The 72,089-nt window shown below is 37.3% G+C and overlaps 2 protein-coding genes across 4 annotated transcripts; one reads left to right on the top strand and one right to left on the bottom strand.

The window, feature by feature from the left end:
- The first annotated feature begins 4,576 nt into the window (after positions 1-4,576).
- Positions 4,577-9,592, top strand: LOC122024835 (patatin-like protein 6). 2 transcript variants are annotated; one of them, XM_042583565.1, is made up of 3 exons: positions 4,577-6,181; positions 6,821-7,124; positions 9,496-9,592. In XM_042583565.1, exons 1-2 carry the CDS (start codon positions 5,021-5,023, stop codon positions 7,088-7,090), a joined length of 1,431 nt encoding a protein of 476 aa, XP_042439499.1. In that variant the 5' UTR covers positions 4,577-5,020; the 3' UTR covers positions 7,091-7,124; positions 9,496-9,592. The 2 variants fall into 2 exon arrangements, with proteins under 2 accessions (XP_042439499.1, XP_042439491.1); XM_042583557.1 differs by lacking the exon at positions 9,496-9,592 and having other exon boundaries at positions 6,821-7,423.
- A 16,649-nt stretch (positions 9,593-26,241) lies between these two features.
- LOC122024820 (phosphoglycerate mutase-like protein 1) lies at positions 26,242-53,958 on the bottom strand. Of its 2 annotated transcripts, XM_042583538.1 has the most exons (11): positions 53,768-53,958; positions 50,174-50,227; positions 48,901-48,959; positions 48,465-48,572; positions 47,377-47,456; positions 44,588-44,750; positions 43,877-43,951; positions 43,683-43,771; positions 42,820-42,939; positions 26,756-26,800; positions 26,242-26,690 (listed from the first exon to the last, which is right to left on the bottom strand). In XM_042583538.1, the coding sequence occupies exons 1-11, from the start codon at positions 53,946-53,948 to the stop codon at positions 26,576-26,578; spliced, it is 1,089 nt and encodes a 362-aa protein (XP_042439472.1). In that variant the 5' UTR covers positions 53,949-53,958; the 3' UTR covers positions 26,242-26,575. The 2 variants fall into 2 exon arrangements, with proteins under 2 accessions (XP_042439472.1, XP_042439479.1); XM_042583545.1 differs by lacking the exon at positions 50,174-50,227.
- Positions 53,959-72,089: the final 18,131 nt, after the last annotated feature.

Genomic DNA, 72,089 nt, shown 5'->3' with positions numbered 1-72,089 from the left:
CAATGTTTGGTTAGTTGCATACTTTCTATCGGAATAAATCAATATTTCCTTTTTTACCCTTAAAGGAAAATAAGAGAAAAAAATTAGATGTGAGAGAAAGATGAATGTGAGAGAAAAATATGATGAGAGAGAAAGTGTGATGAGAAAGAATGAAGAGAGAGAAAGTGTGATGAGAGAAAAATGAGAAAGAGGGTGTGATAGAAGAGAGCATGATGAGAGAAGATGAGAGATAAAATATGATGTGAGAGAAATTATGATGGGAGAGGATGAAAAGATAGAAAATGTAATGAGAAAAAATGAGGGGAGAGAGAGTGTGTGATGAGAGAGATTGAGGAGAGAGAAAGTATAATGAGAGAGAAAGTGTGATGAGAAAAAAAGAGAACAGTGAGTGTGATGGGAGAGATTGAGAAGAGAGAAAGTATGATGAGAGAGAAAGTATGATGAAAGAGAAAGTGTGTTGAGGAAAAAAAAAGGAGGAAGTGTGACAAGAGAGATTGAGGAGAGAGAAAGTGTGATGAGAGCGAAAGTGTGATGAGAAAAAAAAAAGAGAAAAGAGAGTGTGATGGGAGAGATTGAGGAGAGAGAAAGTATGATGAGAGAGAAAGTATGATGAAAAAAAAGAAGGAAGAGAGTGTGATGGAAGAGATTTAGGAGAGAGAAAGTATGATGAGAGAGAAAGTGTAATGAGAAAAAAGAGGAAAGAGAGTGTGATAAGAGAGAGAAAGTGTGTGATAAAATGATGAGAGAGAAAATATGACGATAGAGAACAAGGAGAGAGAAGTGATATGAAGAATAAATAAATAAATAAATTTTGATATTTGATATTAAGGGAGAAAATTTTAGTTTTAGGTCAAGGGTATTTTTGGAATAAGAGAATATTTTGATTGATGAAAATAGGATAATGACTCATTGAAGGGGAGATACATGGGAATGAGTTATTACCCAATTTCAAGGATTCATTCCCTTATTTGTATTCCTATTCCTATAATCCAAACATTAACAATGACAATCAATGATTCTCATTCTCATTCCCCACTCCTATTCCCCTAAACCAAACGCCTCCTAAATGGGAGGTCGGATTCTCTAGACTATAAAATATGAGTTAGAAGATAGATCATTTCATTCATAGGTAAAATTTTATGGACCCCATCTATTATATAGGTAGAGTTTATGGGATTCCACCTATTAACCCCTCCGGGTGTAAGAGTGGACCAAGGGTTACGGTAGAGGACCTCGGCTGGTTGGTGGCTCATCAATTAGAGATTTTTTGAAAATAATGGTGGATCATCAATTTCCAAAATTGTATATTATAAGTGTTTCACTTGTAATATATTTGTCTCAAGGCCGTGTTTATATTACATTGGGCCATGGACAATGACATGGTAGGGCATCCGAGGAGTGTTGGAAGATGCCTATTGCATATGGCGCAATGACTTCAACTGATCTCAAATTGAGATTTGATTAGTTCTTGAATCACGGAGTTAAGTTACCGGACGTTGGTTACTCTCCTTTCTTCTTCTTCATTTGTTACCCTAGTTACCTATTCTAACCAATCGGGAATAACCCTACATAACACTAATCACCGACCTCCGACCTTAGGAGAGGAGAAAGTGGTGTTGAACTCGAAAACAATTATTATATTATCAAGTCTGGTCATCCTTAAATACTCCTTTGAGGAAGCTTTAATAGAATTAGACCTTGGAGGGCATACAAGTGTTTCACTTTTTTGGTGTATATACCTAATTGGTGTTAATATGTTGAATCTTCTCTTTTCGTATATAGGTGTTATTGGCTTCATGGGGTGTGCATTGTCTTTAATAAGAAGATGGGGGTGTATACCTAAGATCTCGAGAAGGATGAGAAACATGGTCCTCGATTCATCGGTCGAGGTGTCAACGATGCATCATATGCTCCACGCTCTATGCTCTTGGACTAGATGGATCTACATATGGTAGTGGTCCTTATGATTGTCAAATGACCTAAGACATTAAATTTCTTTACTAGAGGACACCAACCCAATGCAATTTCCCTCGTACTCTCTAATTACAACTCACGCATCTTCAAATCTTCAACATCATTGATGCATGCTCCCCCTTAGTCAATCTTATTAGATCTTTGATCTCTCAAATACACCAAGCTTTCTAAGCTTATTTACCATAAGCTAATTTGTCAATTTAGCTTGCACTTGCTATTTGTAAATTTTGGGTTAGGTATACTAGCACAATCTTTTTTTTTTAAATAGCACTTTGAGGATGTGGACTCTTTTTTTTTTTTTTTTTTTTTTTTTTTTTTTTTTTTTTTTGCCACTTTAAACTTGACAACAACACCACTTTTAGTTTATAATTTAAATTAAAAAATTATCGCAAAACTATTAGTTTTTATTATGTACAATATATATAACTATTATTTTTGTCAAACCTTAATAAGAAAAGGATATTTTAATATGAATTTTAAAATCTAGAGGATAAAATGATACTTTCAAGAAAGTACTAACGATATTTTAAAAGAGTAAATAAAATAAGTTATTTATATTAAATGTAAAAATATTTTTTATTAAAAAAAATGCACTCATTTAAAATCTAATTGGGATTCTTTTAATATTCAAATTAGATAAGCAAGTTGATTTCATACATAGATTTATAAAATTGAGTTAGGATTGAATTAATAAAAATAATTATCCTATCATTTGATGGTTAATTTATAAGGAATTATCTTTTTATGTGATGACTAATTTTGATTTATGATGATATGTATTGCATTATCTAAGTTAATAGTTTAAGCTATAATTTTGATCTTTAGTAGAGAAATTAGTTGAAAAAATCAGGTTGATAAGGTTTTCATCGAGTTTTATTAAGTTATATCGGTTTAATACGACCTAACTCCTTGTACGTCAATCGAAATAAGTAATAGATCTTGTAAAAGTATGAGCATCCCCGATGAAGACAAATGGCAAACTGTCTAGGAGCATTGAATTTGGTTGCGCGAGAAATTGATTGTAATAGATTAGATTTGGATAAGTTGATCATGCTTAAGTCAAAACAATCGACAGTGAAAGTTTATCGCCTCGTGTTTAGCTAACAATTTTTCAAATGTGGTTTCCCAAGTTTCCCCAAAAATAAAATCAGTAAATTTTATTGGTCATAATCGATCAACTAAAAAATTTTATCTTTCAATTATAATGTACGCATGTACATATATATAATTAATATATAAATATGATATTATTAAAATAGTAATTTTTGTTGGCCAGATTAGAATCTGGCCAGCTAGAAATCTGTATCTCCCAATTATAATACATGCATGTGCATGTATATAATTAATATACACATCTGATATTACTAAAATGTCCCTGTATATGCATGCATGTATGTATTCTAGCTGGTCAGATTCTGGTCATTTAGCACTATCCTTATTAAAATCAGTAAATCTTGTTGACCAGAATCTGGTCAGCTAGAAATCTGTATCCCCCAATTATAATACATGTATGTACATGCATTTAATTAATATACACATATGATATTACTAAAATGTCCCTGTATATGTATGTATGTATGCATTTTAGTTTATCATATTCTGGTCATTTAGTATTATCTTATTAAAATGCCCTTGTATATGTATGTATGTATATTTGATCATTTAACATTATCCAAATGAAAAATGACTTAAAAAGGATGTCAAAATGGTACACCAACTCTTCATTATTAGATGCAAGTTATAATCGAAACGTCACAAAAAGGACCAAACAACTTAATCAGTGTACATCAACTTGTACTTTATTCCTCAAAGAGGGACACAAATAATTCAATAAAAATGTTAATTAAAAATTAAAAGGAAAAAAAACAATTAAGAGGTGGTGAGCAACAAACTTCATATATTAATTATAAAAAATAATTGATATATAATTGAAGTAAGTTATTTATTTTATATAATGATAAAAAAACTAAAGTAATATTATTTTTATATTAATTTTTGTGAAATGAAATATGAAAATATTATATATTATATTTTAATATTTTGATTCAAATTGATTTTTTTTAAAAAAATAACTAAACTAAATCAAATAAAAAATTAAATTAAATTCGGTTGAATTTTTCAGGATGAATAAAATAATAAACAGGATGTGACAACTAGATAAATACTTATAAAAGACTAATAGTTACCTAATATATTTGATCGACCGTCATATTTAAGCACTGGCAGTCAGTCAAATACTAAAAAAATAGATAACTAAATACTTTTAATAAAAACTATTTAATGTTGTGATAATGAAGTCCAATTAATTAAAATAAATTAATACAGATAAAAATAATAAAAAAATAGAGGCCTAGTTTGGTAAATTCGAAAAGATACAGCGCGTCTTTAATAAATTGTTAAAATCCCAACGGCGTCCCTCGTGTTGTCGTTCTTCTTTATTTTATTTTATTATTATTTTTTTCACCAACTTGTGAAAAAAAAAACAATGTGTTTATTGTAGAATTCAATTGTATATCGTCTCTTTCTACATTAATAAGCCGTCGGGATGAAGTAGATTCAATGCAATGCGTGCTTGAATCCAAAGAGGCAATTGCTAATCAATGGCTGGTGTGGAGAGAGAGAGAAGAGAGAAGAGAGAGCGCATTAAAGGCGTCTCATCAGTTACTGAAGCATACATGCTCCGAAACCACCTGCGCCCTCTCCTCTTTCCGTCTCTCTTATTTTTTTATTGCTCCTCGGTTAAAGCAGCAGCGACAAACAACGAAATAGTCCTGCGACCATCTCCTCACGCACAGTGAGTGGAGACAGAGAAGGAAGAGAGTCCTCCAAGTAAAGCGAAGCAAGGTAAGGGGAGGGAAGGTGTCGATGGAGAAAGCAGGTGATTTGCCCTCTCTTATTTAGCATACGAAGAGGCGTAGGAGTCTTATTTAGTCGTCGCAGGGATTCCCCAGCCATCCTCGACCATCTCCTGTTTTGGCTTCCTACTATATTTGCTTCTTTATATAGACGAGTGTGCATAAAGAAGAAGGGGAAGGGGGAAGAAGGGATGGCGGCGGCGGAGGAGTTGAAGGTGGGGACGAGGGAAGGCGAGGAGGAGGAGGAGGAGGGGCAGAAGGGGGTGGACGCAGACAAGCTTAGCTATGAGATTTTTTCTATTCTTGAGAGCAAATTCCTCTTTGGATATGATGACCACAAGCTCTGGCTGCCAAAGGTGCCACCTTTGCCAGGCTACTACGCCGGCGACCAGGCGACGCAGGATGTCAGGAGCCAGAGGGGCAAGGTCTGCTTGCTCTGCATCGACGGCGGCAGCGGCGGATTGAGGGGAATCTTCCCTGGAAAAGCCCTCGCCTACCTAGAGCAGACCCTCAGGTCCAAGTCCGGCGACCCCGATGCGAGAATCTCTGATTACTTTGACGTCGCTGCAGGAACCGGCGTCGGGGGCGTCTTTGCCGCCATGCTCTTCGCTACCCGCGACGGCGTCCGTCCGCTCTTTTCCGGTGACGACACTTGGCGTTTCCTCGCCGACCATGGAGATCGGCTTTTGGGGAAGGCGCCGCCCTCGACCCCGTCTTCTTCATCGTCCTCCTCTGGTTTCCTCTGCGGCGTCTTCCGCGGCGGCGGGTGCGGTGGAGGGATGTCGTCACCGACGATTGCCATGGAGAGGGTAATGAAGGAGGCGTTTGGGGAGAAATTGACTCTCCGCGACACGATAAAGCCAGTGTTGATCCCGTGCTACGACCTGCAGACCTCGGCGCCTCTCGTCTTCTCGCGCGCCGACGCGTTGGAGAGCCAGAGCTTCGACTTCCGGCTTTGGGAGGTCTGCCGAGCTACGTGGGCTGTGCCGGGCAACTTCGAGCCGGCGGAGATGCGGTCAGTGGATTGCACCACCGCATGCATAGGCGTTGACGGCGGCCTAGCGATGAGCAACCCGGCTGCCGCGGCCATCACCCACGTTCTCCACAACAAGCAGGAGTTCCCCTTCGTCCGCGGTGTCGAGGATCTCCTTGTCCTCTCACTGGGCTGCGGCGCCGGTGGACCCTCCTCCACAATCCCCGAAGAGGAGCAGCGCAAGGCACGGCGGTGGAGCGGCAAGGAGTGGGCGCGTCCTGTGGCTCGTATTGCCGCCGACGGCGCTGCCGACCTCGTAGACCAAGCGGTGGCGATGGCTTTCGGCCAGTGCCGGAACTCCAACTACGTGCGTGTTCAGGTACATGTCTCAGTCAGATCCTTCATTGCCGGGGACGTGCTGGGTGGAGGACCACCCAGCGGTGCGTTGGTACGTCGCTCAGGTGGTGCGACAAGTTGCCATGGCTTTGCCCTGTTTCTTTCCTGAGTTAGGACAAAATGTGATCTTTTTTGTGGGAGGAACATAGATTCTGTCTCCCTCTGTCCTTGTGTTTTATTTTTCCTTCGGCAGAGAAGGCAATGATCAACTGTCGCTTGTGGTGGTGGTGGTGGTGGTGGTGGTGGTGGTGGAGGAGGAGGAGGAGGAGTAGAAGTTTATGCGTTGGGCAGAGAGCCTCTTGATTCGCCATTTCTGTGGTATCACATTGCAAGAGGGCAAGAGCTTGGCCTGCATCGGCTGGCTGTCAATGGCCTTTCCCCTGCTCAAACAGTGGTCTTGGGTCCCCTGTCTCTGGCATCTGCTTTAGGCTTTCACTATTCCCCTTCTCAGTTCACTGTTCACTTGTCGGTCTACTGCCCCAACACTGACCTGTTCTTCCTCGTTTATGGTCATCAATCACTAAAGGATTGTTGCAATGTTCTTTCTATTAAGATTCAATATTTTTCCGGTTGTTTTGAGGTAATTCGCCATTAATGAGTTGCGATATGGTTTCAACCGCAGGCAAATCCTTCGACGATGGGGAAATGCCGAGTGGATGTGGATTCTGAACCAACCCCTGCAAATTTGAAGCTCCTGCTGGGCGCTGCCGAAGAAATGCTGAAGCAGAAGAACGTGGAGTCGCTGCTATTCAGCGGGCGGAGGATTGGCGATCAAACCAACATGGAGAAGCTGGATTGGCTTGCGGGGGAGCTTGTGCTGGAGCACCAGCGGCGGAGCTCGAGGATCGCCCCCACAGTTGCCTTCAAGCAAGCTCCTCACAATTCCACCTAGAACTGCCATGCGCGCGCGCGCCAAGAATAAAAAAGTAATCATCGTTCTTCTCCCTCTTGTTTGCTGGATCTTGCTGCTTTTTTTCATAGCGGATTAGCATCGAACTCCTTAGGATTTGAAGAGAGTCAAGGAATTGAGGAATGGTCCATGACTATGTTTGCAAGTGATTTGTTTCTGATTGGTCTCTGTTGATAGTTAGTCATTTCAGGAGCATTCCATCTCCTTGGGAATGTTCATCACCAACAACTTTTGTTTTAATAGTCAAGATTGTAATATATATGCAAAAGGCTTGTTGTATGATATTTATCTGAAGAAAATTGAATTCTCTTGCAACACGTTGCTTTATCTTCCATATTCATCTCTTTAATTCTCTTGCAATACTTTGCTTCATCTTCCATATTCATGGGGCTTTGCTGCCCATTTCTTCTTGGTTAAGAGCCAATTGATTGATTCAGCACGAGATTATTAATGGAATATTCTTGAGGATATAAATAATATAATTGGTCTCTTTATTAATAGTTAGGGTTTTGAACCTGGTAGTGTTATAGAAGAATAAATAAATAAAGTTGTGCTAGAAAGTATGAAAAATTTTAAAGAATATAAATGACTCCTTTCCTAACAAGTCATGGCAAAAGGGGTTAACAATGAATTTTATAGGAAAGGCTACTCTTGAGTTGGAGAGTAGATCTTTTGGACTGCTTTTTGCAGTTCAAGGGATGGTTCCTTCACATGCATTGGTGGGGATGAATGATCCCATCTATTTTATGAGTGGGAGCCATTTATTCCACCAATGCATGTGGAGGGACCATTCCCTGGGCCACAAAAAGTGGCCCAGATAATCCAGTCCCCTTGAGTTGGGTCTTTATATCAAAAAGTTTATGGTCATTTCAATATTTAATTAGCAAATGTTTAAAGAAGTTTGATACGAAGACAAGAGGACGGATCCTCTGATCCGCAATTTACGGATCAGAGGATGGTCCACTTTTTTAGACCTTTGATTTGGATGGACCAAATCAAGGGTCCTCATGCAAGGGACCATCTCCTGATCCATAATTTGCGGACCAAGGATCCCTACTGCGAAGACGAGACTTGATTTAGACATCGTTAAGCACAGGAGCCTTCTTAATCTAAGAACCTTTAAAAACAACCATTAAGAACCTTTAAAAACCATTGGTTGTTGGAGCCTGGAGGGGCACCATAAAGGTATTTACTCAAACAATTGGGCAAAAATCAAAACGGCGTCCCTTAAAATACCCTTTTCATCAAAAGGACACCTTTTATTACAAAAAACATCAAAACACCACCCCATTATTGAGCAATTTTGATTAAATTGATAAAGCACATTTAGTAATTTTGATCAAGTTGGAGGAATTTACCTCTATGAAAAATAGGATTAGGTGCTTTTTTTTTTTTTTTGAAGGAATACCTTTTTGACTGAAACGATAATATGAGACACTCTTTTGATTTTCGCCCAAAACAATTCTCATGCTTTGCAAAAAGTCAGTATAAATTACTCTGTGGCTTCTTTTTGCAGTCTTTTTCAGCTTGCAACTCTTCTGTTTTATGAGCATGTCCTCTTAGCTCACATTGAAATCTTGTCTATACTGTTCAGTAAAAGAAAGACAAAGAAAGCATTTCACATGAGAACCATTCACAAATGATGCACGCATTGTTTTGTTATCTGCAGCTAAAGTCTAATTAATATCCAAAGATGCCAAGGAGGTCCCTTTTGCTCAAGCAAAATAGCAGATTCTCTTTCTTACCTAAAGTCCAGTCGTATGATTGCCTCCAAATCACTCTTTTTGACTTCCAAATCCCTTAGCAATATCTGCACTAAATTCTTCCTTGTCATCCACACCAGCAAAGGAAAATTTTAGCATGTGCAAAGTTTCAGCATGACCTTGTTCACTCAAAAAATAGACCACTTTGTTGAAGTTGTAGATGCGTAGCAAAGCCTGTAAGGTCTTTGTTTTGCTTGTCGACATTCAACTTTGTATCCATTTATGAGTGAAAATTTCATTGGTGGAAGCTGTAAGAGACAACTCAACATGCTTTACAAAGCACTCATGCTGATTAGTAATGTTTACCATCCTTTTCTGAAAGAAACCTATTTATTAGGCCCCAAATGGCTGAGGCATCATGTAGTGGGAATTTATTTCCATGTGCTTTACAATTTGGTCCCAATAAATTTATATCCCAAGTCAGTGTCATTGATCTCACTTGTCTTGCTATTTTTTTATAGCTTTATGCAGAGTGGTGTTTGAGTGTTCCTTTCTACTTTTCAGTGTTGTTTTTGCAAGTTCCTTTCAGTGTTGTAGCTTGTAACTTGTCGAGCTTCTGAGAACCAGTTAAATTGAGTGCTAACTGACAACTTAATTGATAAGGTATATGTTATTAATTCTCAGGATGCAAAGAGATGGATCATGACGGGCAAACCTTGATTATTAGCGACAATGAAAGATGAGATGAGGAGTCATTAACTTGAGCTGGAGAAGGCCTGTCGAAAAAAGACAGAGAGACATTGTTTACATGACAAATGAGCACCAACTCTTTTGCCTAACTCCTACCTTTTCTTTCAACTTTTGCCTAATTAGCATAGTTCATCTGTTTTGGTTTTCTCCTTTTCTTCAAACTCGTGAGGAAATCTTTGCCGAGGACGTGGAAAGACACATCGGCATTCATTTTCAGGCTAAAAGACCTGCTTAAGGGAATGAATTTCCCCAGAGGACAAGTTTGGTCTCTTTGCATTATATGAGAGTTTTTTTTTTCCCTGAAAAGGAAAAGGAAAAGGAAAAGGAAAAGGTGGTGTGCTCCACAAATCAGTGTTCCGGCTCGAATGTGAAAAACCACAAACTGGAGATTTGACTGATCGAAACACTGCTTCGAATATGTTTGACCTTTACGAGTCATATGCTGAGTGTTTGAACTTGAAGACTGTGGATGGAGGTTGGAAGGAGTGTTGTTGCCTTAGTGAAGGACAGTCACTTTGGTACTGCCATGGGACAGTCACTTTGGTACACGAGAATGAGAAAAAGAAAGAGTCTAAGATCAGTAGCTGTTTGAAACAGTGATGCATCAATGATAGATGTCTGAACATACTCTTGCCTGACAAAAAGAGTATTTCCAAGATTTTGATTAGTCAAGTAGCTTATACTTAGAGAAGCATTAGTCCAACTTGCAACCATAACTCAATCGACAATATCATCCAGCGGCTTACTAGTGGGAGAGAAGCCCGAAGTCGAACGAGAACTTTTGCCCTACTCAGACATTTCCAAAGCAACCCATCAATCTGTTTCCCCAACTCCTTGGCTTGTTTTTAGGCTGAGCAAAAGGATCAAACAACTTGGAAGATCACACTTCCACCACTCTTCCATCCAAAGAATGAATCATCAACACCACTGTGCCTCTGGTTCTTGTTCTGAATTGTCATCGCATATTGGGCATCGATCGATCTGGTATCTTAAAACCTTTGCACAAGTAATCCGCGAGCACTGAAACAAGGCCACAAACAAACTTTTATTAAGCCATCAAAGTTGAATAGATGCTGGTTTTAGAACCTTTTAAAGCTGATAAATAGAGTAAAAGCAAACTGATCAAAGACAGCAGTTCTGGCCTTTCATGCTAAAGCTTTTGAAATCAAAACCATACATTTCCAATTTAAACATGCAATCTAAACTAATATGATAATATTGTCAAATTATCATTGCTAGTGCGTGATTAGCAATGACAAACAGTCAAAACCCAGCTTTTCTTAAAGATAAACTAACATATCTTCACCAGACAGTTTAAATTAGCAAATAAGAAATATTAGTTTAAGCCAGATGATTATCAATCGATATAGTTAAGTTAGTTGTGGCAAGCTTCTTGATTGTCATAAATGAAAATCATGAACAAAGATGCTTAAGGAGTAAATTAACAGAACATGCCACAGGAAATCTGAATATAAAACATTATGGTAATGATAACCGACAATGCCCCTAAATGATGACAACTTACAAAGGAAACAATATAATTTAATGTACATTATTCATCGCAGTTAGTAGTAGGGTTTAGCCTCCGGGCTATGATATAATAGTAGGGTATCTAAGTTATCACTCAGGCACTTGCAATTCAATCTCTATCTATGATGAATTTATATAAATTTTTTCTCTAAATAGGACGCGTAACTAAAGAACACTATGAGCATTTCCTGATTTATTTTGATGGCCAATGAGAAAATTCTGTATGGCCGAGCCGATCACCCTAGGACTAATTGGATTTATCAAATTTTTTTAATAGTGGGGGTTAAACTAATCAAAAGAAGATCGAAAGACTTCACTAAAAATAGAATACAAGTTTTAAGTACAGTTGTTTCCAATCTAACAGGCTGATTAGTATATCTTGAGTGACGTTTTTTGAACAATTGTGTGCTAGTCTTCCTCGTAATCTTGCTTAAAAATTGAAAAAGTTGCAAAGAATAAAGTGTTCTTTCAGATGAAACTTGATTTGAATTGTTGAATTTAAAATGGACGAATCAAATTTACCAAAGTGAAAGGATATATTCTTTCAAATAGGATCTGATTTGAATTATTCAATTCAAGATGGACAAATTAGATCTGATTGAATTAGGCCGTCTCAAGGTTTCTTGAGGCCTAGGGAAAAAAACTTATGCCATTAATATTTTTTTTAAAAAAAAAATTCTCATCTTTTGGACTAGGAACCAATAATGACGGGTTTAAAAAATTTTAAAAATTTAAAATGTTAATTTTTAAAAATATGTAAAATTATTAATTAAAATTTTATATTCAAATTTTGATAATAATTTTTTAATTAATAAAATTATTAAATTATTTAATTTTTCTTAAGATACGAATGTAAATAAAATTTATATTAATTTTAATTTTAAAAAATTTCTTTCGGGAATTTAATTTTACTTTTAATTCTAGATTTATTATTTCTTTTAAAAATTTTACAAAACAAAATTATCATTTTCCCTAACCACTTTGTAAGAAATTGCTTAGGTTTTCTTCTAACAATATTTGGGCTCCTCCATGATTTATCCTTTACACAGTCTCTGCTTGTAATTCTCCTTTATCTCAAGGAAATATCAATATTTATAATATACCAAATAACAATCAATAAGTATTAGATATCAGGAAATATCAATGTTTCTAATATACCAAATAACAATCAATAAGTATTAAAATTTGATATGAATCATTCTAAATTAGATACTATAATTAATAAAAAATCTATAGTTTCCAATCCGAATGAGCAAATATTTATCATCATATGAAAACGGAACATGGAAAAAAAAATTGATATTGAAAAAACTAGCATTCTACTTTGCATTATGTCACGCCCTAAAGGAGTCCTTGCCCGATAAATGAGCATCATCTCCCCTGTAATAGTAACAATGAAAGCTAAATACATAGCCACATGACTGTACAATAATAATATCTATAGCTCACACGACTGGAAGTAAACACGATCACACAGTAAACAACCCACATGGCTGGAATTATAAACAACTACGGAATATGCAGCACACACGGCTACAAATAAACAAAATACAACGGAAGACATAAAGGAAAATCTAAAAATAAAAAACGACAGACTGCTAGTCGGCTAGGCTTTACACAACAACCATCAGAAGCATCAAAAATAGCTACAAGGCTAAATACTAAGTCCACGATAAAATTATTACAATGTCAAGTATATAAAAATCCAAAGAAATACAAGAAAAGCATAAAGTAAAGTAAAGATCGTTCTCCGATATGACATGGGACTGACAAACAGGATACTCCAAGTAACTCTTAATCATCTACCTGCTATCTGAGAAAAAAGATAATACACAAATGGGGTGGTGAGTGCGGGTGACTTAGCGGGTAATAGATAAGATAGTGCATAGTCTATATAAAACATGGAGATCAAAGTATACAGTCTCTGTAGGGAAATAGGAACATGATCATATATGACATAATTAATGCACATAACCATAACTAACATAATGATTTCACATAATCATAATTAACATAGTAAATACATATACTCAATCTAGAACCAACAAATACGATATAGTAATCAGTAAACTCACTAGAGAACAACAATAGATATGCTCGTAACACCTGAGCAATATAACTGACAGGATATATATATGATAAATAAACATATATGAAACATGACAATCATATGCAACAATCATATCTCAAGAAATACAGATATATCTCTAAAAGATGCACCTCTCATCATATGCAATATGCATGTGCATGCACCATGGTCACTCCTGCCCACCCCTCAAGGCACCACGATCCCTATATGGCGAAGAGGACGGGACAATGACAACTGTACTACCCTCCATATACCACTATAGAATGACCAAGGTGGACTGTTTGTTAAGTAGTTATCTAATTACATAGCATTAGGGTCTCTGACTCCTCACATCTCTAGCCCCCTGACAACTGTACTATCTGTTAGAATGTATACTAAAAGCCTAGCTTTATGTATGAACATTTATTGAATGAACATTTATTTTGTAATAAGAATCACATTGGTCAAATATATGCATTTAGTTAAATGCAGTTGTCCATTTAATTTATATTGTAGATAACATAGTGTGTGATGTCATACAGAAGATCATGTTATCAGTTCCTTATAAATTATAAATAGTAGCTCATAACCAAGATGGATTGGGACAAACCATTGGAATGGTTGTAGTGTAATTTGGTACTAATTTATCTTGACTATAAAATTACACTAGTATACTATGTGTGTATTGAGCAGGACCATTTGAGGTTGTTTCTTTTATACTGATTGTATAAAAGAACATAACCTATGTTATTATGGATGTGTGTACTCTTAATCCCAATATAATAACAAACACATATACTTAGTATTTATTTCTTTAATTTATCAATGGGTGAGATTTATTCGTTAAATCAATAGGCCTGATAAGTTGAGAAATAATATTATTTATATGGTGTGTTGTTGATTATAGAAGGAAATTATGTCCTAGTTATATAGGTTGATGATGTCCTCTTGAGGAGCTCATAAGGATTGCCATGTAAACCCTGCAGGTGGATTTAGTCCGATATGACAATGAAGTTGAGTGGTACTACTCTTGGAGCTAGATATTAATTAAGTGAGTTGTCAGTAACTCATTTAATTAATGGATATTCGATAGCTTAAACACAGAAAGACTAATGCACTCATAATAAGAAGGAGTCTGATAACCATCATTTATCACATTGTTTAGGATCCTAAACTCATGATTTTGAGTTGATTGTGTGTTTAAATCCACATTTATATCACATGTTAAGAGTATGAATTGATTTTGATCTTTGATGCAATATATCATTTATTTGTGGAATTATGGTTAATCATTTGAATGTGGTCTTGTAGGTGATCGAAGGGGTAAAGGATTAGATCAGATCAGACCAAATTTGGGCTCAAATCTAGGGCTAATTGAAGGGATCAAGCTCTGAAGTAATATAGACTGTTCATTCAAGACTTGAGGAGATCTGAGCCATCTATCATGATCCAGTCCATCCAAGTCACAGGGGAGTAGATCACGACCATTGATCAAGATCTGAAGATTTAGAACAATATCCACCGTTGGATCATTCTGAAGCAATCTCAACCGTTGACTCAGATTTCAGATCTGATTTAAGTGGGAAATGAGAAGCTACAGGGGGTTCGTCAACTTCTACAGTGTGAGACGAAGAACAGAGGAGCGCGATCGGCTTCGGCGATCTCGATCCATTCCACCGCCGGCGAGCTACTGAGGTCAAGAGCATTTCCCTTCCTCCGGTCATGGTCCATCTTCAAGTCGGCGACGCCATTTCAACCATCTGATTCATCCCTGATCTACGGCAATTCTGAGAAGAAGAAGAAGAAGAACGAAGAAGTGGAGCGATTCGGTGGTTTGAGCCGAATTCTCTTCCTCCTTCCAACCGGTGGCCTTCTTCCTCGAAGCTCTACAACCATCTAAAGGGGCAAGAGTGTTTGTTTCTATTTTTTTCCCCTCTGATTTCTACACCATTTCCAGCTGAATCTGCCAGTTTCAGAGATCATTGGTTCGATTCTTCCTCGTCTGCAAGATCTTGACATTTTTGTCAAGATCAGTGAGTACTCGGGAATGCCCAGCTTATTTTGGTTCATCACTTTCCCCAATCTCCATTACTGCATTCTGTTTTGTTCTATTTCTAGTTCAAGTTTAAGATTTGTGCCCGTTTAACTTTGTAGATTTACATTGCTTGAGTTAGCTGAATTCTTAGATCTGTTTCCTTTCTTTGATTCTGTTGTATGCTTGTTGAATCTCTACGTATAGATCTGAAGTTGTTTTACAAGTTGTTCTTGAATTGATTTCATCTACTGTTCATTTGAATTCAAGTTCTTGTTTCAGTAATTGACTGAATCTGATTAGGTTTTGTTCTAGTTTAGTATTGTTGGTTTCTCATCTGCTCGTTAGCATGAATCTGAATAGATCTTCTACCCTCTGACAAATGGTGGTTTGATCCATTGAGTATTTGATCTTTTGTTCTTGTCTTGTTCTTATTTTGCTCTTGTTTAGTTTCTAACTTGTTTGGATCTGTTAATGATGTAATTCATAGCATAGTGTGGCAATATGTTTTGGGTTCATGATTAATAGATAGATAGGATTTCTTCCATTGCATTAGATTTATTTTCATACTTGTCTTGCTATTTCATTCCTTACTTTAAGAATTCAACGAAATCCAAAACCCCAATTTCTGGTCAAAAACCCAAATGAAATAACAAATCAATCCTAAAATATCAAGCATTGGTTACATTCGTTGGGAGATGACCTGAGTCATCTCTATGCTACATTAGTGTAGAGTGAATTCGGTACTTAATTCTTTTGATACCCATTTTGCGACAAAATTAGGATGTATCAGAGTCCATAATATAATATGGGATTGGTGCGGTAGTTCAATAATAACTATTTAGTGGTATGAGTTATTATTAATGAACTTGAGTTGGGTGTTTGGGTCGAACACAGCAAGCTCAAGCTCATCGGGAGGCCAAACCAATTCTTCCTCTTGGTCCATGCTGTAGCCTCTATAAAGCCTCGCGTTCACCCGTTTTAATTTTTCTTCTTACCCAAATGAGGAGGCCGACCACATCCTTGCTTGGTGCCCAAGCAAGGGGCCGACCAAGCCCTCTTGGTGCCCAAGATGTGGGTCGGCCAAGCCATGCTTGGTGCCCAAGCATGGGGCCGACCATACAATAAGAGAAAAGGAAGTTTTGTGGAAAACAAAATTTTGTTAAAATCTTTTCTTTTTTTGTAGTTATCTACAATGGTTAAAAGAGAGATTTTAATTTTGTTAAAATCTTTCCTTTTTTGTAGTTATCTACAATGGTTAAAAGAGATATTTTAATTTTGTTAAAATCTTTCCTTTTGTGTAGTTATCTACCATTGTTAAAAGAGATATTTTAATTTTGTTAAAATCTTTTCTTTTTTGTAGTTTTCTACAATGGTTAAAAGAGATATTTTAATTTTGTTAAAATCTTTCCTTTTTTGTAGTTATCTACAATGGTTAAAAGAGAGATTTTAATTTTGTTAAAATCTTTCCTTTTTTGTAGTTATCTACAATGGTTAAAAGAGAGATTTTAATTTTGTTAAAATCTTTCCTTTTTTTTTGTAACCAACCATTATAGGAATAAAAGGAAGATTTTGTTTAAAATAAAATTTTGTTATAATCTTTCCTTTTATAGCTATTTACAATGGTTTAAAAGAGAGATTTTAATTTTGTTAAAATCTTTCCTTTTTATAACTATCTACAATAGCAAATAAAAGGAAATTTTATTAAAAACTTTCCTTATTAGCCACTAGCAAAGATTATAAAAGAGGAGGAGGGGATGCTCTCTAAACACAACCTAAGGCTCCTCTTCTAATTTCTTGTGGCCGGCTCTTCCCTCTTTTCCCTTTCCTCTTCATAAGGGCTGACGACACTTGGAGAAGGACCTTCACCTTGTGGTCGGTTGCTTGGAGGAGAAGAAGAAGAAGAAGGAGGCTGATAACCATCATTTTATCACATTGTTTAGGATCCTAAACTCATGCTTTTGAGTTGATTGTGTGTTTAAATCCACATTTATGTTGGGTTTTTCAGGTCGCGAAAATCGCTTTTTCGCGTTGCGGAAACCCCGAATCACCCATGCCACTGGATCTCGTGCGAAGAAAAACTTTCGAAAATACAAGTACGAGTTTAAAGCTTCAATCTACAGTAGATCTACAAAGGAAGAAAACATTTTTATACCTTTGAAGCGTGCCTTTCGCGTATCCCGCTCGTCCAAAAATGCCGGATCTCTAGACCGTCAAGCGTACGGTCCTCTAGAAGTATCCACACGAACAACTTAGGTGGAGAAGACCTAAACAAAGGTGTGCTAGCACCTTGATAGGTCACGGCAAGAAGAGGAGAGGGAGAGAGCAAGAAGAACTCAAGGAAGAAGAAGGAGTGAATGTGAATTACTCACCAAATGAAAAACTCCTCATCATGCCATCAAGTGGTCGGCCACCATCATTTGTGTAACTCTCCTCATTAATGCATTAAGTGGCCATCAAAGAGGGAATATGTAACCTCCATGAGGTGGCACCCATGATGATGTGGAGTAACATCATTGGTCCACATCAATGTCTACTCACCAATGAGATGGCATAAAGTCAAGTCAAACTTGACTTTTAATCTTCCTCTCAAGTCAAGTCAAACTTGACCAAATCTCTTCCATGGTTGATCTAATCTAACCATTTGATTCAATCCAACTTAATATAATGAATCTAATTCATTAAATTAAATTAATTTAATGAGTCATAATCTAAATTAGACTCATTGAATACATGAATCCACTTGAGTCCAACTCAAGTTAGCCCAATTAGGATTACTCTTAATCCAATTTGATTCATCAAATGAATCTAATCCTCTTGGTTCATCATATGAACCTAATCTCCATCTAATTGTCCTTAGTGTGTGACCCTATAGGTTCTTGTAATGTTGGCAATGCCCTAAACCCATTTAGGAGCATAAGTAATGAGCGGTATCTAGCAACACATCATTACTACCCAAGTTACAAGAATGTTGAGATCCAACATCACCTTGTGACTACTAATTGTGACTCCTCACAACATATGACAAGTGTCCTTCTATCCTAGACATCTAGATTGGTCAATGTGAGGCATAGACCGTGTCATCCTCTGACCAATCTAAATCTTGAACTCCAAGTAAATTCACTAAATCAAATGAGCTCAATATCCTATATTGACTCATTTGGGCATGGCCATGCACTTCGTGGTCTCACTCTATCAAGAATACCGATGTCTCTCCCGTCATATAGGAGGGATAGATCTCATCTACATCACTCACATCCCTCTGCATAATTTGTTATATACCCAGTAATCGCCTTTATAGTCCACCCAGTTACAGGTGACATTTGACGAAACCAAAGTACATAACTCCTTATGTAATGATCTATGGTGACTTTAGGTCTAAGGACTAATAGTCATACTAATAGCCACATGAGAAAGTATATGACACTCATATAACGATCCATGATACTTTCTCATGGCGGGTCATTCAGTATACATTCTCTAATGTATACCCATGTGTCAACTTGATATCTCTATATCCATGACTTGTGAGATCAAGTCATCGAGTTGACCTACATGCTAGTCTTATTGCATTAACATTGTCCCTGAATGTTAATACTCGACTAGGAATGATTAAGAGTAGTGTTCCCTATATCATCTCACTATCGATTCAACCAATCGATTGATATAGGTAAGAACCTTCTACTCAAGGACGTTATTATACTTAGTTTATTTGGCACCAATACAAGTAAGTATAATAACCAAACAAATGCCTTTATTAATATAAAAATATGATACAATAAGTCCATAATACAATCATCAAATGATTGGCTCTAGGGCTCTAGCTAACAATTTATATCACATGTTAAGAGTATGAATTGATTTTGATCTTTGATGCAATATATCATCTATTTGTGGAATTATGGTTAATCATTTGAATGTGGTCTTGTAGGTGATCGAAGGGGCAACGGATTAGATCAGATCAGACCAAATTTGGGCTCAAATCTAGGGCTAATTGAAGGGATCAAGCTCTGAAGTAATATAGACCGTTCATTCAAGACTTGAGGAGATCTGAGCCATCTATCATGATCCAATCCATCCAAGTCACAGGGGAGTGGATCACGACCATTGATCAAGATCTGAAGATTTGGAATAGATTTGGAGCAATATCCACCGTTGGATCATTCTGAAGCAATCTCAACCGTTGACTCAGATTTCAGATCTGATTTAAGTGGGAAATGAGAAGCTACAGGGGGTTCGTCAACTTCTACAGTGTGAGACGAAGAACAGAGGAGCACGATCAGCTTCGGCGATCTCGATCCATTCCACCGTCGGCGAGCTGCTGAGGTGAAGGGTGTTTCCCTTCCTCCGGTCATGGTCCATCTTCAAGCCAGCGACGCCATTTCAACCATCTGATTCATCCCTGATCTGCGGCGATTCTGAGAAGAAGAAGAAGAACGGAGAAGTGGAGCGATTCGGTGGTTTGAGCCGAATTCTCTTCCTCCTTCCAATCGGCGACCTTCTTCCTCGAAGCTCTGTCTAAAGAGTGTTTGTTTACTTTTTTCCCTCTGATTTCTACACCATTTCCAGCTGCATCTGCCAGTTTCAGAGATCATTGGTTCGATTCTTCCTCGTCTGCAAGATCTTGACATTTTCATCAAGATCAGTGAGTACTCGGGAATGCCCAGCTTATTTTGGTTCATCACTTTCCCCAATCTCCATTACTGCATTCTGTTTTGTTCTATTTCTAGTTCAAGTTTAAGATTTGTGCCCGTTTAACTTTGTAGATGTACATTGCTTGAGTTAGTTGAATTCTTAGATCTGTTTCCTTTCTTTGATTCTGTTGTATGCTTGTTGAATCTCTACGTATAGATCTGAAGTTGTTTTACAAGTTGTTCTTGAATTGATTTCATCTACTGTTCATCTGAATTCAAGTTCTTGTTTCAGTAATTGACTGAATCTGATTAGGTTTTGTTCTAGTTTAGTATTGTTGGTTTCTTATCTGCTCGTTAGCATGAATCTGAATAGATCTTCTACCCTCTGACAAATGGTGGTTTGATCCATTGAGTATTTGATCTTTTGTTCTTGTCTTGTTCTTATTTTGCTCTTGTTTAGTTTCTAACTTGTTTGGATCTGTTAATGATGTAATTCATAGCATAGTGTGGCAATATGTTTTGGGTTCATGATTAATAGATAGATAGGATTTCTTCCATTGCATTAGATTTATTTTCATACTTGTCTTGCTATTTCATTCCTTACTTTAAGAATTCAACGAAATCCAAAACCCCAATTTCTTGTCAAAAACCCAAATGAAATAACAAATTAATCCTAAAATATCAAGCATTGGTTACATTCGTTGGGAGACAACCTGAGTCATCTCAATGCTACATTAGTGTAGAGTGAATTCGGTACTTAATTCTTTTGATACCCATTTTGCGACAAAATTAGGGTGTATCAGAGGCCTCTTCACTTTGTATTCTTTGGTGGACGAAAGCTTGGAAAAGAAGGAGAATGTCGGGTGTCTTCATCTTGGTAAATCGTCGCCCACACGACGCCCAAGAGGAGGAGAGGAATACAGTAGAAGATCAAGATGTCTTTAGCTACAAGGAAAGGTACAACTAGTTCTTTATTCCACTGTGAACTAGTTTAGTTTTTCTTTGTATGGATCCTGAAATACCAACATAAGAGGCTATCAATTTTGTGTTTCTATTGTGGTCTCTATAGTTAAACCTAAGGTTACTGTAAGAAGTTTAAATATTCAATTTCTTTGAAAGACTTTTTCTAAGAAGTGGTGGATGATGTCATACCCAAGAAGGTCGAGTGTCTCGCTATGTTTAACCTGGAAGCCAATCTTTGAAATAGATATTTAATCAACTTCTGTAATATGTTTTAACTTCTGAAGAACACATGGGTTCAACTTGGAGTAAAAATGTTAAGTTCCGTTTCCAATCCAAGTTTAACTTCTGAAGAAAGTGTATTTAATTCATTAGTTGTTGACACATGTTTAGTGGTGTTATCTACCAGTACTTGGAGTGTAGATACAGATGCCACTAATCATGTCTACAATTCATTGCAGGGTTCCAGGAAACCCGACAGCTATATGAAAAGGAAAACACTGTTTACATGGGCACTACGGCAAAAGTAGCAGCTGTTGCAGTGGGAGATGTTTATCCTCTGATAGGAATGAAATATGAATTTTCATAAATTGTCTTTACGTACTAAGTTTAGAAAGAACCTGATTTCGGTTTCTAAACTAGTAAAGAATAGATATTCTGTCTATTTTGATAACAAACTTGTTATCAAAAAAAATAGGGAAGTTATATGTTCTGGTACATTGGTTGACAATTTATAATCCAATAACTCCCACGATGCAATAAACCAGAATCCTCTTTCAAATTACAATAGTGTCAACATGATTTAGTATCAACCAAACTAAACCAGAATCCTCTTTCAAATTACAATAGTAGTCAACACACATCATCAAATAGTAATTTACAAGTTTCTATTCCTCATCCATCTTTACAGTAAGGTTTCATTTGTTTAATTTCTTTTTTATTATCTATTCCACACATCTTCAAACTTGTATTCTCTTTTGCACTTCCATGTAGATTGATGTTCTGTTTTGATCAATAGTTTATTTGATTTAATAAAAATTATGGCAAAAGGAGTGATTTTCATAGCATGGATTCAAATACTATAGTAGGGAGACAAATATTAAAACCAAAAGAGAGGTTAATTAGACCTTATGATCTTTTGCAGAAGTTTGATGATACACTTGAAGGAATGATAACTTCGATTTATCATATGGTATGATTTTAATCTTTCATTGAAATATTATTAACTTTTTATTTATCATGTTATTACAATTTTAAATAAATATTAAATATATTTACAATTAACAATAAGTGAAGACTATTATTATGTGAATATAGAATGATACTTTGTATTTTTCTTGTTTGGTATGGTATCAAATCTTTTGAATTATTTTTATTAACTTTGTATTTTTGTTGTTTTATTTCACTTATAAAAATATATGCATTCTATTTGTAAGTAACAGGTACTTGAGTTTTGCTTACAATATGATAGTTGAAGATAATTCATCTAATTAAAATTTTATTTTACAAGATTTTGTTAGTTTAAAACTTAATATGTTGAATGTAGTGTCTAGTTAGTTTTGAATGTAAAAGGCTTATTATTAGTATCATATTTGTAAACATCACTCAAATGATTGTTAGATGAAAAATTATTTATTAATTCTTTAAATTGTATTTTGTAAAAAGAATTATATTCTAAATAGTTGATGTATTGTGATGATGCGATAAATTTTGAATTAAGGTTATATATTTTAATTATAGTGATAATTTTTAATATCTTATAAATTATTATAAACAACATTTATTAATATCATTATACATTATTTAAGTTGACATTTTAAAATGATCTTATAAATTATCATTATTGATAATTTTTATTGTCCCTATAATAAAAAAAATTAAAACATACTTATAAATGTTAAAATAAATGAGTTTAGGTGACATTTAAGATTATCCTACTAATAATAATAATAATAATAATAATATAGATATCTTTAAAATATAATTTTTTTAATATTTTAGACTGTCATTATATCCTTAAATTAAGACACTTTTGAAGTTGACATTGATATTATATAATAACATTATAAAATATTAGAAATGCGAGAAGGTCTAAGACGACATCACTTTACAAGGTATCTTTTGGTGATCTCACTAGAACTTTAACATCACTGAATATACACATATATCTTTAAATTTATTAGTTCTTTTAAAAAATATTATTCATGTAGTATTAAAAAGTATACTTTAAAAATTTAGCAAGTATTCTCTAAAAAAATATCAGAAAAAAAATAGTTTAAAAAGGGAGGATTAGTGTAAGTAGGCAATGTCTATTTATCTGCTTAATCCCTTGACAATTCAATTTTTACTATTTTAGGGCATCCAATGATAAACCTTAAAAGTAAGTTTATTTTTACCACATCATTTATCATATAAAAGTTATAAACTCACTAAGGGCATCCCACTGATCAAGCTCAAAAATAGATTTATTTACCTACTACATATATAGATAATTATAGAAAATATAGTATGTCACGAAACTCATCAACCGAGTGCATCGATATTATCCATTAAACTAATAAATTTATTATGTGCATATAAGACATTCATCTTTAGAGAAATTTCATAAATAACTGATTGATATAATATTGATGCAATCAATAGACAAAATCATAATCTTTCCCACCTTATACAATTGAATTTCCAACATCTTAATTCCTATAATTGGAACAGTTGCATAGTGTTAGTTTCGATTTAACATTTCTCTAGAATTAATTAAATTTCATTCATAACACTTCAATTTTGGAAGAGCATTCATAACACTTCATTTGACTAAGGAACCACATTCATAATACTTCATTTATGGTAGATAAAAATAAATAAAGAATTTATAATTTCATTGAGCATATAAACTATAAATATTGGTAACTCTAACATGTGGTCATTGTATTGTATATTTTAGTTAATCAAATTAAAACATTATGTTGTAACCAACTAAATAATGATTATATTATACATAATAAAAAGACTAGTGTCATTAGAAAAATGTAATTATCATGGAAAATGATTGCTCATGGAGGATTTTCAGGAACGGGCAAAAAGAATTCATCCTCTAAAGACTTGTAGAAATAGAAATGAGAATGTGCATAACCAACATGATTTTTATAGAATACTTTATACCCTAAGATGGGAAGAGAGAAAAACTATGAATAATGGGAAGTAGAAGAGGGACCCAGCAAAAACAAGGAGTCTCACAAAAAGGGGCTATGGCGAGAGATCGGCACGAGGAACTGAGAGCGAGGTTATGGAAGCTTCGGCGGAACTTGAGCGAGATTTAGCGGAACACTAGAGAGGCAAGGACAGCGTCATGATGGCAAAATAGGTTGCCCTAGCTTCTCTTCAAAAGTTTGACGAGAGAGGCGGTGAGGAGCGCTAGGATCTAGAAGCTTCGAGGTCGAGCAAGAAACACTGAAGGGGGAAGGATAACGTCGTGGCAGCGAAATAAGGTTGCTCTAGCTTCTCTTCAGAGGTTTGACTAGAGAGACGATGACGGGCCCGAGGATCTGAGAACGAGGAATGCCGAAGGGGCAACAACAGTGTCACGGTGGTGAAATAGGGTTGCACTAGCTTTGCTTTTGACAAGAGAGGCGATGAGGGGTACGAGGATCTGGAAGTTTTGCAGTCGCACGAAGATCTGAGAGCGAGGAACAACGACGGGGCAAGGACGATGTCGTAGCGGCGAAATAAGGTTGCCCTAGTTTTTCTTCATAGGTTTGACGAGAGAGATCGGCTTTGGCTATGAAAAATAAAGTGTTATGTGAGAAAACACAAAAGTAAAAAAGAAAAGCAAAAACGTGTTATGCAAAAAATAGAAATGGAAAAAAAAAAAGGAAATTAAACGTGTTCTGTGAAAAAACACAAAAGCATTAGTAAAAACCTTATTCTTGATTTTAAAACCAAGTTTTTTATTTAAACAAAAAATCCAAGCTTAATAGGTTAAAAAAATACATGTTTATTTTTTAAACCTAACAATTTAGTCCCATTAAAGACGCCCTTACAAGTCTTGACTGAGACTAGAGAGGATTAATCCTCACCCAACCAGAGTATAGGCTATCCCCCACTTTAGCTAGCTGTTGTTAACTTCGACACAAGTTTGTATTCCCCGCTTGATCTAATTTAGGTAGAGATATGGATGTCAAGTTTCAACTCCACCTTGCTAAATTTTACTTGAACTCGAAAACATTGTCTTAAATTTATGAAATAGTAAATTGCTTATCAACTCCAAGCGGCGTTGGCTAGTTGTGGCGGAGACGGTTCCGGGTTAGAAAAGGAGCAGGGATTCTTTAGTTCATATTTAGTGGACCAAGTCCAGGTCCACTATAGTAATTGGAGGGATTTAATGATCTCCATCTGTTATACAGGTGGAGACCATTTAATCCCTTCAATCACTGCCCTGGCTCAAGAGTGGATCAGGACAGACGGGACCAGAGGATCCCGTCTATCGGAAAAGGAAAAGGAAAAGGAACGTTGATAATGACCCGCACTCCTCCGAACAAATTGAAAATTGACTCTTCCGTCGCTGTTATCTTTAGCCCCGACTCTTCTTGTTATCGTGTCCACTCGTTGTGGCGGAGACGGTTCCGAGTTAGAAAAGGAGCATGGATTCTTTAGTTCGTATTTAGCGGACCAAGTCCAGGTCCACTATAGTAATTGGAGGGATTTAATGATCTCCATCTGCTAAACAGGTGGAGACCATTTAATCCCTTCAATCACTGCCCTGGCGCAAGAGCGAATCAGGACAGACAAGACCAGAGGATCCCGTCTATCGGAAAAGGAAAAGGAACGTTGATAATGACCCGCACTCCTCCGAACAAATTGAAAATTGATTTTTCCGCCGCTGTTATCTTTAGCCCCGACTCTTCTTGTTATCGTTTCCAAGAGTAGACGCTAAATTAAATTGGGAGTTCCCAACTCCATTAGGAGGGAAGAGGAAAAGAGATCACATTTTCGCCTAAGCTATTTTGAAAATTTATATATGAACTTTAAGGTGGAATAAATTATTTTATATAATGTTTTCTTTTGCTTGCTGGGTTGATATATATTTAGTTAGTATTTTTGGATGATATTTGAATATGATTAAAAAATAAAATCCTATAACAAAGGAATTAAATGTATTATATTTTCGTACCGAATTGAACTAAATTTAAATTCATAATATTTACAAAAGATTTATCAATTTAGAAGGTGAAGGATATGCAGATATAACTGACCAGCCAATAAGTCTGATAACAATATCCAGAGACGAGCTATGCGTGGGTTCAGCATGTGGCAAATCGAGCAAGGGCATTCAGCGTTCCCTACCAAAAAAAAAATATATGAACCGCCACATCAGCGTTCCCTACCAATTGACCCAAGTGATCGTCTTATGAAATTACAACTAGATCGAATAAATAAACAACAAAAATAAGACCAAGACGTGAAGTTTTTCAAAAATTATTCGTCGTGCATCTCAAGAAACAAAACATGCATCAAAGTAGACACATGTTTCACCTGACAAAACATAAGCTTATGATAGAGACATCTGTAATTTCACCTAGGACGTGATATAAACTTGTTGGATTTAATCAAAATAATAAGATACAATTTCCTTAAATGTAGTATATGCCTATAGCTAATTAATTAAGTGACCAGAGAAAAGAATGCACCGGCATTCCTCCTGAGCAAACAATAAATTTGTCCAAAAACTCTTGAATCCTTGCATTTATGTAGCTGATTGATTCATGGGCATACCATAACCTACACTCGACCATGTTAATTTAGAAACGTTTTCTCTGTGTGCTTCTCATCGGCAACATCACTCGGCAGGTCAAGACCATGCGGTATCTTGCCAGGATAATTGCAACTAGATGTTTCAGAACCAAGCAAGCTACGAAACAAATAATGCAGTGTCAGGTGTTCGCTCGAAATCAATTGGCTAAAGAAAACTCTTACCTTCTATCCACTAAAACCATGGAGCGCAGTTCACAGTTAGCAAAGCTGTAGAACAGGAAATGAAATAGATCAGTATCTTGGTCAGGCCCAGCAAAACGGTGAGATGAATGCAAAGCAGATCAAATCATATGTTTAATACACAAAGTAGATCGTATCTTGTTTCCTTCCTATGTTTAGCCACCTAGGCATTAAATAAAAGACGATCAAAATCTATTGACATCAACCCATCATGTATTAGTCAAATAAACTTATTCAGGTGATTGGCAATATAGTTTCCCAAAATGAATATCCACTAAGCATCCCTAGCCTTGCATATAAACAGGCTTGAGATAACTTTTCAATTACAGTGCATCATGTTACAATTAGAAACCTCGTAAAGAAATCATCCGTCACTAAAAAGAAACTATTTCTGGATTGTGAAGAATTAGTTTAGGGTTGAGGAGACGTTAAATATGACAGAATGAAAAATATTCGGCTTTTCATCATGATCACAGAGCTTGCAAGTTGTCAGAACTGAATCAAGAAACAACAATAGTAGAACACAAAATGCTTTAGGATTAAAAATTACAAACAGCACAACAACGACGACGAAGTCTTATTCCGCTAAGTGGGGTCGGCTATATTGATCCTTCTAAGTCATTGGACTTTATCCCTTACTATATCATCATATACCCTTAAATAAATTTTATCTCGTATTCTATATAAGACATTTCTCTCAATTCCACCGTCATTTTGCAAAAATAATAATAAATACTTAAAGCTCTCAATTCTAGACAACTCATCGTCTCCTATCTTAACAATTATCTCATTATCTCATTACATCTAATATTGCTAAACTTAAATTCCATATATTCAGTTTTTACTCTAATAAACCTAAAACTTTTAACTTTTAGTATTTTCCGCCAAAATTCTAGTTTAACACTTACCTTTTCACATGTTTCATCTACCAAAATAATATCACCTACAAACAATATGTACCCCGATATTATCTCTGAAATAAGTTCGTCCATGATTAGTGTAAAAAAATAAGGACTAGAGCTAATCCTTAATGTAACTCTATCTGATGTGGTGATAAAGAGGGGCCCCACCAATGGGTCAAAGTAGAAGAAAGCAGCCGACATGGAGGTCAAAATCAGAACAGTCAAAGGCCCAGGCCCATGATGCAAACCAATTAAGCTGAGTGGTGGTATCGTCTGTTCGGTCGTGCATGACCATCCGATTGGCCCAAAGCGCATCCGAACAGCCGCTCATTGAAAGCCCGCAACTAAGGTTAATAGACAAGCAGCAACTCCCCCTGACCGCTGCCCCTGAGTGGGAGGCATGTCCGATTGGACAAAGCGCAGCCCTCCGACAACAATACAGCCGAACGAAAAGTAGGACAATAGATCTGCTCATTACGTCTGGACTGGGACTACCCGTCCGAGCAACTGCCGATCGATCACGTGTGGACCCACTAACTATCTTATCGTATCCTTTTGGGAGTTTGTCCCGCTGACAACAGAACATGTCCACAGGCAAATCGTATTTTAGAAGCTTCCAGGATGGCTGCTTAAGGAATAGTGTCAGGGGCACTTTTTGACTTATCTTTTTCTAGGACGCCTAAGAAAATGTGTCTATGCTTTGAGACACGTGCACAAACACTATAGTGATACACTATAAAAGAGGTTCTAATCTACAAGCGGAGGTATGCACAACTTTGTTTTCTACACGCTTTAGCTACAGTTCTCTATTTTTTTTCTACCCGACGGAAACTTGAGCATCAGAGGGCCAACACCGGGAAACCCTTCCCAACCCGGCATTGACACTCTTGTGTTGCAGGACTACGTGGAGTCTTCGTTTTGTCAACCTTCAAGCCACATCTCAAGCTTGCCATCTTCTCCATTTTAGGGTAGGATTATATTTGGCGTAGTATGTGGGAATCTACCTATAGCCAAAACTCGAAGATAGAGGACGCTGGACGACTCACCATGGTAACGCTATCGCAAGAAGACTTGGAAATGATGATACAAACGCGAGCTGCAAAGATGTTGGAGCAACAACAGACAGTGAACGATCGCTGAGCGAATGACCTCGCGGTGTCAGCGACAATCATGCCGACTAATCAAAGAGGCTAAGCGGAAAACCTCGTCGCTCGCAAGCCAAACAATAAGTCGACTGGCACATATGGAGATGCATCGAATACACCGATCTCTTATCACCGAGCATTGTTCCGCACCCCATCAAAGAAATAAGGCTGAGCGGATAGGACACAAGGATCCTCATCGGAAGACGCAGATAGGACACCTATGGAGAAATCTTGGACGACCAGCACCGCGACATTACACGTCATTGACAATCGGAGAATACACGGGGATGACCGACCCCGAGGACCATCTAATCAAATTCGACAACATGGCCACGCTCCACCAGTACACCGATAGTCAAATGCCGAGTATTCCTCACCACGCTCTCTGGATCAACGCAGAGGTGGTTCAGGCGATTACCGATCGAATCCATATGCAGTTTCAAAAACTTCCGAACGACGTTCCTACAACACTTCGTAAGCAGCCACCGCCATCAAGAGACAAATGTCAATCTGTTTGCAGACAAGCAAGGGCCCAAGGAAGCATTGCGGGTCTATATTAAGAGGTTTAACCAAATGGCTATAGAAGTCCCATTAGCCACTTCGGAAATACTTGTAAGCTCATTCTCCCAAGCACTTTTAGTGGATGAATTCTTCCGCTCACTCATTCGGAAGCCCCCGAAGGACTTCGATCATCTGCTTGGGCGGGCTACCGAATATATTAAGATCGAGGAAGTCCAGGCAGCTCAGAGGAAGGAAGTGATCCCTGAGCCAGCAGTTGTCCCGGAGAGCCGAGCGGCTCGTACTCACCAACCACCGAATGGGCCACGAGCGGGAGTAGCACAACCACAGTCAAAGCCCGTACACATGCGGTCCAACATATGGAAGCCAAGCGGACAAGGTTCACTGAAGGTCGACCATAGACGTCGCTCTTCTGTTCTTATCATCGGGTAGTAACACACAACACCAGCGATTGCTACAATCTCAAACCGAAGCCCAGTTGAGCGGCTTCACTAAGATCCCGACGTCGATCCCCCTCTCCTGATCGACATCATCACCACCGATCCGAAGGGCGGCATGAAGATAGAAGGCTGGCAACCAAACCGTACCAACAACCGTCTCAACAGAGAGACTATGATGGGCCCGCCAGGGCATCAACTGAGCAGTCACGTTCGTCAGCTCGAGAAGAGAACCGTGACAACCCCACTTGGGACCATATAGGTATGATCGAAGGAGGCCCAACTGACAGTGACTCCAACCGACCCTGGAAGTCACACGCCTGACGTCTGAAAATCCACGCTGTCGGATGCAGCAAAGTAGCAGAAGGATCAGAGATCAGTTTCGGTCCTCCAGACTTAGAGGGAGTGGAAGTCTCTCACAATAGCGTCGTAATCATCAAAGCGGTAATTGCTAATTACAATATTCACCGCACATTTATAGATACAGGTAGCTCGGTAAATATTATTTTCAAGAAAGCGTTCGATCAACTGCAAATCGAACAGAACGAGTTGTAGCCTATACAAATCGATCAGAAAGCATTCACTAGCAACGAAGTATTGTCGATCAGGCAGGCTCGGCTGGCCATAACCCTCAAGGAAGAGTCGTTCAAGAGGACAAGAATGACGAACTTCATCGTAGTGGATGCTTCGTCCGCCTACATCATACTAGGCCGATCGGCGCTGAATGAATTCTGAACGGTTGTCTCCACATTTTGTCAAAAGATCAAGTTCCCCGTGGAGAACTCGATCAGTGAAGTAAAAGGCGATCAACTGGCCGCTCAGCGATGCTAGTCGAGATGGTAAAAATCGAGTCGCGAGCCGCTCGAAAGGCCCAACGGCTAGAGGTAAATGCAATTCTAGAAGAGCCACCTGCGCTGGTCTACGAAGAAAAGGAGGAGGTATAAGTTCATCATATCCGATCGGAGGCTACTACTTTCATAGCGGTTGATCTGAGCACAGAGAAGAAGGCAAAGTTGGTTGCTTGTATGAGGCAAAACCATGATGTATTAGCATGAGCGACCCATGAGCTCTCGGGTATCTTGTCGAAAATCGCGCAACACAAATTGCACCTTCGATCGGACGTCAAGCCGATAAAACAGTAGAAAAAAGATCTTAGCGCCGAGCAAAATCAGATCATCCGATTGGAGGTTGACAAGTTATTGGAAGTCAACCACATACACGAGGTGCAGTTCCCGAGCTGGCTAGCTAATGTGATGCTAGTCTCCAAGCTGGGCAATAAATGATGGCTCTGCATCGACTTTCGAAATCTGAACAAAGCTTGCCCGAAGGACTACTACCACTGTCGCGCATTGATCAGATGGTGGACACCACGGCAGGTTACGAGCTGATCTGCATGCTGGATGCATACCTGGGTTACCACCAGGCCCCGTTCACCAAAGAGGATCAGGAGAAAGTCAATTTTATTACAGTCGATGGGACCTTCTGTTACAATATAAGTCGTTTGGACTGAAGAACACCAGAGCCACCTACCAAAGGCTGATGAATAAGGTGTTCCGAAGATAGATTGATCGGAACATAGAGGTATATGTCGACAACATTCTGATAAAATCCCTCCGAACCACTGATCTCTGTGCAGATATCAAGGAAACCTACCGAACGCTGAGGTACATAATCAAGCTTAAAACAAACAAGTGCCTGTTCGAAGCCAAGAGCGGGTGCTTCCTAGGTTACATCACGACCGAGCGAAGGATCGAAGCAAATCCAAGCAAAGTAAAGGAGCTCCAAGACATGCCCCCGCCCCGCAGCTTAAAGGAGGCTCGGCTAACCAGACGGATCACAGCACTCTCAAGGTTCATATCCAAGTCATCCGATCAGAGCCATCCTTTCTTCAAGGTGCTGCGTCGAGCCACGAAATTTCAATGGGACGCTGAATGCGACAAGGCGTCGGAAGAGCTCAAGAGTTACTTAACCTCCTTACCTATACTGGCAAAGCTCATCGTTGGTGAGCCGCTCTGGATGTATTTGTCATCCATAGAGAGAACGGTCAGCTCGACTTTGGTACAACAGAACGGCGCTGAACAATAGCCGGTGTACTTTTTGAGCCATATATTGAAAGATGTTGAGTGTCAATACAAGTATTAAAAGAAATATATGACGACTCGAATATGACTTGAGATAAAATGACATTAAAGTTGAAAATAATAACTAAGAATGTACTTAATGAGTCAAAGGGACGTGTACCACCGTATAAAGAATCTTGGTGGTAAAATTAAAAGTACAAAAGAAAGTGAAGGAAAAAAGAACCACCTATAAGTTATTATACACTTATAAATATAGAAAAAAAAATTTTAAAAAAATATGCAATAGTCAAGAAAGAGACCGTGCTGAGTGATATCCACAACTAGATACAAAAGAAGGGGAAAAGGTATTTTATAGAATAACTAAAATCAAAGAAAGATTTTATTTAAATAAGATGCATTAAAGATGAATGCAATACAATGCTAGTAAAGGATGAGAAAATAAAAGAGCAATAGAATAACCATTTTCCTTAAATTTTTAATGAAGGTTTAAGTAACCAACTTAACTTAGATAATTTAAATAGGTCAAAAGAGTATAGAAATTTAAATTTGTATTTGATTCTGTCTGAAAACTGAAAAATGGTGCGTTGGACACGATGACTTGGTTATTGACTGAGAGAATACTTTTTATGCCACAAGGAGGCTTCCTTTCAATCTTGCGCACACGAAGACGAGCAAACAAAACCTCAACGCCCAGAAACTAAGAAGGAGTCCCTAGCGAAGGCCCTCCGACGCCCAAATCAGTACAATTCCAGACAGGTGAATGAAGTACAGTAGAGAATATGTGTGCGAGAGTAAGCTTCAGATGTTCAGAGAACGTACCTTACCAATGGAGTGGACCCCATTTATATATCACCTCTCATAACCTCCGCAATCATGAGATGCCGCAGTATGTCAGAGGTTGTTAGGTAAAGGAAAATGTACAACCTAGGTAATGTGCAATAATTGTCCGAGGAATCTTCCATTTATCCATATGTATATCTCTTTTGTCATTTATAGCTTATGTCATTGCTGAGGCCGTTGAACGAATATGCTGTTATAAGTGGTCGGCTGATGAGAGACATAATAATCCTTGAAGAAGGTTCCAGTAGAATATCTGACAGGTTTTTAGGATTCTCTGCTCATGTTGTCAGCTGAGTATATCCCAGCCGGCCCATAAGGTCGACCGTCTTTATGTCAGTCCTCACATTAAGCTGCTCAGTTATGTTCTGCATAATATTAGTGATTTGTTCGAAAAATAATATAATGCATTGGGCATGCTGGAAATCCGTTTGGGAATCAATATAAAGCTAAGTGCCTTAGGCCTGGCTTGCTTTTTATCTGACCAGGCATACATAGAGAGATTTATGAGAATTGGGAAGGTCAACCCTCATTCTGCCCTAGACCTATGGCTGGTCGATTATGAGGCGGGTCGGATATTTCAGCCGACCTATAAGGTCGGTCGTCTTTAAATCCGGTCGGGCAAGCTATCTTTTCAATTCAAGAGTAAAGCACTAAACCATTTATGTTCGACCAGCTTAAAGGTTAGTCGGCCCTCTCCCGAACGGTCTGTAATCCGGTCGAGCTGGACCTAAGAGCCTTAACGTTGGGCGAACAACCAAGTCAGATGGGGAATACTCTCTTCCCTTGACCACGTCATCTTGACTTTGACTGCCACGTCATCTTCTGAGTTGACAAGTACTCAACCCAAAGTACTGTTAGTAAGTACCATAATTAGGTGAGAAAGGAAATAAGAACGCAACCTCCGAGCAGCTAAGACCAGTCCATATGCTAATTTCTCGAGTGTGGCGTAATGATACTCGGTTCATTTTAATAAATGACTTAAAAAATATACAAGTTGTTGATCTTTTTCCTCCTGCCTCACCGATCCGACTATATGCTCATTGGCTGACAAATACACTCACAGAGGTTCGCCCGCCACTAGCTTAGCAAGTATAGGTAAGGCAGACAAATAATTTTTTAACTCCACAAAGCTTTGTCGTAGTCAGCATCCCACTAGAATCTGGAATTTAGTCGCTAAGCGGAGGATCTTGAAAAAAAGCAAGCTTCAATCGATCGATGGAGAGATAAAGCAAGACAGATCCGGCCAGTCAATCTTTGCGCCTCCTTCAAATTGTGCGGGGGAGCCATGTCTAGGAGGGCTTGTAATTTGCTCGGCTTGACTTCTATCCCTCATTCGATCACAATGTATCCCAAGAGTCACCCGCTTTTTGCTCCGAACAAATATTTACTGGAGTTGAGCTTCAGTCTGTATCGCCTTAAAGTCTAGCAAGTTTTTTCCACATCCGTGCACAGGTCGGTCACCTCGAGGGACTTAATAAGGATGTCGTCCACATAAATCTCCATATTTCGCTCAATCTGCTTTCGAAATATTTTGTTCATAAACCGTTGGTAAGTAACACCTACATTCTTTAGTCCGAACGGTATAACATTATAGTAGTAAGTGCCTTAAGCGGTCATAAAACTAACCTTCTCCTAGTCGTCTTTGGTGAGCGGTACTTGATGATATCCCTGATAGGCGTCCAACATGCAAATTAGCTCACAACCATAAGTTGAATCTACTACCCGATCAATTCTCGGCAAGGGGTAGCAATCCTTGGGGTATGCTTTCTTGAGGTCCTTTAAAGTTGATGCAGACCCTCCATTTGTTTCCCAACTTATACAACAGGATCATGTTGGCTAATCAGCTCGAAAACTGCACCTCTTGGATGTAGTTGGCCTCCAATTGCTTGTCTACTTCTGCGCGGATAATCTTATTTTGATCCGCCCCGAAATCTCTCTTTCGCTGCTTGACTGGCCTGGCTTCAGGGAAGACATGGAGTACATGCTTCATGACCATGGGAGAGATGTTTGTGATCTCCTTGGTTCCCAAGTAAAAACATCATTGTTATGTGTTAAACACGTAACAAGCTCTTCTTGAAGTTCCGGAGGTAAGTCGACAGCTACTTGGGTAGTGGCTTCCGGCCTGCTTGGTCGAATTTGAACCTCCTCCTTCTGTTCATAGACCAAGATAGGTGGTGCTTCCCAGATGGCGTTGACTTCCATCCCTTGCATCTTCCGAGCGGAGTTAGCTTCAGTTTTGATTATATCATTATAGCATTTGCGTGCTACTAGTTAATCACCTTTAACTTCTCCAACCTGATCATCTAACGGAAATTTTATTTTCTGGAAGAAAGTTGAGACGACTGTCCGGAATTCATTTAGGGTCGATCGACCCAAAATAACATTGTATGCGGAGGGTGCGTCTACAACTATAAAAGTTGATTAACGCGTCCTCATCAAGGGCTCCTCCCCTAATGATATAGCGAGCTTGATCTGGCCGAGCGGCTAAACTTCATTACTCGTGAACCTATAAAGAGGTGTCGATATGGGTTGGAGGTCGCTCGGCTCAATCTGCAATGGCTCAAATGCTTGCTAGAAGATGATGTTGACCAAGCCGCCCATGTCAACAAAAGTCCGGTAGATATTGTGATGGGCTACAACAGCCTTGATTATCAATGCATCATCATGAGGCACCTTGACCCCTTCTAAATCTTTAGGCTCCCGATTTTAGGCCCAACCGCCTATGCTATACTGCAACCGACCGCGTGGATCTCCAATCGACGGACGTGTGATTTTCTCGCTCGGTTGAAATCTCCATCGGTTGGACCCCGACTATCATACCGATATCGCCTCGGGCAGCGTTATTGTGGTTCTCATTTTACCGTGTTGGGAGCTCTTGTTGGACTAGGGCGGGAGCCTGTGCTCGGTCTGTTGGAGGTTGGAGTGTCCTTTGGCGTCGCTCGGCCTCTCGTCGGTCTCTTCTGAGCGAGCCGTTCGGCCGTTGATAAGGGTGACGGTTGGGCAACGGGGTACGCCGGCGAAATCTTTGATTGTCGTTAGCGATTTACCAAATTATAACAATCCTGAGTGTTATGAGTGGCTAACCGGTGGTATGTGCACCACTGTCGCAAGGCTCCCCGAGGGGGCTCGAGATATCTTTCCCGCTCGACCTCCATATGCTGGCCTAGGGCCGTGGTTCTTGATGATGAAGCTGAGGACCCTCCGGGTCTTTTGTGTGGAGGAGTGGGTAACGCACGCCGCTCGGGCATTGGAGTCACAGCCAGTGTAGTGACCTCCTTCCTCTGGGCGAACTGCGCCTCCTCGACATTAATAAACTCAATCGCCCGATCGAGTAGACGGTCAAAGTTTCTTGAAGGTCTTCTAATTAAGGAGCGAAAGAAATCATTATCGATGAGACCTTGGGAGAAGGCACTTACCAAAATTTCGGTGGTGGCTGTAGGGATATCTATGGTCACTTGATTAAATTTTTAGATGTAGGCTCGGAGTGCCTCCTTGACCCCTGTTTGAGGGAAAAGAGACTCAGTGGGGCCTTCTGGTAACGACGACGGCTAGCGAAATGATGAAGGAAAACTTTACGGCAATCTTTAAAATTAAAGATGAATTCAGCTGACAATCGCTTGAACCATCTTTGTGCTGAGCCGGCGAGTGTGGTGAGGAACACCCGGCACTTTGCACCGTCCGTATATTGATGCAAGAGGGCAGCATTCTCAAATTGAGGAAGTGATCCTCAGGGTCAGTTGACCTCGAGCATTCCCCTATAATCAGAGATTGATAATGTTTTGGCTGCTTGTATTCTAGCACCCTCTGAGAGAACGGGGTGCTAATATGCTCGGGAGAGCTGCAAGTTACTGGGGCTTTTCCCTTGCGTCCTTCTCGAGCAGGTGCTTCTCCGGAGGATTCTTGGTGTAGTCCTTCTTGGCCCATGTGCTCGAGCGGCATACGGAAGAGCGCTCGATGTCGCGGATTAATGAGTGAGACGTAGGAGGCAAATGGACCAGGCCTTCCTCCCTAGCTCCTCTTTCCCTCTGATGCGCTGTTATCGATGCGACAGGATAGGGTGGCGGCAGAGTACTACTTGTTGCTGCTACAATAGTTTTTGTGCTCAAGCGTTAATCAGCATTTCCAAATCCTCTTGAGTCAATGTGACAGTGGTGAGTCGTCCAGCCTCTTCCATCTCTAAGCTTTAGATTAAGACAAAGAAATTCTCAGCGCCAAATATAATCCTGTTTGAACATCTGAAGCTTTCTTTCACACACACGTACTCTATTGTTCTTCATTCACCCGTCCAGAATTGTACTAACTTGAGCGTCGGAGAGCCTTCGCTAGGGACTCCCCCTGATTTCTAGGTGCTGACATTTTGTTTGCTCATCTCCGTGTGCACAGGATCGAAAGGAAGCCTCCCTGTGGCGTAAAAAGTCTTCTCTCAATCAATAACTAAGCCACCATACCCAGCGCGACATCTCTTACACGAACAGTATCATAGAATTCAAACTTTAGAAGTAAAATATATTTTAAATGGGATGTAAAATGGAAAAGTAATTGGACCAGATGATATTCCAATAGAGGTATGAAAGTGTCCGGAAAAATAAGGTATTGATTGGCTTATGAAGTTATTAACTTCATATTAAAAATAAAAAAAAAATATTTGATCAATGAAGGGTAAATATCATAGTTGTCAAAAGCACGAGACATACAAAAGTGCTTAGGTGGGCTAAAAGCACAAAACGAAGTGCACGCTTTATGAAAAAAAAATGTAATAAATAAAAAGACTATTATATCAATTAAAAGTCTTTGAAAATATCTTTAACAATCCAAATAACTATAAATAAAATATTCTTTGATAATAGTGGTAGATTATTCAAAAAATTAAAAATAAATTAAAAGTCTTTAAAAATGTGATAGATGAAATATCAAATATCAAAATAATTATCTTCATCTTTATTGTCCAAATCTACGTCATCAATTCCATCACTTGATTTGTATCCATCACGATCTTCTTTAGTTTCATCATCAAGATTAATCTCTTCTTCATCTAAGCTAAAGATTGCTTTCTTTTACTGGAGCAGATGATGATACTCCTTTTAAAGAAGATGCATTTCGAAATTGAAAGTCATACGCATTTTCACCAACCCCAGATACTCGTGCTACATCACTCTAAATCTTCACCTTCATAGACAGAATCTTATCATTATCTTTATCACTATCATCCAATTTTCCCAACAAGCATTCATTACTATCATCTATCTCTAAGAAAGCAATAGGATCAATCTTATTTCGCATGTCATATCTTCGTCTCAAATCTCTGTTGTATTTGATATACACTAAATCATTAATCGTTGTTGAGATAACCTATTTTTTTCTTAAAATGTATCTATGAAAAAATTAAAAAGTAAAAAAGTCCATAATATAAATTTTAATATGTATTAAAAAAACTCCAACTTATTAAAAAACACTCCAATTACACTCACAACCTGAAGAAGAGCATGTGAAGTTCAAAATCTTCATTGCAATGTTTTTAATTCAGGTATTGACGCACCATAAGAAAACCACCAATCAACTTAAAACACAAAAACATATAAGTTAATTTTATTATCATCCAATATTGATATTGCATAATATATTATGTATGGATACACCAGGTGATTTTGAAGTTCTTAGTCTGATAAACCATTGGCAAACCAAAAAGTCCTATTTTCTTGTATTTTTTCAATTGACTTGTGATCTTATACAGTAAATCCACAACCCTCACCAATCCAGATATGCACTTGTACAAATCCTCCATCACTTTTGTATCATTTTCTATGTCAGGATTTGAGTAGAAACACTCTGGATTCAAGAAATATCCGGTTGCGTGCAAAAGTTGATGGAATTGAACGTTCCATCTTTTGTCAATGAATTCAAAACGCTACGATATTTCTCTTTATTATTGTTAAATGACGCAGTGATAGCTTCTTTGGTTTTGTCCATTAACTCATAAATATAATCCATAGGAGATCTTTTTTCACCGTCTAACAACCGCAATACTTTCACCAATGGGCCGCCAACTTTTAATGCAAAAATTGACTATTTGTCATTTTTCATATGTAAACATTTTTCTCAGATTTGCTTGTTGTACGTAAAATCTCTTTAAAGTAAAAAAAATAAAAAAATAGTTGCGAAATATGTCTTTGCGGTTCTTACCATGTCTCTTGGTCCAGTAAACTCTCTCGTCATGCTCAATACTTGTGGTCTATTGTAAATATAATCATTCACAATCAACGTCCATTCATGCAATTTTCTGAAATGATAAATTTTAAATATATCCACTAGTAACAAATCTAAATAATGAACAGGAGTCCTGTTGAGTACAAGTGTAGAAATCGATTTTACAAGAGACAACCTAAAAAAATAAAGTAAATTTAGTAAAAAATTGAAAATATGATCTAATTCGTAATTGAAAGTAATATAAATTTAAAATATTATCTGCACTGACATTGCAGCTTGCATTATCTGTTATAATCTAAATCACATTCTTTTCTCTAATGCGGTATATAAATTTAGAAAGTAACTCAAACATCTTATCAGCTGTGTGAGAATAGCCTGAAGCACCAACTGATTCAACAAATACGCTTCCTTTAGGACCATTTGTCAAAAAATTTATAAGAGTTCTACCCTTTTTATCCGTCCACCCATCTACCATGATTGTGCACCTAAATTTAACATGACCTTCATGGGATTTGAGAAGTGAGTTTGTATTTTCCAACTCCTTCAAATACTTAACCCTCACTTCATGATATGATGAAGGCTTAATCCCCGATCAAAATTATCCAATAGCTTCAATACAAGACTCAAAAGAATCATATTTAACAACATTGAAAGAAATTCCGACATTATACATCCATCTAGCAAATTTCTCAATTGCAATATCTCTTAACTTCTTTTTATTTTTTGCACATCTTTGTTTGACAATTTCATTAACATCTTTCATAAAAGAAAGATTAATAGGCCCAGTTTATTTACACTTTTTAACTTAACCATAGGATGGATGCATGGATCAAATATTGGTCATTTCACTTTCACTTTAGTTAAAGATCATCTTCATGTTCTTCCAAATCTTATAAATCATCAACATCATCATAATGAGGATATCATCCATTTAATTCTTTAAATTACTCCTTTTTTTTTGCATGAACTCTCTGATTTATTTTTTAACTTACTCGAGACATTTCGGACAAGCTTTCACATTTTTATTACCCCCAACTAAATGTAATTTATGTTGATAAATTCCATCATTTGTTATTTTTTACTATAACAAGTATAACTGACAATATTTGGATTTTTAGGATTCGAACATGTGGCATAATTCTAAACAATATCCTTTCGAGTTAATAAATTGTTGTATTTGACATGGTTAAAACTTAAGACCACTGAAATAAAAAATAATCAATCAATAAAAAAATATAAAATAATAAAATAAATTATAATATAAATTTGATTTATATAAATTAATAAAATTTATTAGATTTTTTTAATTTTAAATATATTTTTATATATTTTATTGAGATAATTTAATTTAGATTTATGAAAGTCTATTCAAACTATCCCCATTTAAAGTGAGAGCTCATTGACTTAATTAAATCCGCTACCTAAATTTTTTCCGATTGTCACGGCAATAACCTGTTGCCATCGTGACGCCCGCGACCTCCGAGACATCGAAAAAATGCAAAAGAATACAAAAATTAACAAAAAATAAGATTCTTACCCGGCAAACGCCTTCAACGGTAAGAGGTAGACCAATCAACATAATATGATCAGAAGGTTTCTGCCTTTAAACTAAAAATTTAAAAAAAAACAGTTTTTGCACTTTGTGCAAAAATGAACGCTTATGCTTTTGCTCGAAGCGCATTGAAGCGCATGCTTCAGAGATTTCATACACTTTCAAGGTCTTTGAAGTGCAAGACTTGCGCCTCGTTGCACTTCACTCACTTTTAACAATTATTGTAAGTACTCTAATTCTCTTATCTAAAAGCAAAAAAGACATACAAAATTATGCAAATTGTAGGGATATTACCTAATAAGTAGACACGTTGATTGAAAATCAATTTAAATTTATGCTTGGAAAGTCGATATTAGAAGCTATATATATCTTATGCAACTATTTGAAAAGTATCGGGATCAAAACAAGACTTACGCATGACATGTATCGATCTAGAAAAAACTTATAATAGAATTCAAGAAAATTTATGGAGAATTCTCGAAAAGAAAAGTATTAACAGTATATTGAAATAATTAAGGATATGTACAAACTCCATGTGGATTAACTAAAGTGTTTCCCATAGATATTATGTTACATTAAAAATCAGTTATAAATCTTTATATTTTTACGCTCATTATAGATGAACTCATTTTAGTAGATGAGATATATGATGAAGTAAATGCTAAACTTGAATCTCGACAGAAAACACTTGCATTGAAAGGTTTTAAGTTTAGTAGATAGAATAAAGAATTTAAGTATTAAGACAATTGTTAAAATAAGAAATGACGAGTTGTTATGGAGGGATTATGAGATATATCTTACATAGATTCAAACAAAATGGTTAAAATAGAAGAGAGCGTCGAATATTTTTTTTGATCGTAAAGTACCTCTAAAACATAAAAGAAAGTTCTATAAAACGGTAATTAAATCTACTATATGATATGAAGTTGAATGTTGTACTATAACTCGAACACATAATCAAAAGATGAGAGTCGTAGAGATAAGGATATTAAAGTGGATATGCGGACATATGAGGATTAAGAAATAAGAAGAGAAAAAATCAGAATTACACCTATTGAGAGAAAACTTCGATAGACACGTTTAAGATGGGATAAACATGCATTTAAACAATCAATACATGATGTACAAATATGCACATTAAACAAGAAATAAGAAAACTAAAGAAGACTTAGCAATGGTAAAATAAGATAAAATTTATTTAAATATAAATAATAATATAATATGGGATAGAGCTCAATGTTGTACAATGATCCATATAGCTAACTTCACCTAATAGGATAAAGTTTGATTGTTAATGGTGGTGGTGGTGGTGTACATGTAGGAAAAAAATTTTCCTTCTCAAGGTTGGGTTGGTTGTGCAAGTTGGGTGATCTTAGCTTTGACCGAGTGGATCAGCCCCGCCTAACAACTAACTTGATGGGCTTACCAATCAACTTGGCAAAATCTGCCCAAATCAATTAGCGTGCATGAACAAACAAAGAGGGTATACTAATAGAAATGGATTATGAATGGATGAAGAAAATGACTTTTCTCCACAATAAATTATTTTCCTCAAAAAAAAAATATCTACTACTAAAAAGACTTTTTCCTTGATAGTAATTTTCCATTGCACCAAATACAAAAATATTAAAAGAAAAAATAGTTTATTGTTGGTGGACAATGTATTCTGGAAAAAACTTTTTTCCAGAAATTATTGTCCGTGGTTTAGATATATTATTAAAATATGTTGGAAAATATTTTTCAACATTTAGTGCTATTTAGTGCACATGTAGAAAAATATTTTTCATTTCTCAAGTTCAAGTTGGTGACACAGGTTGGTTGAACTGATAGATTTGATCCCGCCAAGTCCATTGGCCACTCGACCCAACCACATCAACCAACATACCTGATCAGTTGTCTAACTCTGCTCGAATCAATCTGCTTTCATGAATAAGGATGAGAGAGATTTATTAGTAGAGTGAATGACTTATGAATGGATGGAGAAAATAAACTTCTACTCTATTCCAAAGGAAATTTTTTTCCTCAAAAAATGTGTATTACTAAAGGAAAATTTATCATTAATCATGATATCTATTGCACCAACCACTGAACAATCCAGAAAATATTTTTCTAAAAAATATTTACTAATAAACTGACCCTTAGTAAATTTTGTTTTTCTTTCTAGTCACATTACTATTATAGTTCAGTTGTTCATGGATTTATAGTATTTTCAAGTCTCCCTAGATCTAAAGTTCTGTGTTTTGTATTTGGTACAAATTTTGTCTAATTAGTTCTCTCAAACTATAAATTGAAGATGCATAATTAATGCACGAGAATAATGATTAGAACACAATGAAAGAGAACAACCTATTAGTAATAGAACTTACTGTTTACTAATTTCCTCCTTCACAATAGAATGACAGTCACCACCAAATGCTTGTAAAGTATGAAACAAGAATCCACTATGGCTAACAATAGCAATTTCCTTCTCTTTACGTGTCCATAACCTGTAAAATAAACCAAGATACCATGGAATGAATACTTTGTGCTAGAATGAATTTTTGTCCAAACAAGTTCTAGAGATGGCTACCTAAAAATCTTCCGCAAGTTAAGCTCAAGTAAATTGGAAAACCCATAGGAGGATGATTAGAAAATTCCAAAGCAACAAAAAGAACCCTTTTAGTGCACAACACCTTAAATCTTCAATGTTACTAACAAAAGTGGCTAAAGAAAAGGAATATCTAATTGTTCACAGACTAAAACCATCTCCATGGGTGATTATATGGAACATGAAAGCTGATATTTATGATGCAAGACAAATGGTTATCTATCACTATTTAAGCAGTTTGTTTTCCTCCTTTTCTTCCCATAACACCTGAGAGAACATTACCAATAGGATGTTTAACTCAGTATGAAATAACTAAATCAGGATTAAAAAATAAGTTTACAGATCAAGAATCAATTGAACAAGAATTCTATCTAAAACAAGATAAACAATTCAATACTTATGGATAAACTAGCCCTGCTATAGAAATGGGAGATAATTGAAATCTTAAGGGAACTTGCCTATTTGCAAAATTGCAATCATATGACTAATGAGGAAAATAGGAACAACCAAAATTAGTTCCATCATGATGAGAAGAAAAAGACATTAAAGGTTGGAATGACAGTTCCATGTAAACAAAGGTAAAAGGCAATTGTCTCTTAATTATTATTCCATAAGAACAATAACATTGAATTAAGAATCTACCAGTTGATAAACTTCACTCCTCTAGCTGCAACTTCTTCATTAGCTTCTCTTACATCAGCTTTCCACAATATGTCTTCATCATTTTCTACCTAAAAAGAGCCATAGTCAATTAAATGCTACAAGAAAAAAAAACTGTAATGTTGTTTCTTAAAATTGCACTAGTGAGTGAACGAAAAATTAATAGTAAAACTTGCCAAAGAAAAGTCAATTGCAGGAAAAAGTTGTTGATACTCGCTTATACTTCTTCTCTTATCACATGGGTGAACTCCCTGCAATTGGTGTAAATATACCAGATAAGAAAACCACCTAAAATAACTACAGATAGAAGCAATTATTTATAAGACAAGATTGCTTATCACTATCAATGCATAAAAGCGTTTCAGTTAACAATCTACTGCTCTGAAAATGACAAGTTCTTGCCCTTGAAGTGTCAAGATACTGAGCAGTTCATCATATATCATTGGGAAAACAAAGTGTAACTAAGCAGCTAGGTATGATCCAATTTGATGTTTCGCTGGACTTATAAATGGCAGTTGATACATACCAGTATGACATATCTTAATGCATAATCAATATTAATCATGTTGATAAATGAGACAATAGAACTAAATGTGATCATTACAATGTATCAAACAAATAAAAAACTTCGATAACCAGCAATGCTTGCATAAAGTGTGCAGGCTATTAAAGATTTAATATAACAGAAGGGTCTTCAAAAATTTAAAAAAAAAACAAGGAAGAAACATAATATATATATATATATATATATAACACACACACTTGCACGCGCGTGTGAACACTTTGTGTTACAACTGAAAGATAAGGAAAAACTGTAGGCAATAAGAATACTGATGCAAATTGAATTTTAAACCTTCAACAAATAGAAGCTGCTAAAAGAGGGATACCAGGTGTTCACGACATCGTTCAACTGCTATGAAAGGTGGACAATTCAAACTGGAAATAGCAGGTTGACCACTGTGCCCTGCATTTTCAACCATCAAAGGAGGTATGTTCACTCCATCAGTATAACTCTCACCTCCAAACACTCCAACTGCTGTTTGCATTGTCCTGTATCAGAGTGTCATTGTAATTAAAAATATATAACAGAGAAGATTGACTTGTTTCATGTGATGCATAGATCATCTTCTACTAACTAAATGTACTAAGCAAAAAGTGAATAATCCCTAATGCTGCCCTGATTATCTTAAGAAACGGATCAAGAAAAGGATGTTAAGTACAAGAGTCGAGATAATTTACTCCATTTACTTACCATAGAATTAGAGAAATGACAGATTCGAAATCTGTTTACGGATCAATTTTTCGTCCATCCGTCCTTACTTTCCTCACAAGCCAAAATAGTGTCTGCAGCAAGCCAACAGTGTCACATGAGCTCAGTGCTACAAGATCACGACCGCCGACTGGCCACGAGTTGCAGCTGTGGACTGGCCACAAACTGTGATCAGGAACGCACCACGGACCGGCCATGAACTCACAGCTAAGCTGCAGTGAGTTACTCGTCTTACTCTTTCCTCTCTTTCCTTCCCGTGAGTCTCCCTCTTTCTTCCTTTTTCTTTCCCACAGTTTATCCATTTCCCTCTTCTATCCATCCAACATGGTAAACAAACCCTAAATTCCAACCATGTTCAACTGATCCTAGCTGGGTTACAAAGATCTTGTGTACCAAAACGTATACAATATTATTTTACGAGAAAATGGAAAATATCTCATTCTTTTGGAAACCCTGTAATCTTAGTAGATCAAATAAACCGTTTAGGTCATAGCTAAAATCAAAACAAATTGTCAAATAAATGAATATTAACCAAAATAAAGCAAATAATAGTGAGGATATACAATATAACCATAAAAAATTGGTCTATGATTTTGCGGAATACGGGGGAGTGGGAAAGCAATACGTCTATGCTGGTACATGTAAGGTTGTAACAGACAACTTAAGACACAGTTTATTGTTGCCTATAAAAATATTTACTAAAGTTTAATAAATGGACTGTAGAATACATTAGAGATTATCTAAACTAGATAATTATGATATAAATTTCTCATGTCTTAATGCCAATATGCATTTAGTCTCTTCTTCTAATCATCCTTGGCTTTATATTTCTATCCCATATGTACATTCCACACACACAGAAAAAGTAATATTGAAAGAATATCCTATCCCTCGAATTAAAATATGTGGATATATCCTTTGCGGGTCAACAATCACGACCAAAAAAGTTAAGTCGAAGGCAAACTATGCATGTTTTCCCTTGCTTAGGTCCTTGCTACATTCTTGATTTCAATGAGGACCTACACAGCCAGCATAAGAGATAGGATCAACTAATCTGACAATTTGAGTGACATAAAAAAAGGTACCCAGTGCAAAACATAAGGGTATGATGATGTTCAATATTACCTGCATTACCCTAGCATACGTTTTTTTTGTGACTCAAGATTTTGCCTCCAAGATAGCAATAAAGCAACCTTAAACTTGCATCAGGAGGTTGAACTATCATGTCAAAATGGATAGAAACCATCCATGTTAGTACTGATTCATGGCATCTGATGATCCTAGACAACAAATCAAGTTAGTTATGCTTACTGAACATCCAATTCCACTGCAGAACTTTTCACTAAATTCTATGACAGCTTATCAGTTTCCTTGAATGCTAGCAGACTGATCTAATAAGTGGGCCATATTAAGCAAATTTAGCAGAAAATACACTTTTTAAAATGACAAGTCAAATACAACTGACCACAAATAATTGGGACAAAGATACTTTGATGATAATTATTATAATAGGGATAAATTACCTAGTCTAATTAGTTGGTCATTATGTTACCAAGTCTAAGTTCCTAATTTTTAGATTAGTTATCCTATAACCTGTAAATATATGAATTATATTCCTGTTTGTTGATAAACTAATACATAGAAACTTTCTAGATGGTATCAGAGCCTCCCAATACTTCCCACCTTTCACCTATATCTCATCACATCTTTCACACGTACAAGCCCTTTTTCTCTATCAACTAGAAACCCTCATCATCATATTCCTTCTGCATAACCTAGCCTAAACCACCTCTCCCATGGTGACACAATCTCCCTCCTCCCGTGGCATCATACCGAGCAAGAAACCATGTAGTGCTAGAGGCATTAAGGAGGAGCAAATTGAAGAGGAAGAGAATGGGAAGAAGTTTGTAGAAAATAGGAAAAAAGGAAAGAATCATCTTACCTTATCGTGGAAATCCTAGCCCTCACTCAATCTCTTCATAGTGCAGTCTCGAGTAGATTTCACTTGCCAATCAAAATACAAAACAATAAATTTTGCTCATGCCGATTGACATAGAATAGTATGTAAACCTTGTCTTGACCAAATACATGTTGTAACTCATTTTAGCTTTTTATATACCAAATTGGCTATGATAGATATCTATGCTTCAGTTTGAAGTGTAGTGTTAGTTTATGAACAAATTACCTTGTCATTATCTTACTCAATTTAATTACCTAGTAATTATATCACCAAGCCTGAATTTCTAGCTTTTGAATTAGTTAATTATTTTGTAATCTATATATATATATATATATATATATATAGAGAGAGAGAGAGAGAGAGAGAGAGAGAGTAAATGTCTAGGCTTGTATAATCATGACATTGCTGATAGTGATATTAATAAAAAAAAATGAATAAGAATATACCTCAATAATGGAGATGTAATGACCAATTCAATTTTCCTTGCCAAGCCACACGCTTTTACATGTTTACGAAGATTATCAACCTGTAAAGATAGTATAAGATAACTAAGAAGCAATATCAACTATGATTAAGAAGAGTGTTAAAAAAGCAGATGTAACCATGTAATAATATGATTGGAGTTTCTGGAAAAATAGCAGTAAGATATAATATCATTATCAATTATTCCTTGTGCTGATCTTCCTAATGTACTATCTCACCCATTTGTCACAATCATTATAAATCATTTTCAGTTTTTCTTGAATTTCAAACATTATTCTTTATTTTACTTTAACAGAATATTCGTTGAATATTTTTATCTTATAAAATTGTTGAGCTCACTGATTGAGAACCTTCTTTGTCATCTACAACAAATAGTTTTCAACCTAACACCATATCTGAATCTGTACCATTGTTTACATCAACAATTTAGGATAATTACCTGCAATGGACCTGAATATTGGAAGATCACACTGTTAGTTAGCAATAATAGACCTAAGAATGAAAACTACGAGCCAATATCATTATTTATAAAATCACACCTTTAACATAGGAGTGGCAATTTTTAATCATGCACCTCAACTATTGATGAATCCACATGAAATAGGTACAGATTAGGCTTTTTGGCGTCCCCTTGAGACGGTCTAGTAAGCACATGAGGTGCTGCCACCATAAGATCTGAGGTTTGAATCTCGGTATAGCCGAGGTAAATGTCTCCCTTATGCGCTAGTCAGTATTCCAAAGGCTAGTAGTCACTCATGATTTACCTACTCCGTATTTACCCTAGGACAGGTTGACGGAGGCATTGGGGCGAGCGTAATCGCTTTTTTGCCACTAGATTAGTCTTTTTGGCATTGTTGAAAATTGAAACTTCTGACACCATAAACCCTATTAGAATGTAGTCTATTACTCATACAAATGGATAACAAGCTTTTTGTTTGAGAATTTGGAACATTTAATATGAATTTGGTCCTATTTATAACCAAAAAAAAACATTTGATTTATTACAATGTTGATAGATTTTAAAAAATTCTTATAAAAACATCAATTATACCTGATTCCACCCCAATGGAGTAAGATGTGCATCAAAAAGTTCTGGAGACATGTATGCACTGAAGTCCTTCTCACCTTCCACATTATGAATACCTTGTGCATGTCTAACCTAGATATGCATATGCCAGCGTAAAGAATCACCATCAAATTGTCCACTCAATTACAAAAAGATTATTTAAGAGTAAAAATACATAAATTTATTTCCTAAGGGCTCAAGCTTCCTGGAAAATGGTTAGTGAATCACCCTTGACAAATACATTAACTAAAACTATAAACCAATTAATAAATCAAATCAGTGCACAGCAAGTGCTCGAGCTTTTATTATAAATGATTAGTCAATCAACTTTAACAAATATTTTAACTGAAAATATTAACTAAAAACATAACAATAACAAATACATTAACTAAAAATATAACAATAAATAGATAAAACAAACCAGATGCACAGTTTTACAACGCTGTAATGGATACAAGCCTGATTGAGCAACATCCATATCTGCAGATGATTTCATGATCCAGCATAAGAGTGAGCAATTTAATATAGAAAATAAATAAAAATAAAAATCATGAAGCGCCACATCCAACCTAAAAAAAACTAATGCATGGCTCAAATTAACTCAAATATGTGGAGTACTTAACAATTATTAAACATAACAAAAGAAAAAGTCTTTAATCCTTTAAGCAACTAAAATTATTTGTGAATTAGCAATAGCAAATCAAAATTCACGACGGGAACTAAATGATAGTAGTCAAAGCTGAAGTGTTACTTCATTGCTACATAAGAGACAGTCTCATAGATGGTCAGTGGCATAGCCAGTGCTGAGCTGCACTGGGCTTAATATATTGAGCCCAAATTCAAAAATTAAAATAGCCCAGCCCAGCCCAGTTGAAAACAGCCAGTTGATCATAAGCCAAGCCCAGCCTACTCACTAAATGACGTCGTTTCAATTAATGGAAAAAAGGCTTTCTTTGTTTGTCGTTCGACGCATCGAGGAGCAGCAAACCGCAGAAAGCACAGCCTCTCAGTTGGGTTCCATTTTTCAAGTCGTTCAACGTCACGAGTCCAAGGTCATCTCCTTTCCTCTCTGTTCCTTTTTCCAATTTAGCAATTGGGTTTTATTTTGAAGTCGCCGCAGCAAGTTTGGAAGCTTGCTATTGTTTTTTCTTTCAATTTACATTGTTCCCCTAGTCATTAGCCCGATTAAAGAGAAGCGTTACATTATTCCCTTATTGAAGAATTTACATTAAAGAGAAAATGTAAATAGGTAGGCGTAGGCAGACAAATTGGCATTGTCGACTGCATTTACATTTTTAATTTGCATATTTGTTCCCTTTTTAAGTCCTTTTTTTTATTTGAAGCATTTCAAGTTTAGTGGCATATTACAACTAATTTTGGATTTTTAGTTGTGAATTTATTTGAATTTTTTAAATTATCTGAAAATTATGACTCTAATATTTGAGAATGTTATGATATTATAAATTGATTTATTATTGTATTTGAGTTTGTTATAAAATGAATAATATGATTGAGTTTGTTATAATTGATTGGTAGTCGTTTTTTGTTCTTATGTTATAAATAATTATTTTGTCCTTAAGTTATAAATGGAACACCAACAACTTTCAAATAAAAAGTCAAAAACATAACTGTCATTTTTTTTAGGAAGAAAGATGATCAATCTGAATATGATAATCAATCGCAATGTGATATACCTCTTAGACCAGCTGTTGGATCCTCTACTTCTGATTTACAACCTCCTTCTATATCTAGGTCAATAAAACAAAGGAAGAATTTGATATTTCTTTTATTGAACAAGATCTAGGATTACGAAAACTGATTTGTGAATATCCTATTAATAAGCGTGACGAAATTCGAAGAGCATATATCAAAGCAAGGCCTTATCAACCCAAAAATTGGAAAGCAAAACCGTGAATTTCAATATCCTTGGTTTAAACAATTTCCTTGGCTAGAATATTCACCTTCAAAAGACAAAGCATATTGTTTTACATACTTTCTTTTTGAGAATACAAGTAATCCATTGGCTCGTTCTGCACTTGTTTCTGAAGGGTTTAATAGTTGGAAGAGAGTTAAAGATGGGAAAAAATGTGCATGTCTTATTCATGTTGGTTCATTGTCTTCATCACATAATAGATGTGTGAAATGTGTTCAAGATCTGATGAAACGAAAGCAAAATATTGACAAAGTGATGAATGCTCAATCTACAAATGAAATTGTAAAGAATAAGTTGCATTTAAAGGCAACAATTGAAGTTTTATTATGACTTGCAACTCAAGGATGTCCTTTTAGAAGCCATGATGAAAAGTTCCTTAAACCGTGGAAATTTTATTGAATTGTTGAAATTTCAAGCACATTTTGATGAAATTGCAAAAGTTGTTACATAATGCCCCACAAAATGCTAAATACACTTCTCCGCAAATTCAAAAGGAAATATTGCATATTCTTGCTAATAAAGTGAGAACAATGATACAAGATGAATTGGGAGATGCCAAGTTTTGTATTCTTGTTGATGAAGCTCAAGATGAATCTAAAAAAAAAAAGCAAATGACCATTATTTTAAGATTTATTAATAATTCTAGTTTTTTGATGGAATGTTTCTTTGAGATTTTGAGAGTTAAGGACACAACATCAGCAAGCCTTAAGAAATCAATTTATGACATCTTTGTTCAACACAATATTTAAATCCACAATATGAGAAGACAAGGGTATGATGGTGCTAGTAATATGGATGGTTAATGGAATGGGCTTCAAGCATTATTTCTTAAAGATTGTTCATAAGTCTATTATGTACATTGTTTTGCTCATCCGTTTAGAGTTAGCATTGGTTGCAGCTGCTAAGGATGTGCCTTCTATTCGGCAATTCTTTGATTATTTGACTTCCATTGTAAACTTCGTCACCTCGTCTAATAAACGTCCTAATGATTTACAATCTACTCAACAAGAAGAGATTGCATATATGTTGGTTATTGGTGAGCGTGAGTCAGGTATAGGGGCTAATCAGATTGGTACATTGCATAGACCTGGTGCTACTCGTTGGAGCTCTCATTATGATTCTATTAGGAACTTGATAGACATGTATGCAACAACTTGTAAGATCCTTGGAAATCTCAGTGAAAATGGGCCAAATTGTGCAATATGTGGGTAAACTAGTGGTTTGTGCAACATAATTATGAATTATGAATTTGTATTTATGTTGTTTTTTATAGAAAAGATCTTAGAAACCACTAACATCTTTGTCAAGATCTACAAAATAAATCACAAGACATTGTGAATGCTTTAAAATTTATGTCAACCACAAAGCCATCCTTCTAAAATTTAAAGAAGATGGTTGGAATGAATTTTTTGAGAAAGTAAAGACTTTTTGTGAACGACATAATATTGAGATGTCAAATATGAGTTGTGGTTATAAAGTTAGTCGTTATTGTCAACAACGGGATCATGTCACAGTTGAGCATCATTATTACTATGATATTTTAATGCTACAATAGATTTTCAAGTGATGGAACTAAATTGTAGATTCAATGAGTCAACAATGGAACTTCTTACTCTTTGTTCAGCTTTGGATCCTACTGATTCATTTAAAAAATTTAATGTGGGTGACATTTGCAAGCTTGCATCATAATTTTATCCTGCTGATTTCACGCAACAAGAAATTCATACTTTAAAAGCTGAATTGGAACACTATCAACTTGACATAGTTTGTGATCTTGAGTTTCAACAAATTTCTACTCTTTCTACATTCTATAGAGAAACGATTATGACTAAAAAGGTTGAGAGTTATGTTATAATTCAGAGATTGATTAGTCTTGTATTGACTCTTCCTATATCAACTGCAATGGCAGAGAGTCTTTTCAGCCATGAAATTTCTCAAAATGACACGTCGCAACAAGCTGGATGATGATTTACTTTCCAATTGCATGATTCTCTACATAGAATGACAATTTTATGAGAATATAGCTTGGAATCAGTAATAAACAAGTTTTATACTCTAAAATCTTGTCGAGCACAACTTAAGTAGATATTGAAGTATTTTGTATGAAATTTGAACTATGTAAAAGGATATTGGTATATAAATGTTATATGTTTGTTAAATGTTCATTATATATGTATGTATTATTATTTTCGTAATTTAGCCCAGGGCAATTGAAGGTTCTGGCTTTGCCATTGTAGATGGTCATACTAACAGGGAAGTCTCATGTCGACAATATATTGATATTAGGTTTCTTTCCATTTGCAAAAAGTGGCCACATTTTCAAATTTGTGCATGACAAACAAGGCTCCCAACTAAGCCCACAAGTCTTAAAGTGTTAATTACGAAGTGCATGGACGATAAAAGGCGCCTTAGCTGTGGAGAAGTTTTCCTAAACATAAGTATGGTGAAGGTTTTTATGGCTGGTCAACGACATTCAATCCTGCTTGTCTTCTACTATTAGGCACAAGTCCAGTCACTTCCCACTATCTCCGCTGCAGCATCATTGCTTTTAAGGGCATCTCCAATAGGGGATATTTGGAGAAGATATTTCTCCAATGGGGGATATCCCCCACAATGGGGGATATTTGAGAGGTGAATAGAAATCACCGACCATAACTTTATGTCCGGTGATTTCATTTTAGGTGGCATGCAAGTGGGTCCCACAAGGGGCCATGATTACTTTATTTTTTTTAGTTTTTAGTTTAGGTGGCATGCAATACTTGATGAGATATTTTATTATATAATTTGAGATATTTGTGAGTAAGATATTTAGTAAGTGGAACCCATAATATTTAGTAATATTTGATTGAGGGAATATTTGATTGTGAGATTTGGGATATTTGAGGAGTAAGATATTTGACTGATGATATGGACATGGGGACCGGAAATATTTGGGAGAAATATTTAGTGTTATTGTGGATGCTCTAATATCATCCATTCATAAACAACTTAAATTAATCTGGGATTTTTTAGAAAAGGGAAGAGGAAGAAAAAGTTAGCAATGATCCTTTCAAGCCTGAAAAGTCTCATGCTTCTTACTCTTAAAATAAGGCTAATAAGAGACAACTGCGCAGGACAGTCCTGACAAAATTGTCCTCATTATCTCAATATCCATGGAAAACACCTTACACATCGAAAAAATAGCGTCACCAAAACTTTCCTTGCCAAGCGATCACATCAATCATGTCCACGCGGCAAGGGAAACAAACTAAGGAACCGAAATCGGGCCAGTTTCATAATGAAAATGAACGGATCAAAGGGTCAATAGATTCAAGAAATAACATCAGATCCATAAACGTTACTCATATGACACTACCTGAAAGGCCGGAGGTGCAACGGACAGGGGACGAGATCCGGCGGCGAGCAGAAGGAGAGAATGAGGCAGGAGGAGGCAGGAAACGGAGACGATGGTGGTAGCGTGAGGGTTGGGTAGTGAAGAATGGGTAGACGGCGGAGGAAGAGGAGGAGACGAAGGCGAATAAGGAATCGTTCGTCATATTGAATTTTATTTCTTCAAGATGAATCGTTCTAAAACTATCGCTACCATTAATGCATCTTCCTTAAGAAAAAGAGGCTGTTCAGATTTTGAGTTGAACTTTAATTTAAGGATAAATTTATATAGAGTCCCTAATCATAAACTCATTTTTACGTAGGGTCCTTATTCATAAAAATCTTTATTTTCACTCCCTAGTAAAATATATTTACCTAATTATTCATGATACTTTTAGGTATAAAAAGTCTAAAAATCAATATATTGAGTACGATTCTTTTTTCAGATGAAAAATATACTAGATTTTCTTTAAATGATACTCAATTTGATGAAAAATATACTAGATTTTTTTAAAATAGTAAATGATATTGAATTTACAAGAAATTATATTAAATAAGAAAAAAATCATACTCAATTTAATAGAAAATATACTCAATTCTAGTTTAATGTGCTGAATTTGATAGGAATTATACTCATTTTTAGACTATTTATACCGAAAAATATGAGGGTTAATTTTGATAGAAAATATACTCGATTCTAGTATAAAGTACTGGATTCTAGTGTAAAGTGTTGAATTTAACTCCCTGCATACTCATTTTTAAATTTTTTATACCTAAAAAGCTGAAGGGCAATTTAGGTAATAATATTTACATGAGAGAGTTGAAATAAGTAATACTTTGCATGCAGGGAGTGGAAACAAAATTTTTTGTGATTGGGAGACTGCATGCAAAGTTGTGATTGTGATTAGGAATTTTTCTCTATTTTACCCTTAATTTAATCCTCCGAAAATAAGAAAAACTTTTTAGTAAAAAAGATACTTCAAAATTAAAAATTTTTAAATTATTTTAGATAAAAATTAAAAGAACATCTTTTTATTGGTATCGTTAAAAATATCTTTTTTAAAAAAAATCAAAATAGTCCACATCCTAATCCTATATTTTTTTTATTTCAATATTATTAGGCATCATAGTATATTTTATTTAGAGAATATTTTTATTCCAATATTATTAGGCATAGTTGCTACAAAATAAAAAAAAAATACTCTAATTTTTTAAAAAAATAAAAATATAAAATATTATTATACTAAAATATTTTTATCAACGTAATTAAAATATTCAAAATTAAAATTATAACTACTACAACTAAAATAACAATAAAATTTTTTAATTAAGTTAAAGTAATTCTGATCAATTTAAATAATTTTAAGTTAAAAAAATATTTTAATATAAAAATTTATAGATAGCAATTTTGATAAATTAAAGTAATTTAATTAAAGTTAATTTGATTATAATTGACTAATAAAGATAACTGATATAACAGTGTTGAAGTCATTCGAGTATTAAAAATATTAAAAAAAATCAATAATCTATAACGTGGAGCGTGGAGCGTGGCATGTGTTTGGTACGTGAGGGAGTTTTATAACAATTATGTGATCCAGGGGTGGACCAGGGATTTTGGGACCAGAAGATCCGGACCCGTCTATCTGAGAGATCCCTTCGATATTCTATATCATCCACGGACTTTAAATTATTGGGTATCCATTAACTTTGACCTAATTAAATTGTCTTTATTTGTATTTTTTCAATCTTACACGACTCAAATATGCATATTAAATCACTATGTAAATTGTGCCGATACGTAACAATAATCAAAGAATCGCAAGTCGATGGCCAAAATTCGACATCCTAATCATCCAGCCTCAAACTCTTGCAATGCCAGGCTTCTAATGGCATGGACACTTTCCTCTTCCACGAATGTCGTGGAAAATCAATAGATTTATGTTATGTTTACTCTCAAGCGCGGATAAAAAAAGAAAAAAAATTATGATGGATAAAAAAAGAAAAAAAATTATGATGGAAAATTATTCTCGGAGGAAGAGAAGAGAAAGGGTAAGAAATCTCTTCCTTTATATATTTTTATTTTTCTTCATTGAGGAAGATGGATACATGCGACGTAATTTTATAAACAAAAAATGATACATGCATCATTTTTTTTTGTGTACATGATGTAATTTTATAAGTTAAAAAGGGTGCATGCGTCATTATTTTTTGTTATATGGTGTAATTTTATGAATGAAAAGAGGTACATGCGTCATTTTTTTTCCCATCCGTTGCTTTCCGTCCTATTTTGAGATGATCGATTTTGACTCCAAAACCATCCGTGGATGGATTGCCTTTCTCTTCCATCTGAAAATTTCAATGAAATAAATAGTGAAAAAATTTTCACTGCAAAAATGTTTCCTTAATTAATTTTATTTTACGCTCTCCAAAGTAAACAACATAGGACAACGTATAGTCACGGACGGTGCATTTCAACTCTTTTTTTTTTTTTGTTTTTAAATTATCTACAGGTATGTCATTTAGAGTTAAGGGTTAGATTATAATATCGTGTATAAAAATAAATTTAAATCAAAAATTTTTTATACGTATGCACGGGATGTGATTATATATTCTCCTTGGATTTAAGGTATTTAGTTGTTCGTTAGAAAAGATGTTCAAATTATGTTCAATATCTATTAGTTCTTCTAATTGATAAGTAGCAATATTTATTGATGATCTTCTTGGAATCACAGATAAGTTTTTATTTGATTGTCTTAAAGTTTGTGATAATCCAGAAAAGCTTTCAATTTGCGTTTTTGTTCGTAGATCCATTTGGAATGAGGTCCTGTGTCTTGTATGTGAGGAACTTATAAGTAGTAGGTTGTTGTCGGGTAATTATTTTTCCTAAAGATAATTTACTAAGGTCTTTATTTATACTTTCTAGGACTTCTTTAACATCACTTGTATGGGTGTTTTTACAGATATGGCTTTCAAGGGTGAGAAGTTGAGTTTCTAAAACCGTGGGCCTATAATGTAAGAAAGTAAGTAGTGCCAATATCGTATTATTTTGTTGTACTAATATTTGGTCTCCTGGATTTACTAGTGCCACGTTACTGTAACTGGTGTCTTTATTTTTGACAAATTGTTGAGAGAATTCAATAGCTTCTTTGTAATGAGTGTTTTTAACTTGTATTTTGTTCATAAAAGGTCCTAGAGAGTCTTAGGGCTCTGATACCACTATTTTATTATGCTTCTTCTTAGAAGTTGTGTAAGAACTTAAGTAGTAAATACTGAATTATGTTTGAAGTAAATACTAAAAAGTAAATACTAATAGTGAATAGAAATAGTGAATAGTAACCGTAAATAAAAGTAAGTAGTAGGGAAGTGCAGAATTATAGTAAATGACAAGAGTAATGTACCGATGTAGTGAAATTATGAGATATTACTATTTTTACTCTTTTTTTTACTCTGCTTTCTGTTCTTGTTTGTTTTCCAGGGAGCTTCACCTGCTCAGGATCTCACCATATAATCAATGCCCCCGCTTCTGCGTAAGATTTTGGGTTAAGGATACCCTTCTTACTTAGCCTGCACAGGTCTTATATGATTTTGGTTATTCCTGATACAGTTACCGTTTATCGATTGGTTACTAGGATAAGGATTGAGCAAAAGAACCAAGAAAAGATAGACAAAATATCTTATTTTTACCGAACTCAGTTTATCATTATAAAAGCAAGCATAGATCTTATTTAGTGGAGAATTTTACAGGGAATTACAACCATAAACTTAGAGAGTTACATATTTTTACGTAAAGACTGCTTACAAAAGAAAACTTACAAACACACTTGAGCACACTTGAAGAACACTGGGGAATTTTGACAGTTGCGATGGCAGTAAGGGAGAGGGAAGTGGATGCCTTGAAAGGAGAGGTTTGGGGGTCTTTTATAGGCAGAGGAGGAGGTGCTTGCTTAGAGTAGAAGGAAAGCAGGGAGAGAAGGGAAGAGAGGGGGTCGTGAAAGAGAAGGCTTGGTGGAGGTCAGGTGGAAAGCAAAAGTAGGTTTAGTGAGGGGTAGGTTGAGTGGACATACTGTTGGAGGAGTGGGAAAAAACGTCATGGATGACGTTTTTAGATGTTGCTGTTTGTGAATGAAAGGAGATGTCATGGATGACGTTTTTTTTTTTTTGCAAAGTTGTCCTTTAAGTCTCCATTAGGTTGTCCAGGTTGTTGTCTCCTGTCAGGTCCAGAGAGGGAGTTTGTGAGCTTCCTGCTAAGTTTGGCTGCATACTTCTATGAAGTGCTGCTCTGTATGCTCTAGCAGAGAGAACTGAGCTGGTTAGTCGCTTCTGGCAATATCTTTTAGTTTTTCTTTGATAATGTTGCAGCAAGGTTATATATTGTGTTTTAAAGGAGAAAGGGAAGAATCTAGTGTTGGGATCTTAGATGGCTAGAGGGGGGTGAATAGCCTCTTTGAAAACTTAAACACAATCTTTCTCAAAGAAAAACTTGTTAGCACAGCACAGCGGAAGTAGAAAACTAAAACGAAAGAAAACAAACACACACAGCAGACACAAGGATATACGAGGTTCGGGGATAACTTGCCCCTACTCCTCGGCGTGTCCGTAAGGAGGACGACTCCTTGATCTTTCGGTAGATCACACCCCGGACAAGATCCGGCTAAAGATGTCTCCTTCTCGGTGGAGCAACCTCTCAACAAAGTCTCAGTTGATTATAGATTTAAGCACAAGACTTACAGTGGCTGAAAAGAATAATCAGATGAGCTTACAGCCACGCGGAGAAGAGAACAGAGCAGAGAGCGCACAACAACCTTCTCAGCAAAAAGCTCACAGCTTCACCAACTTGCTTTCTCGAAGGCTTGATCACAAAAGACAGAGAGTTCTCAATCCTTTTCTGAACTCCTCTTCTTCCTTCTTATGTCTCTCTTCTTTACTGGCTCGAATCACCGACGCCTGCAGAATCGCTGCTGCCAACACGGCGTAGCCAATCACCTCTCCTCCTCTTCTGGTTCTCTGAACCCATGCCAATGGAAATCACTGGCGTCTCTGGATACGAACCAATAGGTAGAGGTCAAACTGAGCAGCCCAATCGCAATCAGATTTCGCCAGTGAACGTTGATGCCTCAAATGCATCTGTTGCAGCAAATTACAGTGAAAAGAGTACTTGTCTCCTTCTCTTAATGAAGCTTAATTTGAATCCAAACATGAGAATGTGACCTGCAACCTGCAAGCTAGAAAGACTCACAGCAGATGGTTAAAAACAGATAGGTGAAAACAAATACGGCAATCAGGAAAAGTGCATGCAAAGCAAACACTACCGTGGGTCGGTCTGCAGACCGATCCACGCTTTCTGGATCATCGCTGATCGGTCTGCGGACTGATCAGGAACTAATCTGATCGGTCCCCAGACCGATCAGATGTCGCTCTTTTCGAATGTGCGCAGCTTCTGATCGGTCTGCGGACCGATCAGGCACTAATCTGATCGGTCCCGAGACCGATCAGATGTCGCTCGTCCCAAGTGCTTACAGCCTCCTGATCGGTCTCCAGACCGATCAGTAAAATCACAGTAGGCTACTGATCGATTTCTGATCGGTCTGCAGACCGATCAGTAATCGCTCAGTAGCCACTGATCGATTCCTGATCGGTCGGCAGACCGATCAGGTGTCCAAGGTTTCACTGGATCGGTCGGCAGACCGATCAGGTGTCCAAGGTTTCACTGGATCGGTCTGCCGACCGATCCAGCTTCTTGACTCAGTCCGGGTCGAGCCCTCTCTGACCTAGTCCGGAGAAACGAGATCCCTAGCTCTCTCCGACTTCATCTGGTCCTAGAGAACGAGCTACCGAGCCCTCTTTGACTTCGCATGCCAAGCTTCCTTCTTGGACTTTTCAACACGAGATGTCCGATCACCCTTGATCCATCTGGATTTTCCCTTGCCTGGCTTCACTCACCAGGACTTGCACCTAGCTTCACTCACTAGGGTTTTCACCTGGCTTCACTCACCAGGATTTCCAATCTGCCTGGCTTCACTCACCAGGACTTTCCAACTGCCTAACATCCCAGTTAGGACTTTCTCAATCAGGTCAACCTAGTCAACCTAGATTAGTAATTAATCTGAGTTAAATATCTGATACAAACTTAAATCAGTGTCAACAACAAAACAACATCCAGGTCAAACTGTATCAACAATCTCTCCCTTTTTGTTGTTTGACAACACGATTTAAGTTTAGATCAGAAATGCTCATTTACCCATAATTTTAGGGAAATCATGATCCTCCCCCTAAGACGGATATACCTTAGTTATCTTCTCCCCCCTTTTTCATATTGACTTGATGAAGTCAATTCATCACTTAACTTAGTCGAATAGGTGCGAATTAGGTAAGAGGATTCAAAAAGACTCAACGTCATCCTCTCCCCTTAAATCAACCTTTCATTCATTACTAAACTTAGTTATCTTCTCCCCCTTTGTCAAACACCGAAAAGGAGCAAACAAGGTGGGATAATTTAAAGAGCTCCCCCTTAATCCATACTGTCTTCTGCTTAATCCCCCTATAATACCTACTAAGTATATTACGAGACAGTGATAACAACATAAGAGACATACCAGACATTGCATATGAGCAGTAAATTTATATAAAGAAAACAAATAGGAAATGAAACATAGAGAAAAATAAGAAAAGGAACAGCATAAATATATGAAGTCTGGTCAGACATAAGTATCATCAAAATGAAATCATAGAGCAGTGTGTCTCAGTCAGCCTCCTCATCATGAGGAGCATCAGCAATATCAGCGGGAGGAAAGGATCCCTGAGGTGGCAAGCCGCTGCTCGAAGATGGATAGCCTGGGAAATCCTGCGGAGGTGGATATCTGGCCATCCAGTCCATAATCGTCTGATGGGTCGCCAGCTGCTGACTGCGCAAATCATCGTAGCGCTGGTCAATCCGTATGCGTAGTCCATCGAACTCAGCAGCCATCATCTCCTCGTGGCGATCAAATCGGCTCTCCAACTCAGCGATCTGCCAGCGCAGATCTGGATCCGCCTCGCCATATGCAGCAGGAGCAGCAACCTGTCGTCGAGGTAACTCACCTAGTGCCCTCCCATCCTTCCACCTAACCGCCCCAGCCTGTCCTACGATTCCAGACTTGGAAAATGCACGTTTCCCAAGTCGACAATCCTGCCTAACCATCTTTACTATCCTCCCCTTAGAGACGTCAATACCCAGGGTCTCAAGCCAGTCAGTAATTACATGCCCAAAAGGCATATAGATGGTGTAACCGCTTGGCTCGCTATGGGATATGATAGAAGTATAGACACTCGACATGATATCAAAGTCAAGACGCCTACGCAACCCATAAAGCATCAGACAATGATACGGTTGAATCTCTGCCAATGGTTTAGAGGTAATAGGTAGAAGACAGTTTGTGACAATTTTGAAAAGAATGTAATCAGGAGCAGAAAGGCCAAGAGCTGCAAATGTAGGAAAATCGACATCTAACTCATCTAATCCATCCGGTCTCGGATGTCCAAAGAAGTACTCATAAATCGAGTCAGGTGAGATATCAAGAGGATGAGGCACGGGTTCAGGTAAAGCAGGATAGAATGAGAACACCGTCCCCGAACACATACGACAACCTAAATAACCAAAGAAGGCAATTAAGCTGAAATCAACATTTTGCTTAGCCACTCTTGATCTATAACTACCATCAATAGTCTGATGAAGGTTGTTATAGAATTCAGACACTAAGTCAAAGTTGATATCCCTCTCTAAATATACCAAGGAATCAAGTTTATAGTAGGCTATGGTCTCCGTAATCGCTGGACAAAACTCATTCATGTAGTTTTTATCGACTGATCTACATGGGAGCAATTTGAAGGTTCTTTCCTTAAAGGATTTTTCAAACTGGTGGTTGGGGAATCTCCCCGAACTGGATGGTTGAGGTCGGGAGGTTTCTTTGGACTTGGATTTATCTTTGGACTTGGAAGTACCCTCACCTACTGGTTGCTTCCTAAAGTATTTGCAATGTGGTAAAATGGGGCAATGAGTGAGCACCGGAGCCACCAACAATCAAGAACCGAGACAACAGAACAACAGAAGATTCAGTGAGAAATGAAAACACAATGCCAAGTTCTAGAGAGGTAAGAAGGTACCTTGGTGCCATTTGAACTTTAGGCTAGGGCTTCCGAGGGCTAGAGCTTCGACTAGGGTTTGGCGTGCAAAGAGAAGAGAAAAGGGTGAGCTGGTGGGAAGAGTCGGCTAGGGTTTTGCGTGAATGAGGAAAAGAAGGGATCGGGAGGTTTTAAGGGTTTCGAAGGGTGTACAGTGACGAAATGATCGGACGGTTGTCCGATCAGACGGTATCAGAAGCCTCCTGATCGGTCCCTGGACCGATCAGGAAACACTCTGATCGGTGCTCGGACCGATCAGGGGGGGTACCATAGAGAGCTGATCGGTCCTTGGACCGATCAGTTAGTGAACAGAGAGTTATTGATTCGTTCTGGATCGGTCGACAGACCGATCCAGTATCGCTTGATCGGACGGCTGTTTGATCAGGAAAAATCCTAATCGATCAGATCCATCCGAGTCAATCGGCGACACCTGATCGGTCAGTGGACCGATCAGGGATCATCCTGATCGGTGCCCGGACCGATCAGGTGGCTTCCTTCGTGCGCTGATCGGTCACTGGACCGATCAGATACCAAACAGAATGTTTGGCTTTGTTCTGGATCGGTCGACAGACCGATCCAGACTTTCCTGATCGGTCTGTGGACCGATCAGTGTCTGATAACCCGATTTCAGTAATTTCAGTAACTGAAAGACTGAGCCATGAAGTCTGAAGAATCCGGAACTCAAGGATTCAGAACTTCCCTAAGACATACCCTAGAACTTAAGAATCACCAAACACTAATATATTCGAAATATGATTTCTTATGGCCTGAACTTGTTCATAATCCAAAAGTTTCAGATTTTTATCAAACAAAACCTCACAATAACTCCAACCATATAGAGTTCTGTCTTCTTGATCCTTAAGAGTTCAAAACATATTCTTGCTAAACTCATCTCTATGATCAGGTTCAAGTTTGTCAAAATATAAACAACTTGTCCTAATTTTCAATCAAGGCATGTTAAGTATTAATCAAAAATATCAATCAACAAATTACCCATAGTTAGACACTTGTTAGACAAAGGTCCAACCAAGGTTCCTTGATTGGAATATATGAGTAAGATCAAGGAACCAATTACACATGAATTATGTAATGGTGTTCCCCATACTCAATTAATGTCTCTTCAACCTAATTATTCAAGGGATGCATGATACATTTTGAATAATTTGGTTGTTCCTAGCATCTCACCCCATTTCTAGCAAACAAAAATATTTTGTTAAACCTTATAGTTTGTGTGAGATGTTCCCAAGTTGCCCAAATTATTGTCCAATTACTCTTGTCATTTTAATAGTCCTTATTGATCATGGTGAAGTTCTAATGACCTAAGGAGCCAAACACATTCCCAACTCCCTCCTTAAATGACTAAATTCATTCTCCGGAAGGGGTTTGGTGAAAATATCAGCTAGGTTTGACTTTGACTCAACATATGTGAGTGCAATGTCTCCCCTAGCTACGTGATCTCTTATGAAGTGATGACGCACTTCAATGTGTTTGGTCCTCGAATGATGGACTGGATTTTTAGTTAGGTTGATTGTGCTAATGTTGTCACATAACACTTGTACACCCTTATAAGAAAGTCCATAATCCTCTAGGGTGTGTATCATCCACAACAACTGTGATACACTCTCTCTCATGACAATATATTCGGCCTCGGTCGTGGAGAGAGCAACACAATGTTGCTTCCGACTTGACCAACTAACTAAAGATGAACCTAAAAATTGGCAGCCCCCACTAGTGCTTTTCCGATCCAATTTGCATCCAGCATAATCGGAATCGGTATAGCCTATCAAATCAAAAGACTCCGTACGAGGGTACCAAAGACCTACTCTAATTGTGCCCTTAAGGTATCTTAGAATTCTCTTAACTGCAGTTAAATGAGATTCCTTGGCACAAACTTGATATCTAGCGCACATACCCACAGCAAAAAGTATGTCTGGTCGACTAGCTGTGAGATATAGAAGACTACCGATCATGCTTCTATATTGCGTTAGATCAACTGGTTTCCCACTCTCATCATTGTCAAGACGAGTGTTTGTCGCCATAGGAGTGGACACTTCCTTAGAGTCACTCATATTGAATTTTCTGAGCATCTCTTGAGTGTATTTCGCTTGATGGACATAAATTCCATCTCGAGTTTGTTTGATTTCAAGTCCAAGGAAGAAAGTCAATTCTCCTACTAGACTCATCTCAAACTCACTTTCCATGTGAGAAATGAATTCATTCAAATAGCCCTTGTTATTTGATCCACAAATTATGTCATCGACATATACTTGGGCTACAAAAATGTTTTCACCATCTCTACGTAGAAATAGTGTTGGGTCTATTTGACCTCTTACAAATCCCTTCTCTAGTAAATAAGTTGACAGCCTTTCGTACCAAGCTCGAGGTGCTTGTTTAAGCCCATAAAGAGCTTTCTTGAGCTTGTACACGTGGTTTGGAGCTTCGGTACTCACAAACCCCGGTGGTTGTTCAACATATACTTCTTCTTTAATAAAGCCATTTAAGAAGGCAGATTTAACATCCATTTGATAGAGCTTGAAACCTCTATGTGCAGCAAAAGCTAGCATCAAACGAATGGACTCTAATCGGGCCACGGGAGCATAAGTCTCATCATAATCGAGACCTTCGACTTGACTATAGCCCTTGGCTACAAGTCTTGCCTTGTTTCTTACAACTTCTCCCTTTTGATTTAACTTATTTTTGAAGACCCATTTAGTTCCAATAATGGTGGTCTTCTTAGGTCTAGGAACTAAGTCCCACACTTGGCTCCTTTCAAATTGACCTAACTCATCTTGCATAGCTAAGATCCAATCAGGATCGTGCAATGCCTCATCAACTAATTTTGGTTCAATCTCTGAAATCAATGCGACTTCATTAGACTCATTTCTAAAGAATGGCCTAGTCCTAACCCCTTGTTGAATGTCTCCCACAATTTGGTCTTGGGGATGACTAGTGGCTATCCTAAATTGTCTTGGTGTTGGGGGTGCCTCATGAACGGTCTCACTAGGCACAGGCAAGGACTCAATATCAGACAAAGGGTCAGATTGAGTTCTTTGTTGCCTTGGCTCATCAACATCAGAGTCAACTTCGACTCTTTCTATGTTTCGATCATTCAAACTTAGTCTTCTAAGTTCAAATTGAATTTCTCCTACATCCCTTGATTGATCATTTAAGTTAGGGATTTCTTCAAAAGCTACATCAGAGGACTCTTCAATCAATTTAGTTCTATTGTTGTAGACTCGATAGGCTTTGCTGGTGAGCGAGTACCCAACCAGTATCCCTTCATCAGCCTTAGCCGTGAACTTTCCAAGATGGTCCTTGGTGTTCAAAATAAACACCTTACAACCAAACACCCTAAGATGTTTAATTGTAGGTGGTTTCCCAAACCAAAGTTCATGGGGAGTCTTTCCTAAAAACCTATGTATCATGATTCGGTTTTGCACATAGCAAGCTGTATTCACAGCTTCAGCCCATAAGTAACTCGGTAGAGAGTACTCATTGAGCATGCTTCGTGCAGCCTCTTGTAGGACTCAGTTCTTTCTCTCCACAACCCCATTTTGCTGTGGGGTCCTTGGAGTAGAGAACTCATGCCTATATCCCTTTTCTTGACAAAACTCTAAAAACCTATGATTTTGAAATTCCCCACCATGATCACTTCTAATGGTTTTAATTGTTGTTGATTTTTCATTTTCAGTTCTTCTACAAAAGGAAATAAAAATATCTATGGTTTGATCCTTAGTTTTCAAAAAGAAAGTCCATGTATATCTAGTAAAATCATCAATTATTACTAAACAATATCTACTACCATTCAATGAAATAACATTGTTACAATCAAACAAGTCCATATGTAATAAATCTAGGGCAGTAGATGTACTCACAGTGCTTTTACCTTTATGAGATGCTTTTGTTTGCTTACCCATTTGACATGCATCACATAGTTTGTTCTTTTGGTACTTGATGCTGGGTAAGTCTCGCACTAATCCTTGGTTGGCCAACTTCCGGATGTTCTTCATGCTTACATGTGCCAACCTTCTATGCCATAGCCAAGACTCTTCTTCTTTCGACATGAAACACTTAATCAAAGCATTAGTAGCACTTTTAAACGATACTTGATAAATATTATCAACCCTTGTGCCTACTAGTACCGTGTCAAGTGTGTCAATGTGTTTAACCAAACATTGACTTGAATGAAATTCAATTGTGTAACCCGTATCACACAATTGACTGACACTTAGGAGATTAAAAGTCATCCCCTTGACTAGAAGGGCATTCTTGATATGGAGACATTCGGATATATGAATGTCTCCAACTCCTACAACCTTAAGGCTACCATTATTACCAAAAGACACATTACCTCTACTTTTGTTTTGAATGGTTGTAAACAGTGATCTGTCCCCGGTCATGTGCTTGGAGCATCCACTATCAACAAACCAAGTTGATAGACGCTCCCTCTTGACCAATGCCTACAGGACACGAAAGATAGATGTTTTAGGTACCCAAATCTTGGGACCTAATGCATCTACAATAAAAGACTTAGGCACCCATGCCTTTGTTACCTTCTTCCTAATCTCATGAACCCTAGAAATATGCGATCTATGAAATTGGGTTCTTGACACTAAAGAAATAAAGCTAGACTCCTTAGGTTGGTATCCTAATCCAGCCTTGTTGTAGACCGCCCTTTGGGCATTTAGAATCATGTCTAGGGTCTTAGAGCTAGTTGAGAATTTCTCAAGCATTTTCTTGAGCTTCTCAACCTCACCTTTCAGGGCCTTGTTCTCATCCTCAAGGACCTTTAGATGTAGGTCATCAACCTCATCTTCCCTAAGGGCCCTCAAATTTTCTACTTCTTCTTTTAACAATTTATTTTCTGTTTTTGACTTTTTAAGCAATGTAGATAAGTGAGTAATAGTCTTATAACACTTTTCTATATGAGAAGAGGTTACCTCTTCATCATCCGACGATGATGAAGCCGCGGTTGAAGCGTCGCTCGAATCTCCCTCACTTTCGGAGTCCGAAACCTCCCTTGCCATGAGTGCTAATTGTCGTGTGCTCTTTTCCATCTTCTCTTCTTCCTCCGATGAGCTTGATGAGGACTCATCCCAAGTGGCCTTGAGAGCCTTCTTCTTCTTGGCTCTTTCCTCCTTCTTTTTGGCTCGTTCCTCCTTCCTCTTTAATTTCGGACACTCGCTCCGAATGTGTCCTTTCTTGCTACACTCATAACATATAACATTAGATTTATCAAAATTTTGATCATTAGTTTTACCTTTTCCTTTGTATCTTCGGTTTCTTCTCATAATCCTTCTTACGAAGTTCGCCATCTCACTTGATGATGATCCACTTTCATCATCGGATTCGGAGGAAGAGGTGGATGAGGAAATCTCCTTTTCCTTCTTCTTTTCCTTCTTCCTTCTTCCATCCTTGCTCTTTGGTCCTGCAAATAAAGCAATACCCTTCTCTTTTTGACCTTTGTTAGCAAGCTCATGTAGTTCCATTTCACAGAAAAATTCATCTAGTTTAACAATGGAAAGATCCTTGGATACCTTGTAGGCATCTACCATAGATGACCACAAGGCATTCCTAGGAAAAGATTTAAGAGCGTACCTTACTAGATCGCGATTCTCCACTCGTTCATCCACAGAGTGTAGACCGTTGATGATCTCCTTGAATCTCCCATGAAGTTCACTTACCGTTTCATTGTCCTTCATGGTTAGATTTTGGAGCTGATTCAAGAATAGGTCCCTCTTGGCAATCCGAGAATCTCGAGTTCCCTCTTGGAGCTCGATGAGTTTGTTCCATAGGTCTCTTGCACTCGAGAACGGACCTACCTTGACGAGTTGGTCCTTGGCGATTCCACATTGCAAGGTGACCATAGCCTTGGCATCGGCTTGTGCTTTGCGGAGTTGTTCGGTAGACCACCTTGACGAATCAAGTTCCTTACCTTCTTCATCCTTTGGTGGTGTGAAACCTTCCTTGACTGAGAACCACATGGAAATGTCGGTCTTGAGGTAATACTCCATGCGGCCCTTCCAATATTGAAAATCTGCTCCTTCGAAGTAGGGTGGTCGATTTGTGCTAAAGCCTTCCTTCATAGCCATCCTTGTTTGCTCTTTTGGGTGTTAGACCGAATCAAAGAGCCCCAGGCTCTGATACCACTTGTTGGGATCTTAGATGGCTAGAGGGGGGTGAATAGCCTCTTTGAAAACTTAAACACAATCTTTCTCAAAGAAAAACTTGTTAGCACAGCACAGCGGAAGTAGAAAACTAAAACGAAAGAAAACAAACACACACAGCAGACACAAGGATATACGAGGTTCGGGGATAACTTGCCCCTACTCCTCGGCGTGTCCGTAAGGAGGACGACTCCTTGATCTTTCGGTAGATCACACCCCGGACAAGATCCGGCTAAAGATGTCTCCTTCTCGGTGGAGCAACCTCTCAACAAAGTCTCAGTTGATTATAGATTTAAGCACAAGACTTACAGTGGCTGAAAAGAATAATCAGATGAGCTTACAGCCACGCGGAGAAGAGAACAGAGCAGAGAGCGCACAACAACCTTCTCAGCAAAAAGCTCACAGCTTCACCAACTTGCTTTCTCGAAGGCTTGATCACAAAAGACAGAGAGTTCAGAATACTTTTCTGAACTACTCTTCTTCCTTCTTATGTCTCTCTTCTTTACTGGCTCGAATCACCGACGCCTGCAGAATCGCTGCTGCCAACACGGCGTAGCCAATCACCTCTCCTCCTCTTCTGGTTCTCTGAACCCATGCCAATGGAAATCACTGGCATCTCTGGATACGAACCAATAGGTAGAGGTCAAACTGAGCAGCCCAATCACAATCAGATTTCGCCAGTGAACGTTGATGCCTCAAATGCATCTGTTGCAGCAAATTACAGTGAAAAGAGTACTTGTCTCCTTCTCTTAATGAAGCTTAATTTGAATCCAAACATGAGAATGTGACCTGCAACCTGCAAGCTAGAAAGACTCACAGCAGATGGTTAAAAACAGATAGGTGAAAACAAATACGGCAATCAGGAAAAGTGCATGCAAAGCAAACACTACCGTGGGTCGGTCTGCAGACCGATCCACGCTTTCTGGATCATCGCTGATCGGTCTGCGGACCGATCAGGAACTAATCTGATCGGTCCCCAGACCGATCAGATGTCGCTTTTTCAAATGCGCAGCTTCGACGGTCTGCGGACCGATCAAGCACTAATCTGATCGGTCCCAGACCGATCGATGTCGCCGTCCCTGCGTTACTACCTCCGATCGGTCTCCGCATCGATCGAAAATCTGAGGCTATCGATCGATTTGATCGGTCGCAGATCGAGTCGCCGAGCCATCGATCGATTCTAATCGGTCGGCCGATCGGTGTCAGTTTCCTTTGGATCGGTCGGCGGACCGATCAGTGTCTCAGTTACTGATCGGTCCGCCGACCGATCCAGACTTCCTGGACTACCGAGCCCTCTCGACCTAGTCCGGAGAAACGAGCTCCCTAGCTCTCTCCGACTTCATCTGGTCCTAGAGAACGAGCTACCGAGCCCTCTCTGACTTCGCATGCCAAGCTTCCTTCTTGGACTTTTCAACACCAGATGTCCGATCACCCTTGATCCATCTGGATTTTCCCTTGCCTTGCTTCACTCACCAGGACTTGCACCTAGCTTCACTCACTAGGGTTTTCACCTGGCTTCACTCACCAGGATTTCCAATCTGCCTGGCTTCACTCACCAGGACTTTCCAACTGCCTAACATCCCAGTTAGGACTTTCTCAATCAGGTCAACCTAGTCAACCTAGATTAGTAATTAATCTGAGTTAAATATCTGATACAAACTTAAATCAGTGTCAACAGCAAAACAACATCCAGGTCAGACTGTATCAACATCTAGTGCCCATATCTTTTGGCCAGTAGATTTTTTCGGTATAAGTTTCTCCGACTAAGAAGTAATTATCTAGATCTGTCAGATGGTCCCAAGCCCAATTAGTTCCTTGTAATGATGCTCTCCAGTGCTTTCGTTGATCTCCAATAGTAGGAAGAGCTTCCCAATTAAGATCTGGGTCAGAGGGATAATCTTCAAGTTCTGTCTGGATACCTCCAACTTCATTGATGTCGATCTTAACCAGATGTTTAGCCGGTTCAATATTGAGATCTAGCCATTCAGGTAGAGAGCTGTCAAAAGTGCATATGACAAACGTTTCTTCTTCTTCTAAGGCCAAAGAAATAATAGTTCCAAGTTTTTTAGGAAAATCTTTTACCGAGTCTGGATCATGTATCCAAACTTTGTAAAGCAGTCCATAGTCCATTAGAAGAAAAGGAGTAATCAGCCTTCCTTTGTAAGAGGTTGCCTGATACTTCTCATAGTCCAAGTTAACCTTACGAAAGGAATATAACAGCTGGCATGGACATCCGTATTTAGCAGAGTCTTCACAAGCTTGCCCGAGTTTTTGACATTTTAGCTTTGGGCCAAATTCTGCTTCATAGACAATAGTTATCCCAGGAGGGGGATTTTTATGGAAGACTTTTAAGGCTTCACATAATTCAATAAAAATCTGTAATGTAGATTGTTCTGCTAAATTTTGCATGTAAGAGTTGATGTCTTCAGGTATAGTATTGGGCAGACTCAATATATGAGCTGCTGATGTTCTTTGAGTGAAGGTTGTAGCAGCTTGTTCCTTTAATTGTGCTAATGTTGAATAGTTAGGCCTTTGTGGCCTTTTGTCTATTAATGTTGTAGAAGATGAAGGAGACCCTTGAGTTCCTTCAGAAATTTGTGCATATATAGGAGTTTCTTCAGTATGTGAGCCGACTGAGTTTGTCATCATGGTTGTTGTTTTTAATAAACTGCTAATAAAAAAATTAGCACCAAGTTGGGCTCTAGCAACATTAAAAGCTTCTTCAAGTGAATAATACCCTTTGAAGAAAGGATATTCTAGGCCTTGTATGACCATGTTTGTTTCTTCCCAAGTAGCATATACCCCAACTTGTGGTCCAAAAAAGACAACATAGCAAGAGAATTTCTTGCCTGCTGGTTTTTGTATGGTTGTTAGAAAATAGTTTGTTAAAGAATTTATAACTGCTATCTTATGTCCAGAACTGCCAGGATTAGTCGAAATATGCCAAATGTTGTCAATCAGACAGTGTTGTATGTGATCTAGTTTGTCTCTGAATATAGAGCGGAACTGATCCTCTTGTTGTGTGAACTGTTGTAATTATTGAGTACCGAATATTAATGTTTTAGTAGCAAATGATGTTCGTACTTTCCTTGGTCTATCCATTACCTGGAAAAAAAATTTTAGTGGAGTAAACAAGATAAAGTATCAGCTAAAGAATTATTAATTCCCTTTATATATTCCCATTGAATACGTAAACCTTTATTAATAATGGTATTTGTGAATTTTAACCATCTTTTAGTACTTAATCCTTTAGTTTGTTGGCTATATTTGACTATAACTTCATAGTTTGTTCTAATAGTAATTTCTTGCTTATTGCAAATGAATAGTTTGAATGCTTCTAGATAGTAAATAACTGCTAATATTTCAAAATCTAGTGAAGTTAAATGTCCTTTTTCTTGAAATTTTCCAGAGGCATACCTGCATAAGGTTTATGTAGTTTTTGGGTCATATTTAGAGGTTTTTCTAAATAAAATGTCTTCCCATCCTGTTTCACATCCATCTGTTTCAATAACTAAGTAGTCAGAATCAAGTGGGAGTGTTAACATGGGAATTATTTTTACTAACTGTTTAATTTGTTGTACTAGTGTGATGTCTTGTTGATTGAAATATTTTTGTCCGGTTAAAGAGGTTTTATTGTATAAGGGGCCGCTAATTTTTCCTATATCTTTTAAATAAGGTCTTGCATAATTTAGGAGTCCTAAAAAAGCTCTTAGGATTTTAGTATCGTCTATTTTATCTGGAAAAGCAAGGATTTTAGTAGAGATATGAGGTTGAAGGGTTATTTGTCCCTGACCTATTTCTATGCCTAGGAAATCAATATGAGTAGTTGCTATTTTCATTTTTTTCGAGAAATAATCAAACCATGTCTCTCAAATAGGTTAAAAATAATATGAAGATGAGCATAATGTTCTTATTTAATTTTAGAGAAAACTAGAATATCATCTATATATACACAGGTAAAGAGAGAAACATCTCGAAAGATGT

The sequence above is a fragment of the Zingiber officinale genome, chromosome 1A (genome assembly GCF_018446385.1).
Source record: "Zingiber officinale cultivar Zhangliang chromosome 1A, Zo_v1.1, whole genome shotgun sequence".
Taxonomy (NCBI): domain Eukaryota; kingdom Viridiplantae; phylum Streptophyta; class Magnoliopsida; order Zingiberales; family Zingiberaceae; genus Zingiber; species Zingiber officinale.
The sequence above is the reverse complement of the archived record's forward strand: the minus strand, read 5'-3'. Positions and strand labels throughout refer to the sequence as shown.

Excerpts from the sequence above, each read along its gene's own strand:
- LOC122024835 (XM_042583565.1), top strand. The coding sequence starts at position 5,021 with ATGGCGGCGGCGGAGGAGTTGAAGGTGGGGACGAGGGAAGGCGAGGAG. Across the intron at positions 6,182-6,820 it reads CCAACTACGTGCGTGTTCAG|GCAAATCCTTCGACGATGGG; the intron begins GTACATGTCTCA and ends TTTCAACCGCAG.
- LOC122024820 (XM_042583538.1), bottom strand. The coding sequence starts at position 53,948 with ATGACGAACGATTCCTTATTCGCCTTCGTCTCCTCCTCTTCCTCCGCC. Across the intron at positions 48,960-50,173 it reads TCCAACAGCTGGTCTAAGAG|ATATGGATGTTGCTCAATCA; the intron begins GTATATCACATT and ends AATCATCTGCAG. Across the intron at positions 47,457-48,464 it reads CTCCATTGGGGTGGAATCAG|GTTGATAATCTTCGTAAACA; the intron begins GTATAATTGATG and ends CTATCTTTACAG.